Source organism: Oncorhynchus nerka, linkage group LG6 (assembly GCF_034236695.1).
Source record: "Oncorhynchus nerka isolate Pitt River linkage group LG6, Oner_Uvic_2.0, whole genome shotgun sequence".
Lineage (NCBI taxonomy): Eukaryota > Metazoa > Chordata > Actinopteri > Salmoniformes > Salmonidae > Oncorhynchus > Oncorhynchus nerka.
In genome coordinates this window covers 49401992-49474080 of record NC_088401.1, presented here as the reverse complement: position 1 = coordinate 49474080, position 72089 = coordinate 49401992, and the positions used below count along the sequence as shown (strand labels likewise).

Below are 72089 nucleotides of genomic sequence, written 5' to 3'. Positions count from 1 at the left end.
GCACACCTGCCTTTCCCCGTAACGCGCATCAGAGCTCATTGGACTCACGTGGACTCAATTACTTGTGTAGTTTCCTAGCTCTGACCCCTGCTTCGGGATTGTTTGTCATATGTCCTTCTTTACCCGTGTGCTGATGCTGTTCCTGTCATGTTCTTTGCCCATTCCTGAATAAATGTTTGACTCCCCGTACCTGTTTCTCCTGTCCGGTGTCGGTCCTTACAGAATCCTGAAGCCGTCACACGAAGCATCGGGGAGTAGTGGCATTCCAGTTGGAGGTGACGTCGGTTCTGGGTTGCCGCCGATGGAACTGGGGGTGCCTAGCCAGCTCGTCGGGCATCCACGCCTAGCTGGCTCGAGAGCTTTCCTTTCCCCGGTTGGCTCGAAAAGCGCCCATCCCAAGTTGGGCCTCAGCCGGATTGCCAGGTCTTGTTCACCCAGCCGGCTCGTCAGAATGTCATGTCTCCGTCGGATCATCGGGCTTCCACGTCGCAGCGGGATCGACAGGCGTTCATGCCTCAGCTGGATCGTCAGGCTCCCATGCTTCAGCCGGCTTGCCAGGCTCCCACGCCCCTGCCTGTTCGTCGGGAGTTTACCCCCAGCCAACTTGCCCGGCGCCCATGTTGAAATATGGCTTCTTTTTTGTGTCTGTCTGTGGGGGGCTTGGCTTCCCCAGTGATTTTACCCATGCACTGCTATTGCCTAATGGTGAGGGCAATAGCTTCACCTTTACACATTTAAATCAGCCCAAGGCCAGCCTTGACATGCCAAAAAAATGCATCAGGTCAATCGCCTAGCCAGAGAAATCAAATATTTTCAAGGAAGTATCCTAGTGAAGTAATGTTGCTATAGGTTTACACTGAGTGCACAAACATTAGGAACACCTACTCTTTCCATGACATAGACTGACCAGGTGAATCCAGATGAAAACTATGATCCCTGGTTGATGTCACCTGTTGTATCCACTTCAATCAGTGTAGATGAAGGGGAAGATACAGGTTAAATAAGGATTTCAAGCCTTGAAACAATTGAAACATGGATTGTGTATGTGTGCCATTCAGAGGGTGAATGGGCAAGACTAAATATTGAAGTGCTTTTGAATGGGGTATGGTAGTAGGTGACAGGCACACCATTTTGAGTGTGTCAAGAACTACAACGTTGCTCAACAGTTTCTCATGTGTGTCAAGAATGGTCCACCACCCAAAGGACATCCAGCCAACTTGACACAACTGTGGGAAGCATTGGATCAGTATGCCCGTGGAACGCCTTCGACACCTTGTAGAGTACATGCCCTGACAAGTTGAGGCTGTTCTGAGGGCAAAAAGGGATTCAACTCAATATTGGGAAGTGTATATCACCCCAATTCCGCATAGCCTTCCAATAATTTTCTTCAACCCACCTTGGTTGCAATCAAGACAAAGGTTTGCCTCTTGGAGTTGGGATTTGGACGAATTGTTGGATTATAGCCCATCTCTCCAAATTGTAATTTGTGAAAAATTACAAACGATTATTAATTGGCCTTTATCTTATTAGAAACGTCAACGTTTAGCATTTCACTTCAATTTGTTTTTTAAAAAACATTATTTTCAAGCAAATTATTACAAAGGGAGTAGTACCTCGCACATGCAGTAAATAAGCAGCAGTAGACAAACAATTTGGAACAGAACTCCAGATATATTTGTACTTAATGTTTCTCATGTGAGGTCAAAAGTCACCACTGTAATGTGAAACCCTGTATCCCCATCTTGCTTTATTGATCTTCTAGCAATAAACATCAAACGCCCTGCCTATTTATTAAAGGTTATCGGATCAGTTCTCGGATGGGGCAATACACACAGTTTTGTGTTATAGGGACCAGAAAAAAAATAAAATGTATTGTGCAACCCTAGTCAGTAATGAACTTTTTCCACTCGGCCTTTTTCCACTCGGCCACTCACCTTTTTATATGAAGAAGTCACGTCCCGGTCGTGGATGGCTTCCGAGAGGACTTCTGTCTGCAGCACAGAGAGGAGTTTCGCAATGCACTTGGGATATGTGAGGTGAAAGGCGTAATAACATGCCATGAGATACGTCATGCTGGCATAGATGTCCTCTTTTGGGAAGGTCACCACAGGCATGGTTCTAATGGCCTGTATGCAGTTGGTTTCGCAGACAATCAGGACAGGGCTGAAGAGTGGTCTCGCCTGAAGAAAGGTGTTGGGGTCTTCTGCTGACTGACACAAACACAAAGAGACAAACAAATATGACCACAAAGACAATTCACACTCTTTGTATGTTATGGTTCAGTAATGAAAATTCTAATACATGCACACATTTCTTACCTCAAGGATGTGAAGCATAGCCTCACTGGCATGTCCTAACTTCTTCGGTGGAGCCACAGGTGATGGCAACATATCTGGTAAAGCCTTCATCATGGCGATTGAGTGCTTCACTGTTAAAAATGAAAATGGTTTCATTTGATTCACTGCAGCCAGTTATTTAAACATAAATGTATCCGTTCATGGGATTCTCCATTGTCAACAGAGCCAGTAAATACATTTGTCCAGCAGCGGTGGCTTCATGACCTTTTTGAACACTCCATAAAATTGTGCCTTGTTGTAAAAGGTCCCCCTCTGTCTGTCTGTCTGTCTGTCTGTCTGTCTGTCTGTCTGTCTGTCTGTCTGTCTGTCTGTCTGTCTGTCTGTCTGTCTGTCTGTCTGTCTGTCTGTCTGTCTGTCTGTCTGTCTGTCTGTCTGTCTGTCTGTCTGTCTGTCTGTCTGTCTGGTTTAGATGCAGAGGAAATTCCAATTGCTCGAACCATATGCAGGATGAAATGTGGAGGATCAAAATACATTTTCATCAAAGACAAATTATTTGATTATGCACCATTAGTCAAAAGTCTAGAACAGTTCTTATCACACCCAAGGATTTTGTCTATGGTTGAAAAGGGACCCCAGATGTGTAGGGGAAGTTTTTTTTCATGACATTGTTGATGGTGCTCTTCTAAAATCACATCCCTTATTTTCAGATAAACCAAAGGCATTGCAGATTGTTCTGTACATGGATGAAAGACAGTTGTAATCCACTAGGATCCTTTGCATCAAAAAACAAGTTGTTAATGGTGTACTACACCCTAGGAAATATAAATCCAAAATGCACGTCTAAACTGGCTGCTATCAGGCTACATGCCATGGCTAGATAGCAGACCGTCAATCTGGTGTAGATGTAATATTGAATAGAATCAAGGAAGACATGGATGCATTGTACAGTGGGGTTAAAATGCTAACTATTAACGGAGAGAAAACGATACATGGTGCCATGGTTTCTCTCTTTGGAGACACCCAGGCACAACATGAACCAGCAGGGTTCAAAGAGGGTGTGGGCTTTGCCTACAGTAAGTGCAGACACTGTGTTCTTTTGAGGACATGCAGTCACACTTCAATGAGGATGCATATACTAAAAGGACATTGGAGAAGCATGTCAGACAGTGTGATGAAATAGAAAAGACACAGACGGACTTGCTTCGCAACAGCCTGAGAACAACATATGGGATCAATAGAAGGAGCAAGTTAGTTGAATTACCAGCCTTTGATATCATACAAACGCCACAAGACATTATGCATGTCATTCTGGAGGGCATAGACCCATTGGAAATCAAATGTGTTTTGTATCATCTTGTGTCAGGACAGATTGATCTGGACTCAGTGAATTCTGCTATTCTTGGTTTCCTTTATTCCCCTCTGGATGTTAGAGATCGGCCATCCCCAATTTCTGTTAGTACATTAACGTCAAGTGATGGTAAACTAAAACAGTCATCTGGGCAAATGCTGGTCCTGCTAAGGATATTGCCATTTGTTTTGGAGAGTTTGGAAGTCAATGCATATATACAACTGATAATTGAGCTAATAAAGATTGTACAGATAATATTTGCACCTGTTCCTTCCATTGTGACTTTGTCTAGGTTGAAGTTACTCATTGAAAATCATTTGAAGCATTGGAAGGAGCTTTTTCCAGACCTCAATGTTGCACCTAAACAGCATTATATGATACATTTGCCATCACAGATAAAGTCATTGGGTCCAATGGTTAGACATATGTGTATGCGGTTCGAGTCTAAACATTGTTTCTTTAAACAATGATCTTCCAAGCTCAATTTAAAAAATATTTGAAAGCTGCTAAAATGGTGACAGTTCAATGCACCCAATTGTTTCAAATGAAAGGGAGATGGGACCTGTATCAGAGGTTAAAGATCTACAATATTTACGTGGAAAATTGAGGGACTTTCTAGGTTTCAATGAAGTTGACCATGCTGTATCAGTCAAATGGCTTGTAATAAATTCGAATAAATACATAACTCAGAAGTCCATGATCTTTGCCAAAGTACTGAATGGTAATATGCCAGAATTTGGACTGGTCAAAACATATTTCTTGTTGATTCTAGGGTTTATTGTTTGGAATATCAACCATTTCAAACTATACACTTTGATAGAAACGTCGTGGCTTATCAAGTTGAGGTCCCACACCTTGCACAGGCCACTGAGTTACTGGATACTGAAAAGCTGGTTGATTTGACCTCTTATTACACAATTAGCAACAAGAACCAAACTTATGTACAAGTCAAATACCATCTTGGGGATGTAATAGAATTGAACAACAGTTCAAATGACTCATAGTGTGTTCCCCAGATATGAAAAGTGTACTGTCTTCGCTCAGCCCAGTCAAAACTGTTCGCTGCTCAGGCCCCCCAATGGTGGAACAAACTCCCTCACGACGCCAGGACAGCGGAGTCAATCACCACCTTCCGGAGACACCTGAAACCCCACCTCTTTAAGGAATACCTAGGATAGGATAAAGTAATCCTTCTCACCTCACCCCCCCCCCCCTTAAAAGATTTAGATGCACTATTGTAAAGTGGCTGTTCCACTGGATGTCATAAGGTGAATGCACCAATTTGTAAGTCGCTCTGGATAAGAGCGTCTGCTAAATGACTTAAATGTAAATGTTTGTTCTGTACTGTATTTTGTCTACACGATTGCTGTGTGTAAGATTGACAATAAACTGTGAATTCCATTTGGTCATTATCTGTTCTTAATATGTGAAGAGATGAAAAGGATAAGATGCTTGAAATAAGAAATTGTGACTTTGACAAAGCAGTTTGTACTTGTCAGTGTTGATCAAACAGCTTTATAATTCTGGTAATTCTAGTTTCGAGCATTAAGTTACTCAGAACCAGTAATGCAATCTCAGTAACAAGTTATATTATCTTATTAAGATAATTAAGGACAAAACAGCTTGAAACAAGTGAAATTCTCCAACATAAAAACTGCCCGATAAGAAGAAATACCTTGTCAGACAAAAAACAAGCATAATATTGCCTTGATTTAAGATATTTAGTCTTACTTAGATTTCAATTTTTGCAGTGTAGACAGCCCCTACGTCCCAGATTATATAGACCCAGTCCCTTTCAGGTTCTCAGAGGATTGGGGGGAGGCACATGAATCTCAGCACAACGGCGCCTGTTATTCCCCTACACACATCCCCTTTGGGACATCTCTCTCTCCAGCTCCCCATGAGGATCTAACACCATGTCTCACCAGTCACCCAGCGAACTACCCCACCTCCCCCACCAGTACACACAGTTTCAAACAGGATCCAGTCTACCCTCATACCTCCCCTAGCAGTGGGACTGAATTAGGGCTGTTGGAGGCCTGAATCCAGTTCCTGCCCTCCCTCCATAGAGCTAAACCAGCTTGCTCCACAACGGGCTCCCCAGGATTCCCCCCTCCCTCCCCAGCTAACCACTAGCTCCACATCCCCATACCGCTTGCATGGGATGAACTTATAGCGATAATAAAAGCCAGCCCAGTCAGACCTCCAGCCCTACGTCCACAGTCATCCAAGCTGGGGAGACCCCAGACTGGCCTGTGGATGAGACTGAGGCGGACCTGGCTATGGATAGCCCCCCAACTGGTTAAAGTGTAGCAGTATCCCCAGTGACCCTCCAATGTTACTGCGGTTCGAGGAGATGGATGGGGAGGCAGAGCCCAGATCTCCTGGAGATTGTCAGGATGGTTTGGGTGCTGAGAGCCTGATGACTACTGCATGGAGGAATGGTAGTGATGGAGAGGAGATGGGTGGAGAGAGGGGAAGGGGTGAGGATCACTCTGAGCCAGAGGTCAGTAGAGGAGACAGGAACTATGTGTGTCCAATCCAGCTCAGTAAACTGAGGCAGTTGACAGCTGGACCTGTTCAAGACCTGGTAATTAGGAGTAATGTTTCCCTCTTCTCTGTTGTTTCTCTCTGTCTCTGTGACCCAGGTTAAAGATGTCCAGGTTAGAACAATGTAAGAATGCCATGCATAATAATTTAATGCGGGAAGCTTTCGAAAAGTAACAAATTCATTGGGACCAGCGACGTTGCTAAAGATTCTACAGGATTAGCATTGCAAATGTGACCAGTAGTCAGGAAATCAAGTAATAAAGTAGCTGTAGATAATTAGAAAAACGTTTAACCCTCAGAGTGGATTTCTGCAGTTTCTGTCAGTTTCAGCTAGAGATATCGATCCACCGCATCCGTCGATGTCGCATTTGCACATCTACAGTGAAAGGTGACAGAGCTAGAGCGGTGTTTGTCAGACCGTGAGACATCCCGAAAAAGAAGGGCACCTATTGGTTTATGGGTAAAAATATAAAATACATACATTGAATATCCCTTTGAGCATGGTGAAGTTATTAATTACACTTTGCATGTGTAAAAGGGTTGGTTATTTTCCCCCTTGACACTGCAGAAATGTGTTCGATGTTTATGTATTCCAATTGGGTTGGTTGAATTTACATATCAATAATGTACGATGGCATTGGTCATGCTTGCGAATAGGGGGATATCGCAAACGTACACTATAAATTCTTCCCAGTCTACCTGTCATCCCTGTCTGTACCGGACATTGTTAAAAACATGGGCACCTGGGTCATGCAGGCAGCCTGGCTGGCATGGTGCTGTCTGTGGAGCAGCATGAGGCTATAAGGCAGGCAACAGTTGGACAGCGCACCAACCCTGACTCATACTGCTCCTCCTGTCAGTACCTGTTTTCAGGGAAGCCAATGGTCCCAAAATATTCCACATACAGCAGTTCATAATAACACACACTAGGCTACCGGAATAGGTTATATTACATACAAGTTGTGTACAAAGCAGCCAACTTCATCGTGGACACAGTGGGACTGTATATCTGTGTTCAAATGATTTCTTATCCCCTGTGTCTTATTTGCTGAAGGCCCTAGTCATCCCTGCCTTTACCTGACATTGTTGAAAAACAAGTGAACAATGAATAAAGACCACACACAAACAATAGGCTCCTGGAGAAGGTTATTTTACATTGAAGTTTTACTGAAAGCAGCCAACTAAAGTAATGTAGTTAACGTAAGTTCAATCACAAAGGCTGGTCTGAGTGCCTCTCTTCAGTTTGATTCAGCAGTAAAACACAATTCACGTTGATTTTATCATGGGCACAGTGAGAATTTATTGTGTTTTACACAATATTGTATCATATTTGATGACTTACTGACCTGTCGGTCCACAGGCTCGATGTGCTGTAGTCTCCACATCTGGACGCCTTTGCTCGGATCACACCGGCACAGGATGTCCATGAACCAGATGGTCTGAGGGATGCACTCCTGTTGGACTGGAAAACAAAGAGACATTTGGTCAGTGTATTTTTCCATGGTTTATCACCGTCTTTATCTGGACAGAAAACATATTGTTTATTATAACACAAACCCAACTTGGGCAACGTGGCAAGTGGTCCCTTAACACCCAATCCTTATTGTTTGTTCTTGTTTCCCAATCAACAGTCTGGATCTTCCTCTTCTGCCATGGTGGATGAGCTATCTTTTCTGGTAAATACAGCGCCATTTCTCTTTCTCACTGGAAAATGGCAGCTGCAGACCACGGTGTTGTCACTGGGTTTCTGGTCCGCCCATCTGAAAGACAAAAAAAAAGTTTGATTGACTTGCCAGCTAGGTGGATTACTAAAACGGTAACATCTATATTAAAATACCATAACCCAAAGACTTGACTATAGTAACGGTAAAATAGACTGGGCTTTGGTCTATCTGCACATCTAAAATCCTACTATGTGGATTGTACATTTCTGTTGGGATGGAGGAATTATCTGGAATGCTCAACTAGATGATCAGGACAATCTAGGGTACTATTTGTGATAGGGTACCAACAGTGATAGGGGACCAACAGTGATAGGGGACCAACAGTGATAGGGGACCAACAGTGATAGGGGACCAACAGTGATAGGGGACCAACAGTAATAGGGGACCAACAGTGATAGGGAACCAACAGTGATAGGGGACCAACAGTGATAGGGGACCAACAGTAATAGGGGACCAACAGTGATAGGGAACCAACAGTGATAGGGGACCAACAGTGATAGGGGACCAACAGTGATAGGGGACCAACAGTAATAGGGGACCAACAGTGATAGGGAACCAACAGTGATAGGGGACCAACAGTGATAGGGGACCAACAGTGATAGGGGACCAACAGTGATAGGGGACCAACAGTGATAGGGGATCAACAGTGATAGGGGACCAACAGTGATAGGAGGATCGTCCGAAAGGGACTGACATGCAGGGATGAAACATAAGGATTTGGGGCACTGGCCAGCAGACTACGATTTCTAGACCATGTGATGTTTGTTAAGGCAAAATGTTGCTGCTGTGTGAGGCTCGTTTGTCTACTAGCCCAGTCTAAAAAGTACTAAACATGGGCTAGCTTCATTTCCATCCCGGATGACATGTATAACTGACTTCACAGGTCATTTGATTAGACATGTACAGTACAACAGATGCACTCGTGGAGCAAAACCGATTGTGTTTTGTATGGGAAAATATTGAGCTCACAAGTCCTTTGCGAGCTGGCTATCCAGCTAGTAAACGTTAGCTCACCATTCGTGTAGTCCAGTGGCGACCTGTCATTTAGGGCAGGTGGGGCAGAGCCAGGAGTGTGCAAAGCTGTCATCAAGGCAAAGGGTGGCTACTTTGAAGAATTTCAAATATAAAATATACTTTGATTTGTTTAACACCTTTTTGGTTACTACATGATTCCATATGTGTTATTTCATAGTATTGATGTCTTCACTATTATTCTACAATGTAGAAAAAAGTACACATTTTGACTGGTACTGTATATAACATAAACAAACGGGTAGCCTAAACAATTCTCACAACGACACAATAAATGCGCACGATTTGTCAGGAGACAGAAACCTGACTTCATTGCGTCTTTGCCACACACCCATTCCCTTCTTCTTGTCAGATTAAAAAATAAAGAATAATAATTATACTCAATACACACAGCCTAATTTTTACAACATTAACAAACAAAGTGCTCGGTTCTAGGCCCTCTCCTCTTCTCTCTATACACCAAGTCACTTGGCTCCATCCTATCCTCACATGGTCTCTCCTATTATGCGGATGACACTCAACTACTTCTGACACCCAGGTGGTGACACGCATCTCTGCATGCCTTGCTGGTATGAAAATGGCGCCGATAGAGAGGGCTGCTGAATCGGAATCCACGCTTCAAGATTGAGGGCTGACTATTCAAGACTGGTCTGACGAATCGGAATCCACGCTTCAAGATTGAGGGCTGACTATTCAACACTGGTCTGACGAATCGGAATCCACGCTTCAAGATTGCTTTGATCACCGGATTGGGATATGTTCCCGGGTAGTCTCCGATAATAACATTGAGGAATATACTGATACGGCAACTAAGTTTATCAGGAAGTGTACAATAGTTGTTGTACCCACTGTGACTGTTAAAACCTACCCTAACCAGAAACCGTGGATAGATGCAGCATTGGCGCAAAACCACCGCATTTAACCCTGGCAAGGTGACTGGGAATATGGCAGACTACAAACAGTGTAGTTATTCCCTCCGCAATGCAATCAAACAGGCAAAATGTCAGTATAGAGACAAAGTGGAGTCACAATGCAATGGCTCAGACACAAGACATATTTGGCAGGGTCTACAGATAATCACGGACTACAAAAGGAAAATCAACCATGATGCGGACACCGACGTCTTGCTTCCGGACAAGCTAAACACATTCTTTGCCCGCTTTGAGGATAACACAGTGCCAAAAGTAACTGAGCTAAATGACTATCGCCCCGTAGCACTCACTTCTGTCATCAGGAAGTGCTTTTAGAGACTAGTCAAGGATCATATCACCTCTACCTTACCTGTCACCCTAGACCACTTCAATTTGCTTACTGCTCCAATAGATCCAAAAACAATGCAATCGCCATCGCACTGCACGCTGCTCTATCCCATCTGGACAAGAGGAATACCTATGTAAAAATGCTGTTCATTGACCATAGCTCAGCATTCAACACCATAGTACCCTCCAAGTTCATCATTAAGCTTGAGGCTCTGGGTCTGAACACCGCCCTGTGCAACTGGGTCCTGGACTTCCTGACTGGCCACCACCAGGTGGTGAAGGTAGGAAACAACACCTCCACTTCGCTGATCCTAAACACTGGGGCCCCACAAGGGTGTGTGCTCAGCCCCCTCCAGGACTCCCTGTTCCCCCATGACTGCATGGCCACTCACGCCTCAAACTCAGTCATCAAGTTTGCAGACGACACAACAGTAGTAGGCTTGACTACCAACAATGACAAGACAGCCTACAGGGAGGTGAGGACTTTGGGAGTGTGATGCCAGGAAAATAACCTCTAACTCAACATCAACAAAACAAAGAAGATAATCGTGGACTTCAGGAAACAGCAGAGGGAACACTCCTTTATCCACATCGGCAGGACCGCAGTGGAGAAGGTGGAAAACTTCAACTTCCTTGACGTACACATCTTTGACAAGCTGAAATGGTCCACCCACACAGACAGTGTGGTTAAGAAGGAGCAACCGTGCCTCTTCAACCTCAGGACGCTGAAGAAATCTGGCTTGGCACCTAAATCCCTCAAAAACTTTTACAGATGAACAATTGAGAGCATCTTGTCGGGCTGCATCACTGCCTGGTACAGAACTGCACCGCCTGCATCCACAGGGCTCTCCAGAGATCTGGAGAGCATCTTTTCGGTCTGCCCAACACCGGGGGCAAACTACCTTCCTTATTTTCAATGACAGCCTAGGAACAGTGGGTTAACTGCCTGTTCAGGGGCAGAACGACAGATTTGTACCTTGTCAGCTCAGGGGTTTGAACTTGAAACCTTCCAGTTACTACAATGGCGATGGAGAGGGCTCAGTACAGGTGAATCAAAGCTGGGACCGAGAGACTGAAAAACAGCTTCTATCTCAAAGCCATCAGACTGTTAAATAACCATCACGAGCACATTAGAGGCTGCTGCCTATATACACTGCTCAAAAAAATAAAGGGAACACTTAAACAACACAATGTAACTCCAAGTCTATCCCTCTTCTGTGAAATCAAACTGTCCACTTAGGAAGCAATAAATTTCACATGCTGTTGTGCAAATGGAATAGACAACAGGTGGAAATTATAGGCAATTAGCAAGACACCCCAAATAAAGAAGTGGTTCTGCAGGTGGTGACCACAGACCACTTCTCAGTTCCTATGCTTCCTTGCTGATGTTTTGGTCACCTTTGAATGCTGGCGGTGCTTTCACTCTAGTGGTAGCATGAGACGGAGTCTACAACCCACACAAGTGGCTCAGGTAGTGAAGCTCATCCAGGATGGCACATCAATGCTAGCTGTGGCAAGAAGGTTTGCTGTGTCTGTCAGCGTAGTGTCCAGTGCATGGAGGCGCTACCAGGAGACAGGCCAGTACATCAGGAGACATGGAGGAGGCCGTAGGAGGACAACCCAGCAGCAGGACCGCTACCTCCGCCTTTGTGCAAGGAGGAGCACTGCCAGAGCCCTGCAAAATGACCTCCAGCAGGCCACAAATGTGCATGTGTCTGCTCAAACGGTCAGAAACAGACTCCATGAGGGTGGTATGAGGGCCCGACGTCCACAGGTGGGGTTTGTGCTTACAGCCCAAAACCGTGCAGGACGTTTGGCATTTGCCAGAGAACACCAAGATTGGCAAATTCGCCACTGGCGGGCCAGTCCATGTGCTCTTCACAGATGAAAGCAGGTTCACACTTAGCACATGTGACAGACGTGACAGAGTCTGGAGACGCCGTGGAGAACGTTCTGCTGCCTGCAACATCCTCCAGCATGACCGGTTTGGCGATGGGTCAGTCATGGTGTGGGGTGGCATTTCTTTGGGGGGCAGCCCTCCATGTGCTCGCCAGAGGTAGCCTGACTGCCATTAGGTACCGAGATGAGATCCTCAGACCCCTTGTGAGACCATATGCTGGTGCGGTTGGCCCTGGGTTCCTCCTAATGCAAGACAATGGTAGACCTCATGTGGCTGGAGTGTGTCAGCAGTTCCTGCAAGAGGAAGGCATTGATGCTATGGACTGGCCCGCCCGTTCCCCAGACCTGAATCCAATTGAGCACATCTGGGACATTATGTCTCGCTCCATCCACCAACGCCACGTTGCACCACAGACTGTCCAGGAGTTGGCAGATGCTTTAGTCCAGGTCTGGGAGGAGATCCCTCAGGAGACCATCCGCCACCTCATCAGGAGCATGCCCAGGCGTTGTAGGGAGGTCATACAGGCACGTGGAGGCCACACACACTACTGAGCCTCATTTTGACTTGTTTTAAGGACATTACATCAAAGTTGGATCAGCCTGTAGTGTCGTTTACCACTTTAATTTTGAGTGTGACTCCAAATCCAGACCTCCATGAGTTGATAAATTTGATTTCCATTGATAATTTTTGTGTGATTTGCTTGTAAGCACATTCAACTATGTAAAGAAAAAAGTATTTAATAAGAATATTTCATTCATTCAGATCTAGGATGTGTTATTTTAGTGTTCCCTTTATTTTTTTGAGCAGTGTACATAGACTTGAAATCACTGGCCACTTTAAAAATGTTTACATATTTTGCATTACTCATCTCATATGTACAGTTGAAGTCAGACGTTTACATATTCTTAGGTTGGAGTCATTAAAACTAGGTTTTCAACCACTCCACAAATTTCTTGTTAGCAAACTATAGTTTTGGCTTGTCGGTTAGGACATCTACTTTGTGCATGACAATTCATTTTTCCAACAATTGTTTACAGACAGATTATTTCACTTATATTTCACTGTATCACAATTCCAGTGGGTTAGAAGTTTACATACACTAAGTTGACTAATTTTAAACAGCTTAGAAAATTATGTCATGGCTTTATACGTTTCTAAATGACATAATTTGAGTCAATTGGAGGTCTACCTGTGAATGTATTTCAAGGCCTACCTTGAACTCAGTGCCTCTTTGCTTGGCATCATGGGAAAATCAAAAGAAATCAGCCAAGACTGCAGAAAAAAATGATAGACCTCCACAAGTCTGGTTCATCCTTGGGAGCAATTTCCAAGTGCCTGAAGGTACCACGTTCATCTGTACAAACAACAGTACGCAGGTATAAACACCATGGGACCATTGTCTCCTAGAGATGAAAGTACTTTGGTGTGAAAAGTGCAAATCAATCACAGGACAACAGCAAAGGACCTTGTGAAGATGCTGGAGGAAACAGGTACAAAAGCATCTATATCCATAGTAAAACAAGTCTTATATTGACATAACCTGAATGGCCGCTCAGCAAGAAAGAAGCCACTGCTCCAAAACCGCCATAAAAAAGCCAGACTATGGTTTGCAACTGCACATGGGGACAAAGAGCGTACTTTTTGGATAAATGTCCTCTGGTCTGATGAAACAAAAATAGAACTGTTTGGCCATAATGACCATCGTTATGTTTGGAAGAAAAAGGGGGAGGCTTGCAAGCCGAAGAACACCATCCCAACCGTGAAGAATGGGGGTGGCAGCATCATGTTGTGGGGGTGCTTTGCTGCAGGAGGGACTGGTGCACTTCACAAATAGATGGCATCATCAGTTAGGAAAATTATTTGGACATTTTGAAGCAACATCTCAAGACATCAGTCAGGAAGTTAAAGCTTGGTCTCAAATGTGTCTTCCAAATGGACAATGACCCCAAGCATACTTCCAGTTGTGGCAAAATAACATTTTTATTTTATTATTATTTTTATTTCACCTTTATTTAACCAGGAAAGCCAGTTGAGAACAAGACCTCATTTACAACTGCGACCTGGCCAAGATAAAGCAAAGCAGTGCGAGAAAAACAACAACACAGAGTAACACACGTGATAAACAAACGTACAGTCAATATCACAATACAAAAATCTGTATACAGTGTGTACAAATGAAGTAAGGAGGAAAGGCAATAAATAGGCCAATCTTGGCGACATAATTACAATTTAGCAATTTACACTGGAGTCATATATGTGCAGATGAGGATGTGCAAGTAGAAATACTGGTGTGCAAAGAGCAGAAAAACAAAAACAAATATGGGGATGAGTTAGGTAGTTGGTTGGATGTGCTTTTTACAGATGGCTGTTACAGCTGCAGCGATCAGTAAGCTGCTCTGACAGCTGACACTTAAAGTTAGTGAGGGAGATATGTCTCCAATGCTGTTGCAATTCATTACAATCATCGGCAGCAGAGAACTGGAAGGAAAAGCGGCCAAATGAGGTGTTAGCTTTGGGGATGCCCAAATATACCTGCTGGAGTGCGTGCTACGGGTGGGTGTTGCTATAGTGACCAGTGAGCTGAGATAAGGTGGAGCTATACCTAGCGAAGACTTATAGATGACCTGGAGCCATTTCGTTTGGCAATGAATATGTAGCGAGGACCAGCCAACGAGAGCATACAGGTCGCAGTGGTGGATAGTATATGGGGCTTTGGTAACAACACAGTGTCCCAAAAAGGGCCAGATGTATACATAATGGTTTCGTCTTCATAGAGGTGGATCAAAGAGTTAGAGTGACATCATTGATATATACAGAGAAAAGAGTCGTCCCGAGAATTGAACCATGTGGCACCCCCATAGAGACTGCCAGAGGTCGGGACAACACCCCTCTGATTTGACACACTGAACTCTCTGAGAAGTAGTTAGTGAACCAGGTAAGGCAATCATTAGAGAAATCAAGGCTGTTGAGTCTGCTGATAAGAATACGGTGATTGACAGAGTCGAAAGCCTTGGCCAGGTCGCTGAAGATGGCTGCACAGTACTGTCTTGGCGGTTATGATAACGTTTAGAACCTTGAACGTGGCTGAGGTGCACCCGTGACCAGCTCGGAAACCAGATTGCATAGTGGAGAAGGTACAGTGGGATTCGAAGTGGTCAGTGATCTGTTTGTTCAGTTGCTTCGGGGGGTGCAGAGCTGTGTGCCGGTGTTGGGGTAGCCAGGTGGAAAGCATGGCCAGCCGTAGAGAAATGCTCATTGATATTCTCGATTTCTTCCAAAGTTTGGCAAAATGGCTTAAGGACAACAAAGTCAAGGTATTGGAGTGGCCATCACAATGCCCCGACCTCAATCCTCAAGAAAATTTGTGGGCAGAACTGAAAAAGCGTGTGCGAGCAAGGAGGCCTGCAAACCTGACTCAGTTACACCATCTCTGTCAGGAGGAATGGGCCAAAATTCACCCAACTTATTGTGGGAAGCTTGTGGAAGGCTATCCGAAACGTTTGAGCCAAGTTAAACTATTTAAAGGCAATGCTAACCAATACTTATTGAGTGTATGTAAACTTCTGACCCACTGGGAATTGAGGAAAGAAATAAAAGCTGAAATAAATCATTCTCTTTACTATTATTCTGACATTTCACATTCTTAAAAAAAATGGTAATCCTAACTGACCTAAAATTTTTACTTGGATTAAATGTCAGCAATTGTGAAAAATTGAGTTTAAATGTATTTGGTGTATATAAACTTCTGACTTCAACTGTATATCTCAGCTTGGATGTCGGCCCACCACCTCAAGGTCAACCCCGAAAAAATGGAACTGCTCTTCCTCCCGGGGAAGGCCTCTTGCTCAAAGAACTTTCATCAACTCTCATCAAGGTTGACAACTCCACAGTTTGCCCTCCCAGAGTGCAAAGAACCTTGGCGTGACACTGGACAACACCCTGTCGTTCTCTGCAAACATCAAAGCAATGACTCACTCCTGCAGATTCATGCTCTACAACATCCGTAGGGTACAACCCTACATCACACAGGAAGAGGTGAAGGTTCTAATCCTGGTACTTGTCATCTGGACTACTGCATCTCTCTGTTGGCTGGGCTATCCGCTTGTACCATCAAACTTTTTAAGAACGCTGCAGCCCGTCTGGATTTCAACCTTCCCAAGTTCACCTATGTCACCCCACTCCTCCGCACACTTCACTAGCTTCCAGTCGAAGCGCGCATCCATAAAAGACCATGGCGCTTGCCTACGAATCAGCAAGAGGAACTGCCCCTCCCTACCTTCAAGCTATGCTCAAACCCTACACACCAACCCGAGCAATCTGTTCTGTCACCTCTGGTCTCTTGGCCCTCCCACCCCTATAGGATGTAGCTCCCGCTCAGCCCAGTCCAAGCACTTCTCTGTCCTGGTAGCACAATGGTGGAACCAGCTTCCCCCTGAAGCTAGAAGAGCAGAGTGCCTGCCCATCTTCAGAAAGCACCTGAAACCCTACCTCTTCAAAGAGCATCTTTAATAAATCCCCCTCCTCACCTAAGTGTAATCCCCCTCCTCACATGACGTGTACGTGTCACGTGGCGTGAACGAGTCAGCAGTTTTGATGCCTTACAAAAAACTTGGCTGCATTGACAGTCAATGTTAATTCATAGCAGTATCCTATGGCGCTAGGAAGATGTTAGGTGACTTGGTGAGAGGTATCAGTAGCTTCACTAGGCTTAATTTTGGCATGAATCACTCTCCATACGAGATAGCCAAACAGCGCCCATCTGTCTTAATATACAGTATGTAGTACAATATATCTGATCCTGTCTGGCCAGAAATACACAGACATTTTTTTTAATGCAACATGCAACAATTTCTACGATTTTACTGGGTTACAGTTCATATTAGGAAATCAATCAATGAAAATAAAGTCATTAGGCCCTAATCTATACATTTCACATGGCAGGGAATACAAATATCCAGCTGTTGGCCACAGACACCTTAAACAAAAAAGTAGTGGCGTAGATCAGAAAACCAGTCATTATCTGGTGTGACCACCATTTGCAGCATGACACATCTCCTTCGCATAGGGTTGATCAGGCTGTTGATTGTGGCCTGTGGAATGATGTCCCACTTCTCTTCAATGGATGTGCGAAGTTACTGGATATTTGCGGGAAGTGGAAAATGCTGTTGTACACATCAATCCAGAGCATCCCAAACATGCTCAATGGTTGTCATATCTGGTGAGTATGCAGGCCATGGAATAATTGGGACATTTTCAGCTTCCAGGAATTGTGTACAGATCCTTGCGCCATGGTGCCGTGCATCATCATGCTGAGACATGAGGTGATGGTGGCGGATGAATGGCATGACAATGTGCCACAGAATCTCACCATGGTATATCTGTGCATTAAATTGCCATCGATAAAATGCAATTGTGTTCGTTGTCCGTATCTTATCCCATACCCTAATGGAGCACTCTGTTCACAACGTTGACATCAGCAAAATGCTAGCCCACACGACGCTTTACACGGTTCTCTGGCAACAGCTCTAGTGGACATTCCTGCAGTCAGCATGCCAATTCAAATTCAAATCACATTTTATTGGTCACATACACATGTTTAGCAGATGTTATACAATAAAGCATGCTCTCTCAACTTGAGACATCTGTGTCATTGTGTTGTGACAACTGCACATTTTAGAGTGACCTTTTATTGTCCCCAGCACAAGGTGCACCTGTGCAATGATCATGCTGTTTAATCAGCTTCTTGATATGCCACACCTGTCAGGTGGATGGATTATCTTGGCATAGGAGAAATGCTCACTAACAGAAATGTAAACAAATATGGATCCTTAACCTTATGTATGGAACATTTTGGGGAACTTTTATTTCAGCTCATGAAACATGGGACCAACACTTAACATGTTGTGTTTATGTATTTGTTCAGTGTAGTATGACATGCCATACTGTTTTTGTCCAGACAGCATGAGATACATTGTCTACACACACTGACACAGTGGGGCACTGTTTCACTTGATCGGATGCTGTATCTGAGATTGATGCGTGTTACTGTCAGCGTGTCTTGGTCAAATACAGTATTAATATTTCTGTATTTCATATGGACGGGCAAGGAGGTATGGTAGGGCAGGCCAGGCCCCCTAAGGCCTGCCTTGCACTTTGCCATTATTGGGTATTGTGTGTAGATGACCGAGGAAAATAATCTATTTAATCCATTTTGAATTCAGACTGTACCGTAACAAAATGTGAAATAAGTCAAGGGGTATGAATACTTTCTGAAGGCACTGTACACCTCTTCCATAAAATACGGTATATGTTTTAACTTGTTTTCTTTTGGAAGGCAGATAAAGTGTTTTTATCAAAAGCAATCATGTGAAAACACAGACTCCTACTTATTACTCCAGGTGTTTAACCTATGTCACTTCTGTTTTGAGCCAACTTTTTGCCAGAACCAGGCACCAGGCTCACCCCTGGGAGGCAGCCCGGTTCCAAATAGAATGTCATCAACGCTCACCCGACTCAATCCCATCAATATCAACACAGGAAGTAAACCAGTAATTCAAGCCCAATATGCTGATATGTTGCATGGTCTCAAATCAAGCAAAGAACCTAGTGTATGAAGAACATAGCCATCTGCTGTATAGTTCAGCCCACCCCCTCATTATGAGTAGGATTAGTGTTCATTATTTGCTCATTATAAACAACAATGAATGGTACAGTCAAGAGTAATTAAAGTTGACACATGACTCCTGTGACGTCATATCAGTTTGATTGACAGCTGTTGATTCTTGAACACACCCCTGAAGTTTCACATAAACATTAAACCAAAGCCAGAGAGGTGTATAACTAAACCAAGATAGACCACACCCTGTCGTTTCCAATGGCAACAAATTAGTCATAGTGGGCAGAACAGGCAAGGAGGTGGGAAGAGCCAAAGCACGACCTAGCGAGATCCTATTTGCCTGTTCTAGCAAACATCTGCATATTTCAGTTAGGGAACGCCTACTCTGTGAAGTGCGCGTCTGCATTAACTCAATTCGCCTTTGCACTCCCTGTAAAACAACGCACTTTTAAAAAACTTTGGCAAAGGGAAAAGTCTACAAAACCTAGTCCACTCTGTTCAAAACAGATTGTAGTGTTGGTAACATAAAACTATATTGAGATCAAATGTTTCATCGATGAAAAAATGTGCATAATGTCGGCCAAAATCCATCTCTTTTCATCTTCTCCCACTGCTGGCCACTGGGCTTCCTCTCACTACCAAATTTGGTAGTGTGTGGAAACGCTAAACGGAGGCTTCACATTTATATATCCGGTGAAATATCTGTCACATTGATCCATCTGCGCCGAAGCCTTCCTGATTCAACCGCAGATGGTGCGGTCCATCCAAGAGCTAACCAATAGCACCAAGCGTTGTTATCACACAGAGAGAAAAAAACCTGACAGTCGCCATGATGCTTGTTTGTTCCTTGTGATACAGCAGCGGAAACGAGAAAGTAGAAACAAAAGAGAGCACCACACTCGTCCTCGCGATACAGATTGGTATGCGTTTGCAGGTAAAATCAACACAAGCGACGAGTTGCTTTGGGTGAAACAGATCCACAACTCAATTGTTTTCAATTATTGCTGCATATGTGTTTCATAAAGTGCTACTTATGCATATATGAAGTCGGACAGGTTCGGAAAATGTAGATACCTAGCTTAGCTAGCCAACATTAGCTTTCAGCGGTGATTTCCATTAGGAATAGCCAGCATAGTTACGCTAGCTAGTTAGCCATAAGTGAACTAGTTAGTTGCTACTCTGTCAGCCTAGCGTGTTATGGTCAGTTACATCTAGAATAATATGCAACCGTTAATATCTTCTCAATTCATTGGTTAGGTAACTATATCAGCTAACTTTAATTCTCAAGAAGTTATTTTGTTGTGGACGGCCGTTCGTTGGCTAATGTGCTAGTTAGCCCCTAACAGTAGCTAAAATTCTCAGTAGCTAAAAGTCAATTTTTCCTGACCCGATGCCGGGCTCAACGAGCCACCCAATTGTCTAACTAGCCGGCCAGTTTGTGTTCTCTAACTATTTAGTGGTGGTCAGTGCTCTGTGTGGCCTGTTGTGTAGAACTAACGTTAGTTTGCTGGTTAACTAGATTACCGAGCTGTTACAATGAGTATCATAAGTTCAACTTTATTGATTTCCCTCGCTGCTAAGTTGTAAAGCAATGCGTTCTCGTTGAACCGGATTTATTTCTGCAATTAGTATCAGCAGCCAGCCAATAATATGGCCACATCTTTGAGCCTCATTTCCAGAAGTTGTCAGAATCAAGCGAAGCCCTCTTGAAAAGTTACGTTCCTCTTTGCATGTTTGTAAAGTACCTAGAAAGCTGCTAGTGAACAGTCACTTTCAAAATGTCCGTTTTGTGCAATGGATATCTAATTGCGTTTGACATGCATGTTATCAGTGGATAGATATAATGTTCAATTACAAAAAAATATTTTCCCCAGTGTTACAGCAGGAATGCCCAAGGAAAAATATGAACCGCCAGACCCCAGGCGGATGTACACTATCATGTCAACTGAGGAGGCAGCCAATGGAAAGAAGTCTTACTGGGCTGAGCTGGAAATCACAGGTGAGCATTGCAGGGGGGTGGCCCAGAAGCTGTGGAGGGGTGCTGTTCTCATATTAGGACTCAGCAAGTGAGGATGCTTTAGTCTAGGCCAGTTTATCAACCATTTTTTTTCAGTGACCAGCATTCTAGCGCTTAGAGGATAAGGTCTTCTGTTTTATAAGCATGTATATTGGGTTTGACCGGCAAGTCTAGCATGATTGTTTACTCAGGTTTGTTTCTATCCAATACATATCTGCTTTGAATGAAAAGCCACCACAGAGACATGACTCAACTGTGTGTTTATCTACCCCTCCACATCTCTCTCTCCAGGTAATGTCAGGAGCCTGAGCCCATCTCTGTGGACTCTGACCCACCTCACTGCCCTACATATCGCTGACAACTGTCTGTCACGCATCCCACCTGACATTGCCAAACTACACAACCTGTTGTACCTGGATCTGTCGTCCAATAAGATCAGGAGCTTGCCGGCAGAGCTCGGCCACATGGTCTCTCTCAGGTGAGCCGCTGGGAACCGCACTTCTAAACTTGTCACTAGTTGGTGCCTGGGAATAACTGTTGCCTGTTGGGCTCACAGAGCATTTACTTTTGCCTGTATAGATCACTGGTCAATGTCTTAATTGTTTATGGGAAAGTTGAGGCAGGGGCTGTAATGTCACAGGGGCTTGTCTCTGACACTTGCGTTTCCCTGTGTCCGTCCTCAACAGGGAGCTGCTTTTAAATAACAACCAATTGCGGGTTCTGCCATTCGAATTGGGGAAACTGTTTCAGTTACAAACACTGGGGTTGAAAGGTGAGTGTGGCTTATCGTCTTGGTAACCATTCCATCCTGGAGACCCCATTGTAGATCCCGTTGCATTTTTCAAAATGTCATTCAACGTTGTCTTTGTTCCTGCTCCTATCAGGAAATCCACTTGCACAAGAAATCATGAGCCTGTACCAGGAGCATGATGGCACGAGGAAACTGCTGAACTACCTGTTGGACAATCTGGCAGGTTCAATCAAATGCAGTAAGTCACCCTCTGTCTCTCACATAACGTTTTAGCAAAAATTACTAATGGCTAACGTGGACAACTCCTCCTGTCCCCAGCCCCCACAGAGCAGCCCCCGTCCCGGTCGTGGATCGCACTCCAGGAGCCGGACCAGACGAGACCTTCTGGTGAGAAACCAGCAGACAGTCCATGTACACACGCACACACACATGGGATGTTTTCCGAAATAAGTTAAATCCGCTTAGTGTTTTGTTTCCTTGCCACAATACTAATGAGTATCGCGGTACTGTTATATTCCCTGGCCTAAAATAAGAATACACTGAATAAGGTTCTATATCCTACGTCTCTCCCACCCTGTCCTCCCTCTCAGCGTTGTTCTCAGTGATGTGCTACAATGTGCTGTGTGATAAGTACGCCACGCGCCAGCTCTATGGCTACTGCCCTTCCTGGGCCCTCAACTGGGAGTACAGGAAGAAGTCCATCATGCAGGAGATCATGAACTGCAACGCTGATATCATCAACCTACAGGTATGTGGGTAAACCTCGACCCAGTGTTAAACAACTCCTGTCGCAGTCATTTTGGTTTCTCTCTGGCAAGTCATTGATCAGTGAACCTGATTTCCCTGGTACATTAAGTCATCTGTCCACTTTAATGTATGGATTTTGATTTATTTTCTACAGGAAGTGGAGACGGAGCAGTACTACCAGTATTTCCTGCCAGAGCTGAAGGATCAGGGCTACGAGGGCTTCTTCAGCCCAAAGTCTCGAGCCAGAACCATGCATGAGTCAGACCGCAAACATGTGGACGGGTGCGCAGTTTTCTACAGGACAGAAAAGTGAGTGCACCGGAGGAGCACTGTCAATGCTTTCTTTTCTTCTCCACACAATGCTCAATGACACACTAGCTAAGTTCCCATCCAAATGGTGACAGATTTTCAAGTAAATATTCTAAAATGTGCATAAAACCAATATGCACAATTTTCCACCAGTGGTGTTTCCATCAACTGCCTTGTTGCTAATAAAATGCTGCATGATGATGTAAAAACAATTTTGCAGTTAAGTTCCCACGTACCGAGAACAAAAAAAAAAACAGGTTAAATTTATCTCTACTGGTGGTTTTGTAACAAACTGTTGTGGTGATATAAATATAGCAAACTTGACCAATATGGTTTTGGCGCATGCTCTCGACAACAGTTTGCTGATAAAGTGGATAGCTTACGTGGATGAGCAAGATCATTTTATTTGATAATTGGCAGCCAATTACCGATCATGTCACCAGCGTTCGAATAGCCTACCCTAGATATTTAGCCTATTGGAGATTTGCATGATCACCGTGCACTTAAATGCCATGTGAAGTTTATCCTAATTGATTTAATCTGCCTAATAAACTTAATGCTTTTCAGCTTTCTGGTGGTAGGTGTTTCCGCCACCATATCTCACATAATGAATTTGAATAACACAAAGATCCCACCATGTCAAACGAACAAATTGTCAGTTGACAATTCTAAAATTGTACTGACGTTTCCTGTTTCCATCAGCCCTGTTGTGATTTTTTTTTTTTTAAAAATGCGTCAGGTAATTCATCCGCATTAAATGGTTGGATGGAAACTTGGTTACTTATCACATCTTACTTCATTTGTTTCTCTGCCCGTCTCTCTTCCCCCTTGCCTTCTTCCCTCAGGTTCGGTGTGGTGCAGAAACACACGGTAGAGTTTAACCAGCTGGCCATGGCTAACTCTGAAGGCTCTGAGGCCATGCTCAACAGGGTTATGACCAAGGACAACATCGGAGTGGCTGTACTGCTAGAGGTCCGCAAGGAAATGATGGAGGAATCCTGTGAGTGTTATGTTCCTTTTCAAACCATTGACCCTACACCTAGTTATGGCCCTCTCCCTTTTCTCACCCTAGACCAGTGATGGGCAACTTTTGATGGGGGTGTGGGCCACAAATAAATCTGAAGTCATCATGAGGGGCTGCAGTGACAAGCGGGACTTCGTACCCACATCATACCCATACATGCAGTCAGAGCCAGCCCTAGCCTTTTGGGGCCCTTAAGTTACCCCCCCCAGCATGCGTTTGTAGTCTACTTGTGCTCCTAATAGCCCATTGCTTTAGCTACTGTCATGGAGTTGGCTAAATATTTTCATAAATAAACTGACAAAACGCTAAATCAAGGTGACTTACAAAGGTGAGGAGGGAGAGCGGTGGTGTAGTGTCCACTTATGTGTACGGCTTGGATGACACCTGCTGGTATGGTACTAAACTGTTAAGTTACAGACCAGATAACATTGTTCTACATGCGGGATATGGAAGTTGTTACACTGGCTTCATGAAACATCCACAACTAAAGAATCATTGTGGAATATGAAAAGACACTTATCCCAAAAGTGTGATGGTGTACTTATTACTATGTGCACATGCTAAAATAAAGGAGGTGGGTAGATGAATGTCATTGTATCAAAGTATTTATAATAAGAAAATCAGATCTCAAACTTTGTTACATTATCAATACAATTGGACATAATTAGATTTTTGCCCAATAGGCCTGGCATATTCCCACGTTCAAGGAGCTTTCTGTTTTGATTAAGTTATTTGGCCTAAAAACCTTTTGGGTCCATCTAATAGAAAAATACAAACTGCCCAGCCTGGCAAGAGTGGCCAAAAAGTTGTTTAGCATCCCCAGTGGCTCTAAGTGTGGAGAGGATATTCTCCACTGCTGGCCGGCTCTCGCATGAGCCTGAAGCCACAGGCTGGCCAAGCTCGTGATTCTAAAATTTAATTCAAAGGCACTAATAAGTCATTTCATTTAATTTGTATTTAATTCTAAAGTAAGTCAAAGCCTACGTGCGATTTACAGACCTATGACTTCATACAAAAAAATGTTTAAATGCTGTGTGGTTTATGTCCCTACCTTAATTGAAATGATATAGCCTAAATTCATTTGAATTCCTCCTTAGGCTCCCTTTCTGGCTCCTGACCTTTTTAAAGTTTATATACTGTTTAATGACATGTAGCCTTTTTGAAATTGTTAGTGTCTTATGTTCACCTTTTCATGGATATTCTTACTGTTCATTCAAATCTATATGGTATAGTTTCAATACATTAAACAGTTGGTAGGTCCAGGTAGTCATACAAATATATTGGTTTTGGTCAAATCCTTATTTTAATGAATGGTGTGAATTTGGGAGTAGGATATTTTTTTTCTGGAGGCCTGGAGCGTTTTTTAGCAAAGCGTAGGAAAGGACATGGAGTGCCTTGAGCGGCCAACTGCTGAACTTGACTCACATAATCTGCTGGGCAGGGGTGCAAGCATGGGGGTGTCCTGGGAAGGCATAGACCCACCCACTTTGAAGTCAGGCCCAGCTAATCAGCATGTTTTTCCCCACAGAAGGGCTTTAATACATACATAAATATTATTGAGCACCCCTTCCCCTTCAGTCGATCCCGCAGGTGAAGAAGCTAGGTGTGGAGGTCCTGGGCTTGAATGATTACACGTGGTCTGCGGTTTTGAGGCTGGTTGGACGTACTGCCAAATTCTCTAAAATTACTTGGGGGGGTGGCTTATGGTAGAGAAATTAACATTAAATTCTCTGCCAAAGCTCTGGTGGACATTCCTGCAGTCAGCATGCCAATTCCACGCTCCCTGAACTTGAGACATGTGGCATTGTGACAAAACTGTTTATTTTAGTGGCCTTTTATTGTCCCCCGCACAAGGTGCAACTGTGTAATGATCATGCCGTTTAATCTGCTTCTTGACATACCACACCTGTCAGGTGGCTGGTTTATCTTGGTAAAGGAGAACTGCTCACTAACAGGAATGTGAACAGATTTGTTCAAAACATTTTGAGAGAAAAACCTTTTTGTGCGTATTGAACATTTCTGCTGTCTTTTATTTTAGGCCATGAAACATGGGACCAACAAGTTTCTATTTTTATTTTTTAAATGCATGGGCCTACAAAAGGGGGTTGCCCGTCGCTGCTGTAAATCCTAGACCTTGCTATGATACTATCCCATTCAGGCTCAACATATATTTTATTAGGGTCCTAATTAGCTGTTGCGAAAGCAGCAGCTAGACTTCCTAGGGTCAACGTAAAACATGGCATGATGCATAACAATAATAACAATGTATGTAGCTTACGGACAGAGCTACATACATTTTAAAAGCAGCGCACACAGCCTATATATCGATACATACACACTAAATATCTAGATATCTATGTTCAAGTAAACCCGTTTTGGAAATGCATAACGCCATCTAACCAGTTATCAAATAATGTTACCGGTATAAGCAGTTCTTAGCCAGCCAGCTAAACTTGGTCATTTTAGCCTGCTTGCTAGCCAACCACCACAGTCAACATATATCTAAGTAGTAAGCTAGAGAACAACTAGTCTAGCACTGGCAGGAACCCACAGAACACAATAAAAAGCCAGCAGATATAATGTAGAGAGAGCGGAGACTTACCGATTGACTGCTGAGTTGGCCACCAAAGTTGAGGGCCAACGTTACCTGTAGGTTTGTAGAAAATGGCGGTTGAAGGCTTCAGTCACGCTCTGCACAATACCTGGTTTGTCAGTCTCATTCTGAATTCTACCTTCCACTGGTTATACTAAGCCATCAAAGTCGTACAGTAGATGTGTGCACGGTTCCCATACTCCAATCTGCTTGCTTCAACCAGACAAACCGGTCCCACTTCAAATGAGTAGTAACCCCATCCTTGTGGGTTTTAGTGTACTGGCTACGGATAGCAGAAGACCACTACAATGCTCACTCGCTCGACTACCACTACCAAATGTACAGGAAATGAGGAGATGCAGTTTTTTTGCATTAATTTATGTTTTTTACTTTGTGGATGTACATAGAAGCTCACCAGCGCCAACACTTGGTTTGGAGTGTAATTGCATGTTACCTGCTAGCCATGCTAACATTAGCCAGCTGGAACTACCTAGGTAGCACTGGTTCTCCATATGATGTTGATAAATAGTGCCTTGTGTGTAGTTCCGAACATAAGTTAATAAATATGTAAAAATGCCAAAACATAACTTTGTAGTTACGATCTGGTTACCTATAGCTAAGACTGACCACAGTTACTTTGAGTAAAAACTCATTTTAAAGTCACTTTTTTTGTTACGGTCCCCACAACAAGAAATACTTAAATACATGTCATTTTTGTCGCTTCAAAGCCTCTCATTGGCCAATGTATAGCATCAGCAATCCAAAGTTTATATACATACTCTTCCGGTCAAAAGTTTGTGGTCACATAGAAATGTCCTTGTTTTTGAAAGAAATTGTAAGGACAGTTGAAAACTTGTGCTGATTTAAAGAAGCAATAAAACTGGCCTTCTTTAGACTAGTTAAGTATCTGGAGCATTAGCATTTGTGGGTTCGATTACAGGCTAAAAATGGCCAGAAACAAAGACCTTTCTTCTGAAACTCGTCAGTCTATTCTTTTTCTGGGAAATGAAGGCTATTCCATGCGAGAAATGACCAAGAAACTGAAGATCTCGCACTACTCCCTTCACATAACAGAGCAAACTGGCCCTAACCAGAATAGAAAGAGGAGTGGGAGGCCGCGGTGCACACCTGAGCAAGAGGGCAAGTACATTAGTGTCTAGTTTGCGTAACAGACGCCTCACGAGTCCTAAACTGGAAGCTTCATTAAATAGTACCTGCAAAACACCAGTCTCAAAGTCAACAGTGAAGAGGCAACTCCAGGATGCTGGCCTTCTAGGCAGAGTTGCAAAGAAAAAGCCATATCCCAGACTGGCCAATAAAAATAAATGATTAAGTTGACCAAAAGAACAGACACTGGACAGAGGAACTCTGCCGAGGAGGCCAGCATCCCTGTGTTGCCTCTTCAATGCTGATGCTCCAGATACTGGACACATTTTATTTTCTTTAAAAAATGAGGACATTTCTAAGAGACTCCAAATGTTGAATGGTAGTGTAATTCATTTCAATTTATGATACAGCATTTACTGGTAGATACTAAGGCAACAGTGGGTATGAAGTCCTGGTTAAGTCATTGAACAATTAAATCATGCTCTGAGAGAATACACTTTTTCTAAAGACTTTCCCAAAACACTTTCCCAATTTTAAATGTTGACTGCAAAAGTAGATCTAACTGGCAGAATTGTATCATGATTTGTGTCTATTAGGTCAGTATTTGCTTTGCAGACTCTGCCATCACATACATGTTGCGGTTCATTGTGTAGTAAGCTACAGAAACACAAAGCCAAACAATGATCTCTCAGTAGGTGGCAATTGAATTAAAGGGCAACTACACCCTCCCCAAAGGTCTCCCGATGTGGTTTAAGCATTGTTGTGGACATCCATTGGGAAAATGTTTCTTAAGTTTCATATATATTTTTTATAAAAACTAGGGGAACCTGGAAAATCAAAACTGGGGAAAACGGTATTTAGCAAAAGATTAAACTGATTTCATAGGGCCCTACAACTGTAGACTGACTGCTTAAAATCGTTAAAAAAAATAACACCCTTTTTTGAGATTGTTGGACAACATTTACGCAATCAATGTAAATATATTGTCAAGTTAAAATGTTGTGTATGCTAGTGATGTACCGATATTACATTTTTGGCCGATATCATATATTTTCCTTGCCCCAAGAAAACTGATACCGAAAACAGATTTACCATTTTTGCAGCCTTTTTAAGCATTCTAGTACCGTTAAATAGTTAACACACACAGACGCAGCGGTCTAAGGCACTGCATCGCCGTGCAAGAGTCCCATAGGGCGGTGCACAATTGGCCCAGAGTTGTCATGGTTTGGCTAGGTGGGCCGACATTGTAATTAAGTTTGTTCTTAACTGACTTGCCTAGTTAAAGGTTACACACACACACGCACACTGTCCAGCAAGTTATTTTGTTGGCATTTACAGTTTAGTTTTTTTATTTCACCTTTACTTAACCAGGTAAGCCAGTTGAGAACAAGTTCTCATTTACAACTGTGACCTGGCCAAGATAAAGAAAACCAGTGCGATTTAAAAACAGTCACACATAAACAAACGTACAGTCAATAACACAAAATAATTGTAAAATCTGGTAGGCAAAAAGATCAGAAGTGAAAATAATTCAAATTTAGCATTGATACTGGAGTGACAGATGTGCAAGTAGAGATACTGGGGTGCAAGAGGGTAAGTAATAATATGGGGATGAGGTAGTCGGGTGTGCTATTTACAGATTGGCTGTGTACAGTGATTGGTAAGCTGCTCAGACAGCTGATGCTTCAAGTTAGTGAGGGAGATATGTCTCTAGTTTCTGTGATTTTTGCAATTCGTTCAAGTCATTTGCCAGCAGAGAACTGGAAAGAAAGGTGGCCAAAGGGAGTGTTGGCTTTCGTAACTGACTGTGTATATTGGTATATAAGTTGCGGGGGCTATTCGATGCTAATGCAGAACACCACAGGGTGTCTTTGTGCTGGTCAAGGGAAGTCAAGTCTGTGGTGAACCGAGGGCTATATCTGTTCTTAGTTCTAAATTTTTTGAATGGATCATGGAAAGCACTTTTATAGCGCAACCAGGCTTCCTCTACTGACGGGATGAGGTGAGTATCCTTCCAGGATACCCGGGCCAGGTTGATTAGAAAGGCCTGCTCGCTGAAGTGTTTTAGGGAGCGTTTGACAGTTAGGAGGGGTGGTCGTTTGACCGCAGGCAATGAGGCGGTGATCGCTGAGATCCTGGTTGAAGACAGCAGAGGGGTATTTAGAGGGCAGGTTGGTTAGGATGATATCTAAGAGTATGCCCATGGTTACGGAATTAGGTTTGTGCCTGGTAGGTTAGAGAGATGGCCGGCGATCAATTCATATATGGTGTCCAGGGCACAACTGGGGGTCTATAACAAGCAGCAGCGGTCAGAGACTTGCTTCTGGAAAGGGAGATTTTTAAAAGTAGAAGCTCAAATTGTTTGGGCACAGACCTGGATAGTATGACAGAACTCTGCAGGCTTTCTCTGCAGTATATTGCAACTCCGCCCCCTTTGGTAGTTCCACCTTGTCAGGAAATGTAATTGTTGGGGATGGACATTTCAGGATTTTTGGTGGCCTTCCTAAACCTGGATTCAGACACGGCTAGGACATCCAGGTTGGCGGAGTGTGCTAAAGCAGTAAATAAAACAAACTTTTAGGGAGGAGGCTTCTAATGTTAACATGCATGATACCAATGCTTTTACAGTTACAGAAGTCAACAAATGAGAGCACCTGGGGAATGGGAGTCATGCCGGGGGCTGCAGTGCCTGGGTTAACATATGCCCCCATTACCAGTAAAACATAATCAAAACTGATTTATTTCACTTACTTGCTGTTCAGTCGTTTCATTCTCAACCAGGATTTCATAATGTCAAGCAGTGAAGTTTCAGCTCTGTCCGTGGCCTCTCTTCCTCGGTGCGCACTGTCACTGTGTCAGTTTCCATCTTGTCTAGCTGTGTGTGTGTAACATTTCATGTAACCCTGTTTGTCTGCATCAAAGTAGCGGCCCTTATCCATAGCATCGAGCATGGTGACTACACAGTAAAGAGTGCCACCGAATCGCTTTGTTGAGCATGCGTTTCAATGCCATGACAGAGAGTGTCTCGTGTGCTGCAGGCACAGTTGATGAGCTTATTTCTCGAGTCAGTTGTTTGAATGGAGCTTAGCTAGTGTGTTCATGTTCTCAAATGCCATTGAAATGGCAGCAGCTGTATGACAACCAGCACATTCATGAGCCTGCAATACAACTTTCCTCAGTACGAAATCCTAGACCTACTGTGCTGTCAGACTCCGCATGCCCATGGGGCTGATATCGCTGGTCCAAATATCAGTTGTGAAGCTAATAGCAATGCTTTTAAAACATTTTTTTTTATAGCAGTGACGCTATTAATGTGTTACTCCGGTAGGGCAACATCTGAAAAGTAGCGTACTTGGTAGTGTGTACCGGTGCTCAACCAGTAGGCGAAAGCCAACGTCACCCACGACAGAGAACAGTTAATTGTCAAAGGCCATGAATTCCATTATCTTGGCATTAATGGGTTTTGCCTTCGAGTTGTCTCACTGAAATTCTTACTTTCAAATGCTCGACTTGACTGCTCGATCCACACAGCAGACATTGGGCTAGGTTAGGAATGCGGTGTTGCACGAGTAGCGCAAAATTTTACGTGGCGTCATTACGCCATGTACCTACCTACGTTATATAGGTATGCATGTCAGCTTTGACATCGGTTTTGCACATTGGCGTTAAACTAGACATTGGGCCGATGTTGGCATTTTTAGCAAATAGCGGCCGATTACGATAAGTTCACCGATATATCGTGCATCCCTAGAATGGAGGGTAGGTTATTATAGGCTACTTGATCATCCTGCAAAATTGAGAAAATCACCTGATATTGAAATTATGAGCATATCATGTGCTTTCCTGTGAGATCTTGTCCTGGCCCAGTATTTTCTTCATTTGTGCCAGTAGCTTTCAGTTGCCACTGGCCCGATTTTGCCACTGGCAAATTTAACTGAATGTCAAGCCCTGACATTTGTCACCCTAGCCCCTGCACCTGGCTCTTTGTCTGGTTCTTACTAATTTGGTATTCGTAGAACTGAAAGGACTGAGTTTTGTAATATGGTGGGTGAATTATTTGGCGGATATCCACATGGCTTAGAAATGGTCTCTCCCAGTCGGTTTTCAAGGGTGTACCACAGGGGCTTATCTTCATCTCACTTTACATTTAGAACTTCAAAAGGGGAGAGGCTGTTGCTGCACTATTCTGGCTTGTGTCCCATGGCTGTGCTCTGCCTTTTTTAAAGGGCAATTAGCCATTGCTACATCAATTTTTGGACTTATAAAGGAATGATATATTCCTCAAGAATCAATGGGTACATGAGCTTAGTTCAACTGTTGTACCCCATCAGAAGCCAAAATAAAAACACCATGTGAAGTGTTGGTCCCATGTTCAATGAGCTGAAATAAAAAATCCCAGAAGTGTTCCATACTCTCTCAAAGCTTATTTCTCAAATGTTGTGCACACATCTGTTTACATCTCTTTTAGTGAGGATTTCTCCTTTGCCAAGATAATCCATCCACCTGACAGATGTGGCATAGAATCTGATTAAACAGCATGATCATTACACATTGCAGCATGATCATTGCACATTGTACTGGGAACAATAAAAGGCCACTCTAATGTGCAGTTTGGTCACATAACACAATGCCACATATGTCTAAAGATTGGAGGGAGCATGCAATTGGCATGCAGAATGCAGTAATGTCTCCCAGAGCTGTTGTCAGAAAATGTAATGTTAATTTCTCTACCATAAGCCGCACCAAACGTTGTTTTAGATTTTGGCAGCATGTCCAACCGGCCTCACAACCGCCGACCCATGTGTATGGCGTTGTGTGGGCAAGCGGTTTTCTGATATCAAAGTTGGGAACAGAGTGCCCAGTGGTGGTGGGGTTATGGTATGGGCAAGCATAAGCTACGGACAATGAACACACTTGCATTTTGTCGATGGCAATTTGAAATGCACAGAGATACCGTGACGAGATCCTGAGGTCCATTGTTGTGCCATTCATCCACTCATCACCTCATGTTTCACCATTATAATGCACTGCCCCATGTCGCAAGGATCTGTACACAATTCCTGGAAGCTGAACATTTCCCAGTTCTTCCATGGCCTGCATACTCAACAGATGTATCACACATTGAGCATGTTTGGGATGCTCTGGGTCAACGTGTACAACAGTTTCCACCAATATCCAGCAACTTTGCACATCGATTGAAGAGTGGGATAACATTCCACAGGCCACAATCAACAGCCTGATCAAATTGATGCGAAGATGTCGCACTGCATGTTGCATTTTATATTTTTGTTCAATGTATTGTCAACAAAGTAGATATTATAAGGAAAACTATAGCCTCAACATGGTTAAACTATAATATTGATATCATGGATGGCAGTACTTGCATCCATGGCTCTGTTTTATGATTTTAAAGACATGTTCCGTTTATCCATCTTTTTTCCAAAACAGTGTTGGTGACATTCTTTGTTTCTACTGCTTATTGACCATTTTAAAGTAACCTCAACACATGTATTTTTCTCTCTCTTCTCTCCAGCGGGGAAGTCTCTGCACGGCATGGAGAAACAGCTCCTCTTGGTGGCTAATGCCCACATGCACTGGGACCCGGAGTACTCCGACGTCAAGCTGGTCCAGACCATGATGTTCCTGTCTGAGGTGAAGAACATTGTGGACAAGGCCACTCGCAGCCTCAAACTCTCCTCTGTCTCTGGGGAGACCAATGGCATCCCTCTTGTTCTCTGTGCTGACCTCAACTCTCTACCAGACTCTGGTGAGTGGCTGGGTTAGACGATGTTAGGTTCTAATTCTAGTAATAAAAAAAAACTCACCGGAAACTGTGAAAGCTCAAACCAAGTTTATTCTTCCCATTGAGTCAATACAGCTGCATTAGACAAAGACATGTTTACAATAGTTGTGATATAGCAACCCCACTTTGGGTGGAGTCTCCTCCTTCTTGCTAAACATTGTATCTTTATTGCTAGGCAGGAAACTAAGTGATACGGGCAATGAACTTCTTTCTCCCTTAACCTGACCTGACTTCGACCCTCTTCATCACTAATCCGTGGCTCTCTCTCCCTATCAATGCTGCCACGATATTGTTTTCCCTGCACTCAGCACATTTCAAGCTTAATTGCGTACACCGTATACCTTCCTCCTACAGATAACCATTAAATTCTGATGTAGACCCTCTAAACCTAAGCACCCTATTTCAATAGGGGCGGCAGGGTAGCCTAGTGGTTAGAGCATTGGACTAATAACCGGAAGGTTGCAAGTTCAAACCCCCGAGCTGACAAGGTACAAATCTGTCGTTCTGGCCCTGAACAGGCAGTTAACCCACTGTTCCTAGGCAGTCATTGTAAATAAGAATTTGTTCTTAACTGACTTGCCTAGTTAAATAAAGGTAAAAAAATAAATAAATAGGATACCTAATAATTAACCCTATCCCAAGTTTAGGACTTAGTACCCAGAATCCATCAAAGGGAAAGGTATAATCGATAAATATAGTGATGGGCCCACTAGCTGCCTGCTTGGCTTGGTGATGGTTACTTTGAATGAAGGAATTTAGACACGTATGGGTTGTTCTATAGGGAAAACATTTTGCAATGGAAAAGTAACTGGACAAGTTTAGGTTTACTGAACAGGACTCATGTAAACTCCTACCGCCCCCCTCTCTCCAGGCGTGGTGGAGTACCTGAGTCAGGGTGGAGTGGACTGCACCCACAAGGACTTCAAGGAGCTTCGCTACCTTGACAGCCTCACCAACTTCAACTGCAATGGCAAGAACGGCAACTCCACGTCCAACTCCAGGATCACCCACGGCTTCAAGCTGAAGAGCGCCTACGAGGACAGCCTGATGCCTTACACCAACTACACCTTTGACTTCAAGGTGAGGGAGCCACACAAACACAGGCAGACCCGAAGCAATGTCTCTGACACCGCCTTTTGACAGTGCTACAGATTGCTTTTTGTTCTTGTCCTGATTTATCAGGAAATCCTATTTTTCCCGACATTGAAATTGACCCATGGTCTTTTCTGCAGCATTACACCTGCTTTGCAAAGGTTTCATGTACTCTGACGTTTTGTCCACTGTGTCTAATTGTTAGTTATGTTCTCTTCCTCAGTCATCACCTTTTCCGTTAGCCGGAAATGTTACTTTTGTACTGATTTTAAAACAAATGTCTCTAAATTACATTTAGCAATGCACGGAAGTTGTTTCAGGTTGTTTGTCTTTCAAACGCATCATCTCTACTCTTCCTGTCTGCAGACTTGCAGTATTTTATAACTAATACTGGCCCACAAAGTTTCTCGCACCAGTGAGTCTGCGACTGACTGTTTTCATGCAGGGGAGAAGTATTATATCATACAGGTCCACCAAGGTGGTTGAGTAGTTGGTTTAGAAATGCTAAAACATTTGCAAAGCTAGCTAGATAGCTACTGTACAAAGGAATGGATCTCAGATAAGTGGAAAAAGACATTGACACTAAAATGGAGGATATTGCCAAGCAGATGACAAAGGAATATGTGCCTTGTGCAAGGAGCCAACGCTCACTTTGTAGGGTATCATTCCTGCTTGTTTAGCTCAATCATTGCAGTCAATTTGGCAGTCGGCACTGGGCATTCCTTAAAAAGCAGTATCCTGCTGTAACAACATTCAAAACGTTTTTTATTTGATGGCCGATTTTGCCCTCCTAATTAAAATCTGTTTTGTAAAAGCTGTCACTCATCCCCCTCCTCTCTCTCTGTCTCGCTCTCTCCTCAGGGTGTGATTGACTACATCTTCTACTCCAAGCCTCAGATCAATGTGCTCGGCATCCTGGGTCCCTTGGACTCCAACTGGCTCCATGAGAACAATATCAGCGGCTGCCCGCACCCCCACATCCCCTCTGACCACTTCTCCCTGTTCGCCCAGCTGGAGCTGCTGTTGCCCAGCACTCTGCCCCAGGGCCAGGCCAACAACCAGGTCAACGGCATCCACCTGCCTGGAGGACGCAGGTAGTGGTGAGACAACCCCACTCCAGGGGCGCTGTATGCTATAGCAGTGTGCAGCCTCTAGCCCTCCAGCTCTTCTCACGTTGTCACTTGGAGGAAAGAAGATGAGACGGAATACACAACCAACCTGTAACATAAGAATCAGCCGTACAGTGAGGTCTGGCCAACAGGGATTTCTGTTATATATTTTTTATTTTCCTCATTGTCGTTTTCCATTTTGTTTTCATTTAGAAAATGTCAAACCTGTCTGTTGTGTTTTGGATACCCCCCCCGGTCATTCTTACACAACGCTTTTCTAACTCCTTAACAGACAGAAAGGATGCTAGCTTCGATTATATCACCATATCCCCCCTGGCCCCCGTCTAGATATTTAGATCTTTAGCAATATCACCTGACTCTTGTTGTCTTTGACATGGCCTGTGCAGTCTTGAACAATGGCACAAGAAATACCTTGTATCAAGGAGAGAAAGGACACCACTTCTAAAGCTTGCAGCTGATAGTCTGTCCTATACCAATCTCAAACCAGCAAAAATGGCAGAAACAGACATGTCTAATGTTTCAGCCAAGGCTAAGAGTGGGCCTTGTCTTTTCTCTCCCCACTGAGATCAATGTGATGGTATATCTATCTACCATATAAGGCATAACATGGTGTGCCACTCCTCCTTTCTGTGCTATAGGGCCAATCTCTCTGTGGGTCCAAAATTGTGGTGCTCACCGGGTGCTTTGTGGTGCTCACCAGTCCACTACTATTGAGTAATAGAACCTAGTCAGTTGTCTCCCTCTCCAAGTGGTGCAATAGGAACTAACCCCACTGGTGCATGTAGACTGATGTCACTGCTGAGAGGCAATTCCATGGTAACTCTGTGACACTGACTCCGATTTGTAACTTTAAAATGTATGTCAAACAACCAATGATTGCAAAGTTAAACAAACATACAACTCTATGCACAAGGACTACTTTTTAACAATTTCCACTGAATTTGACAAAAACACATTTAATTGGATCAGTGCAGGTGCAAAGTTTGGTAACAGAATGACAGTTTGTGCCATCGTTCTGTTACCAACTTTTCATCTGCACTGTTCATCAAGTAAATGTTTTTGTTCAGTCTTCTGTGGGAATTGTTGAAAGTAGTCCTTGTGCATAGAGAGGGTTTGTTTGACATATGTTTTTAAAGTGAAAAATCTGGGTCTCTGTTCCTGTGGAATTGCCTCTGTGTTTTTAGATGTTGATGATTATTATCCTTTTAGGAAAGGATGACCGCAACCACCAAATACACTTGTCTGGACCTGTTGTATGGAAGCAAGTAAGCTCTAGTTAGCGAAGGCTTGTTGGCATGCCGGTCAGGCATAGTGCTAAAAAAAAATGTATCTGTTTCCTCTGGATTGGAACAGATTTGAATGATTTTAAGTAGTTGAATAACATGTAATTAGTGGCCAGCTCCCATCCCCTTTTGCACACTGTTTTTCCTCTGCATGTGTACGTGAACAGAGTCATTGTTAATATGACTTCATTTGGACCAGGGATGTGCAACTCCAGTCCTTGGGTGCCGGAGTAGTGTCTCACTTTTTCACCAGCTCTAGCCAACACAGCTGATTTTTAAACTAATTGGGTTTTAAACTTATCACGACTAGTTGATTATAGGAGTTGGGTGCGTTAGCTGGGGCAAAATTGTGACTGCAATCAGGCCCCCCGGGGACTGGAGTTGCCCATTCCTGATTTGGACCATATACCACCTTTTGTAATGGGGTAGGGGATTTTGGCTGAGGAGCAATGCAACGGAGGAAATTCTCAACTAAACATTTTTCAGATTTGTTACTTTTGAAAGAGGGAGGGCAATAGCTGATGTACAGGAGTTTAAACCAGCAATCCTCTCACTGTCACACACGTGGACATACGCAGAGATCTTGTAGCACTGTCTCTTGAGGCCAGTAGTGATTTTTTTTTTTTTTTTTTTCCCTCAGCCATAAATTCCGTACTCTACAGCAGTGGGTTTTTTTTCACAATTGTTTGTACAGAATATAAATCTAGATTGTCTTTACACGATTGTATATGAGTCACAAAAGACCTGTTTTCTGGCAGGGTTTTTTTTGTACTATGAGTAAATTATGATCCAATTTGAAGAAGAAAAAAGACAGGATTGTATTGTAAACTATGGCAATTTTTTTTTATCCAGTAAATGTTAAGATGAAATTGAAATGACCAGCTTGTACAAAAGACGTAAGGGGTTGTTCCAGGCGTTCGCTGCCACTACTTTGCACTCCTGCTCTAGTTTAACTCTTTCTATGCGTCTGTATTGCTTGTTTTCCTGTTATGATTTGAGAACATGTTTCTCAGATTGTAAATAGATCTACTGACTAAATGATGCATCTTCAAATCCATTCTATTAACAAGCCATTGGTCCATACTGCTGCCAGCCAGCCTGCCAACAACCGACCCATTCATCCACTCACAGTTCAGACAAAAGTAAGGTTAGGTCTCCAATAACACCCTATTCACTATAGTGCACTAATTTTGGCCAGTCCTGTGTAGCTCTGTTCAAAAGTGCACTATATAGGAAATAGGTTGTCATTTCAGATTGACCCTAAGAGTGATTTTTTTTTTTTGCATCATGCACATCCAGTATCCCACAATTGGCGTTGTACAACCGGAACGTTGTGCCTCACCGTAGCCGTTTTGTTGTCTTGCACTACTTCTAATCGGCCAACTCCGGAACAACCTCTTCTCCCATTTTATTTTTTAAATACTGTCCAGACATTTGATGTCCTTTGGGGTTTTTGTTATCGTTTTGTATTTTCTTTCTTCTTTTTTGTATGAGCTGTGACAATGTTGTGTGTATATACTCCTTGTTGAGCGATCTAGTAATCCGGTATGGAATATTTGTCAAGCTTTAGTTTTTTTTCACCGGGGCAAAGTGAAGACCTCTTCTGGAACCCCCTTACCTCCAGAATGTTTTGCACCCTCCGTGTACTTTAGCTCAGCTCTTAGAACCCCTTGATAGTCCCTTGTCACCATAGTCACCTAGCCTGTCTTGCCCCTCCACCGCTGAATTCTGAATCTAGAAAAGCATGTTCCCTTATACCTAGCCCTATGTCCAACCCCCTAGACACTACAGTCAAGTGTATTACTTTAGTCCTTTTAACCCCGCTACTGAAGCCCCTGTGCGGTTCCATCTCCTCTGCCGTACCATCTGTGAGGAACTGACCCGTCTCCCCATCTGTCAGGTGGCCCAGACACACTCTCTCTCTCTGTTTTGTTACCATCGGGACTGAAATATGTCTGTGACTGACTATATATTGCAACTGTCACATTTTAAACAGGAAATGGAATGATCACGCCCCCCCCCTCCTTTCCCACATTTATTATTGAATAAATTAAAGTCACCTTTTTAAAGTAAATATGATTCTTTCGCCACTGTGCTAAAGTTTGAATTTTATGAATTTTTACAGAGGGGAAAGGTTGAAATGGGAAATATAAATTTAGTCCTAGTTCAAAAGCTTTTTTTCTGTCCTTACTCTCCCCCCTTGATATATTTTATTTGTTTTGAACAGAAGCAAATGTCCAGTTTGATACCCCTGAATTGCTGGTAGTATTGTAGTAGATTTAAAGACTTAGCTTTTTTTGTAAAGTGTGAATAAAAGATGTATCTCTTGTTTCCTTCCTAAAACTTTTGAATTGTGTTGTGTATATCCTATGATTGCTACACTTTCATTTTTACTCATTGCTTTTCCATACCTTACCCCACCTTTCCATCAACCAAATGATCTTTTTTGGGTAGAAATGATAGTCATCATTAAAACATTAACTTGGTCAACTTTGGGTCGATGTAAAAAATGGACGCAGAATGAATCAAGATTCCTAAGCGGAGTAGTTTAACTCCAAACGTGAATATTTACACTTTCTGTATTTGGGATGTCACTTAGGCTAGCAGATGTATACTATTGTCTTAGCTCAGGATAGCCTTGTCTTATTAGCCGATTCAGTTCTACACAGCACTATTGTTGACTGGTGTGAAACCAACATGAATGTAAGACGAAGCAAAAACGTATTTATACTACAAAGCAGGATCAATGAGTTAGCCAGTTAACTTTGATTAACAACCATAAATAACTAGATTTTCTGGTTCATTTAAAGATGCAATCAAACTTTGGTGTAATTTCAAAAAGTAGTTTTGAGTGGTTCTCACGATCCAACGGTGGCCCCAGTTTTGTGTACTTAAGTCATCCATTTCATATGTTGCAGTTCGTGTGGTATGTAACGAATCCAGTTCATACTATGTTATGAATTTGTGCTTAAGATCCTGGCGTGTATCTTTTAAGGAGACAACTTCGACATTTGTTTTTGGTTGAGTCAATGAGACCATGCCCATTTCAAGCCTATCGGTCTTTAAAAAATGTTTATTTCAGAAAATGTAGACAAGTTAGCTGGCTAACTCATTGATGCTGAGAGGTATACTACAAAATATTAGCTTGAAATGAGAAGGACCTACTTGACTCAACAACCAAAAATACAAGTTCATTCTTAATGAACCAGAAAATGTGTGGTTATTTCTGGTTGATCATCAAAGTTAGCCAGCTAACTCATTAACTCTGCTTTGTAGTATACCCCTCTGCTTTGTAGTCTGGTCCTGTGGTGATTTGAGTACTATTTGGTCCTTGCCACTGTTCTTGTGCTTCATAGTAGCTAAACGGAGTAGTTACTCTGGTCCCCTCCTGGCCCTCACTTTGAACCCCCCAATCTATGATTGGATCAAGGAGGGAGAATGGCACTGCTTGACGTGTCACCATTCACTTCAGTTAGTTAGTGATCCCTGTTGAACTCGGTTTACTTTTTCACGTTTGCATTGTGCTTCTGTTTTCTCCGTTGTATAAGGACTTGCCCTGACTGCGCTCCCTGTCGAGGTGCACACTGAAGCTGCTTTCTGTGTCCAAGTGTAGAGCACCCTCTCACCTTAACGCGTGTCAAACTAATTATGACTGCTGGTTTTTGCTCTTCCCTTGTAATTGATTAAATTAAGGTCCCTAAATGGTAAGGATCTCTCCTCACCTGGTTGTCTAGGTCTTAATGGAAAGGGAAAAAACAGCAGACACTAGGCCCTTCGTGGAATGATTTTGACGCCCCTGTTCTATACAGTACATACACATCCAAAGACCACTGTCATGACTTGGCTCTTTGCCTTTTCCAACAGCCTTTTATACATTTTGTTTTTACAACCATAACAGTTATTTGTCTGTCAAAAAGGATTTTGGCTTGCAACAGTGCATCTTATTTCAGACCGGTCATTTCCATTCCCCAGAAACTTGGCAGTATTACCCTCAGAGTCATTAAGAAAATGTTTTTGAAAATGATCCACTACTCTTTTTTTTCAGACACCCATTTTTCTGCTGCTTTTCCCGTAAGACCGAGTGCAATTACAGCAGATTCCACCTCCACTAACAATCACCCCATTCACTCATCTCTCTCTCCTGCCTCCATGTCTCCATCTTGTATAGGCCTCACCCTCCTCCCTGCTGATAGTGATAGACAATCCTGATCATCAAACGATCTGTAGCCAGCTGAGTACATGCTATATTGATGTGTCACTGTATTGTACATACACAGGACCAACTACTTGTTTACCATTCACGGAATACCAGCAAAAACACTTGCACAACATTCAAAGAATGTTCATCAACAGAGAATAAAATGAAGGCAGCTGTTTTTAAAATTATACAAACTGTTAAACTGAATGGTAAACAAGGCATTTTCAGTTTTCTTCTTAAGCCATCTTCGTGGTTTGTCTTTGGACTAGTTTTCTGTTTATAACACCCTTTGGCTTGTTTTCTTTAGTCCTACCTATCTATTTTCCTACTTCTGGTTGAAAATAAATTCTATATCTGTTTCAATTGGTCTCCTCTGATTCTTTGCAGCAGAACTTGAATAATATAGTTGTCAATACATGCTATATGTGTTCCCTGTGTCCTGCCTCCTTTTTCACAGTATTTGGAGTATGTTTAATGTAATCACAAACATGTTTGTGTTTAAACAAATACAAAATCTAGCCTTGCGAAGCTGAGGTTCATTGGAAGTAATCAGTGAGATTTGTTATCCAGATATTTTTATCTACCTGTATTTTATTATTTATTACTTTACAGGTAAAAGACAGACTCCGTGGCTGAAGGTTATTGCAGCCTGATGTCCCAGCATGGATTGAAGACCACTAAGTAGGTAAGTATTATCATCGTTATGACCACAAGGTGGCACTATAAGATCAAACACCGTTGTGCTTAGCAAATAACAGTGTCCTGTGTTTTTTGATCACTGTCTGACACCTGTGGAACATTTACATGTTATAGGGGTGATCATTGAACATATACACTGTACAAAACATTAGGAACACCTGCTCGTTCCATGACCTCAACCAGGGGTTGCCACTCATTTGACGGAGGGCTGAGTGTGCAGTTTTTTCCTTTCAAATAAGACCTAGGCAACCAGGGGAGGGGAGATCCTTAATTAGTGAGTTAATTCATCAATTGAGTACAAGGGTGGAGCGAAAACTCGGCCCTCCGTGGATTGAGTTTGACACGTGACCTAGAATGACCAGTTGAATCCAGGTGAAAGCTATGATCCCTTATTGATGTCACCTGTTAAATCCACTTCCGACAGTCTAGATAAAGGGGAGGAAACATGTTTAAAAAGGATTTTTAAGCCTTGAGACATGGGTTATGTATGTGTGCTGTTCATAGGGTGAATGGGCAAGACAAACAATTTAAGTGCCTTGGAATGGGGTATGGTAGTAGGTGCCAGGCACACCGGCTTGAGTGTGTCAAGAACTGCAACACGGCTGAGTTTTTCACGCTCAACAGTTCCTCGTGTGGATCAAGAATGGTCCACCACCCAAAGGACATCCAGCTAACTTGACACAACTGTGAGAAGCATTGGCGTCAACATGGGCCAGCGTCCCTATGGAACGCTTTCGACACCTTGTAGAGTCCATGCCCTGGCAAATTGAGGCTGTTCTGAGGGCATAAGGGTGTGCAACTTAATATTAGAAAGGTGTTCCTAATTTTTTGTACACTCGGTGTATAATATTTGTAGTGCAGTAAAATCAAACCTTCTGAGGGTGTTGAGCATATTACTTAGTCACAGTGTGGCTGCTGGGCGAAAAAGGGACATTTATGGCTGAGGTAGGGCAGGTGTGTGCTTATTAAATTAGACTTGGTTAGGGTCAAACGACCGCAGACACCTTAGAATCAAAAACAGAATGAGTAGAGCTCGCCTCACATCCAGAACAAACCCTGAAGAGGTGGTTATTGATGTGGTGATTATTGATGAGATGCTTAAAAACCTCTTAAGGATCTGACCCTTTTTCAGGACCTGAAGCAAGGATGTGCATATTCTTGATACCATTTGAAAGGAAACACTGAAGTTTGTGGAAATGTGAAATTAATGTAGGAGAATATAACACATTAGATCTGGTAAAAGATAATACAAATACACTGCTCAAAAAATAAAGGGAACACTAAAATAACACATCCTAGATCTGAATGAATGAAATATTCTTATTAAATATTTTTTTCTTGACATAGTTGAATGGGCTGACAACAAAATCACAAAAATGATCAATGGAAATCAAATGTATCAACCCATGGAGGTCTGGATTTGGAGTCACACTCAAAATTAAAGTGGAAAACCACACTACAGGCTGATCCAACTTTGATGTAATGTTCTTAAAACAAGTCTAAATGGCCTCCACGTGCCTGTATGACCTCCCTACAACACCTGGGCATGCTCTCCTCCCAGACCTGGACTAAAGCATCCGCCAACTCCTGGCTGTTGCAAATGCCAAACGTCCTGCACGGTGTTGGGCTGTAAGCACAACCCCCACCTGTGGACGTCGGGCCCTCATACCACCCTCATGGAGTCTGTTTCTGACCATTTGAGCATGCACATTTGTGGCCTGCTGGAGGTCATTTTGCAGGGCTCTGGCAGTGCTCCTCCTGCTCCTCCTTCCACAAAGGCGGAGGTAGCGGTCCTGCTGCTGGGTTGTTGCCCTCATATGGCCTCCATGTCTCCTGATGCACTGGCCTGTCTCCTGGTAGCGCCTCCATGCTCTGGACACTATGCTGACAGACACAGCAAACCTTCTTGCCACAGCTCGCATTGATGTTCCATCCTGGATGAGCTGCAATACCTGAGTCACTTGTGTGGGTTGTAGACTCCGTTTCATGCTACCACTAGAGTGAAAGCACAGCCAGCATTCAAAAGTGACCAAAACATCAGCCAGGAAGCATAGGAACTGAGAAGTTGTCTGTCACCACCTGCAGAACCACTCCTTTATTGGGGGTGTCTTGCTAATTGCCTATAATTTCCACCTGTTGTCTATTCCATTTGCACAACTGCATGTGAAATTTATTGTCAATCAGTGTTGCTTCCTAAGTGGACAGTTTGATTTCACAGAAGTGTGATTGACTTGGAGTTACAATGTGTTGTTTAAGTGTTCCCTTTATTTTTTGAGCAGTGTATATATATTTTGTACCATATTTGAAATGCAAGAGAGAGGCCATAATGTATTATTCTAGCCCAGGCACAATTTAGAGTTTGGCCACTAGATGGCAGCAGTGTATGTGCAAAGTTTTAGACTGATCCAATGAACCATTGCATATCTGTTCAGAATGTTGTATCAATACTGCCCAAATGTGCTTAATTGGTTTATTAATACATTTTCAAGTTCATAATTGTGCACTCTGCTCAAACAATAGCATAGTATTATTTCAGTGTAATAGCTAGTATAAATTGGCCAGTGCAGTTAGATTAACAAGAATGTAAGTTTTCTGCCCATATACGATATGTCTATATCCTGGGAAATGTTTTGGTTACTTACAACCTCATGCTAATCACATTAGCCTACTTTAGCTCAACCGTCCCGTGGGGGGGACACCGATCCCGTAGAGGAGTAACTGTCCAGTGAAAATCTAACTTTTAAATGCTTATGTGTTGACTCATACCCAAATAATATTGTTGACCCGTCCTATACTGGCTGAGCTAGCCAATCAGCTGTTTACTTGTCATTAATATTTTTATTGACTGGTATACGCCCACACCATTCTGTTGTTGGGGTATGCCCACATATAAGATGATATAAGATGTCGCTGCAGTGGATGATAGCAGCCGTCTTAGGGGCTCCTGACCAATTCTGCTGTTTTGTGTTGTTTTATGCTATCTTAACTTTTTTGGTACATAATGTCTCTGCCATCATTTCCTATGACCAAAAACCGCTTCTGGACATATGAACAGCGATCACTAACCTCGATTTGGATGAAAATGTCTACTTCAATGAGTCGGCAGCTTTGGACATTCTGCTTACTCCGGACCAGGCCCTGATCCCGAGACACGAAAGAGGAAGCTGCGGCGAAAGAGATGCATGAGAGGTGGCATCCGGCAAGCAAACACCGAGATGAGCTCCATTCAAGACTATTTTATCAACAGGACCTGTTTCTCAGAGTTGTGGCTGAACAAGGACATGTATAATAAACATCTCGCAGATTTTTCTATGCTGGGTCAAGACGGGACAGGAGACTCTGGTAAGAAGATGGGAAGAGGTGTGTGCCACTGGGCACAGATGTCAATTCAACATTTATTCCATGTTGTTTCAACGTAATTTCACCCCAGAGGGGTGTCTCTTTGTTAACAACATCTGGTGCGAGATCCCAAGTTTTTGCTCACCCGAGTTAGAATACCTCATGATAAGCTGCAGACCATACTATTTACCAAAATAGTTTTCATCTATATTTTTCATAGCTGTCTATTTACCACCACAAACCGATGCTGGCAGTTAAACTGCACTCAATGAGTTGTATAGGGCATAAAACATTTTTTACAAAAATATGCGTATTCAGAGGCATTGTTTTTCGTGGCCTTTGATTTTAATGCAGGGAAACTGAAATATTTTTTACCCCTTTTTTTTAACCAGCATGTCACCTGTGCAACCAGAGGCGATAACTCTAACTCTAGATTAGGATTTCCCAAACTCGATCCTGGTGCCCTCCTGGTGCATGTTTTGGTTTTTGCCCTAGAATTACACAGCTGATTCAAATAATCAAAGCTTAATGATCAGTTGGCTATTTGAATAATGTAGTGCTAGGGCAAAAAACTAAACTTGTACCCAGGGGGGCCCCAGGACTGAGTTTGGGGAAACCCTGCTCTGGATCACCTTTACTCCGCACACAGAAACCGATATCAGGCTCACAAATCGGAGCATAACTCTATCCTCCTGCTTCCTGCTTAGATGCAAAAACTCAAACAGGAATTCCTAGTGATGTGCTCAATACGGGAGTGGTCCGATGAAGCAGATACTAAGCTACAGGACTGTTTCGCGAGCACAGACTGGAATATGTTCCGGGATTCATCCGATGACATTGAGGACATCAGTCACTGGCTTCGTTAATAAACAGAACAAAAATGTAAACGTAACATCCAGTTTCAAAAACTCTTACAGTTCATATAAGGAAATCAGTCAATTGAAATGAATTTATTAGGCCCTAATCTACAGATTTCACATGACTGGGACTACACATATGCTTCTGTTGGTCCAAGATCCCTTTAAAAAAAAGTATCGACGAGGATTAGAAAACCAGTCAGAATCTGGTGTGACCATTATTTGCCTCATGCAGCGCGACACATATTGTTCTCGTAGAGGTGATCAGGCTGTTGATTGTGTCCAGTGTAATGTTGTTCCCCTCCTCTTCAATGGCTGTGCAAAGTTTCTGGATATTGGTGGGAACTGGAACACGCTGTCGTAAACTTTGATCCAGAGCATCCCAAACATGCTCAATGGGTGAGATGTCTGGTGAGTATGCAAGAACTGGGACATTTTCAGCTTCCAGGAATTGTGAACAGAACCTTGTGACATGGGGCCGTGCATTATCATGCTGAGACATGAGATGACGGTGGATGAATGGCATGACAATGGGCCTCATGATCTCGTCACGGTGTCTCTGTGCATTCAAATTGCCATCGATAAAATGCAACTGTGTTTGTTGTTCATAGCTTATGCCTGCCCATATACCATAACCCCACTGTCACCATGGAGCACTCTGTTCACATTGTTGACATCAGCAAACCGCTCGTCCACACGATGCCATACATGTGGCTGGTCGGCTTATGGTAGGAAAATTAACACTCAATTCTCTGGCAACAGCTCTGGTGTACATTCCTGCGGTCAGCATGCCAATTGCACACTCCCTCAAAACGTGCACATTTTAGTTGACTTTTATTGTCCCCAGCACAAGTTGCACCTGTGTATAATGATCATGCTGTTAAATCAGCTTCTTGATATGCACACCTGTCAGGTGGATGGATTATCTTGGCAAAGGATAAATGCTCACTAAAAGGGATGTAAACAAATTTGTCCACAAAATTTGAAAGAAATGAGCTTTTTATGCATATAAAATGGGGTTGTTTTATGGGGATGTTTTAGTTTAGCTCATGAAACATGGGACCAACACTTTACATATTGCGTTTATATTTTGGTTCAGTGTAAGTGCATCGGTGACGTCATCCCCACAGTGATCATACGTACATATCCATGGCTTCTGGTTGGGGTAACAGACAGCATCCGCACTGAGCTAAAGGCTAGAGCTGCCGATTTCAAGGAGTGGGACACTAATCCAGACCCTTATAAGAAATTCCGCTACGTCCTCAGACGAGCCATCAAAGAGTCAAATTGTCAAATCCTACTACGCCGGCTCTAATGCTCGACGGATGTGGCAGGGCTTGCAAACTATCGTGGATTACAAAGGGGAACGCAGCAGGACGGCTGCGTGATCTCCGTAGCCAATGTGAGGAAAACCTTTAAACAGGTTAACATTGGCAAGGCCTCAGGGCCAGACGGAATAACGGAACATGTACTCAGAGCAGACATTTAAGTCTAACCCTGACCCGGTCTGTAAAACCAACTTGTTTCAAGCAGACGACCATAGTCCCCGTTCCCAAGAACGCCAAGGTAACCTGCCTAAATGACTATCGCCCCGTAGTACTCACATCTATAGCCATGAAATGCTTTGAAAGGCTGGTCATGCCTAACATCAACACCATCATCCCAGACACCCTGGACCCACTCCAATTCACAGATGGCACAATCTCTATTGCACTCCACACTGCCCTTTCCCACCTGGACAAAAGGAATACCCATGTAAGAATGCTGTTCAGTGACTACAGCTCAGCATTCAACACCATAGCTCTTCACCAAGCTCAGTATCCTGTGACTGAACACCTCCCTCTGCAACTGGATCCTTGACTTCCTGACAGGCCATCCCCCAGGCAGTGAGGGTAGGCAACAACACACCGGCCGTGCAGACCATCAACACGGGGGCCCCTCTAGGGTGTGCTCCACAACATCAATGGCACTGTAGTGGAGCGGTTTGAGAGCTTCAAGTTCCTCGGTGCCCACATCACTAAGGAATTAACATGGTCCACTCACACCCACGCAGTCGTGAAGAGGGCACGGCAGCGCCTCTTCCCCCTCAGGCGGCTGAAAAGATTTGGTATGAGCCCTCAGATCCTCAAAACGTTATACAGCTGCACCGTTGAGAGCATCTTGACTGGCTGCGTCACCGCTTGATACGACAACTGCAAGGCACCCGACCGCAGGGCGCTATAGAGGGTGGTTAGTATGTCTCAGTACATCACTGGGGCCGAGGCCATCCAGGGCCTCTATACCAGGTGGTATACACACACAACATACACACATGCATACTGACACCACCCACCCACCCACACCATTTCACACTCATCACAAACGCTGCTGCTGGTTTCTATTATCTATCCTGTTGCCTAGTCATTTTACTCTTACCTATATGTACATAGCTAATTTCCTCTTGTCACTGCACTTCGACTCGGTACTGGTACTCCCTGTATATAGGCATGTTATTGTTACACGTTACTCATTATTCGCTGTGTATTTATTCCTCCTGTCACAATTTTCTTCCCTAACTCTATATTGTTGGAAAAGGACCCATGAGTAAGCGTTTTACTGTTCGCCTACATCTGTTGTTTACGAAGCATGTGACAAATAAAATGATTTGATTGATTTCTGACAATTCAAACACAGAAAATCTATTTTTAACATGATTAATAATAAACTATTTTAAGGAAAACTACAGTATTTCACTCATATTGTAATTAATTACATACGATATTTAATGGAAATCTGGAAAAACTGGACACCTACTTTAAAAAGGCATTTCGAGCAACACACACTCAAACTATGGCCCCCGGATTTTAAGTTTTGAAACGCACTGCTCTTTTAGCCAAAGAGCCTATCTACATGGCACCTTAAGAAGGTGTTAAAACACAGTGGAAATTAGGGGGGGAATGCATTCGGCAACATCACAGGTACAATATATAGTTTTTGCTCAACTCCTCTCAAGTTGGATTACACTGAACCATTCTTATATTTGAGCAGTTCATTGAGCTCTGGTGTATTTATTAAGCTCCAGCTTACATAGCTGTGAGATTATTCTCACTTTGAGTTTAGCAGCAAGACTTTATCAATTATTCTGCTCAAATTACCTGTGAAAGAACACCCTTTTCACTTGTATTAGACTGCTCTCGTTCTCATGTTTTCTGATTCAATGGAGTTAATGTGTTGAAAATGAGGATGTTGAGAGGATTGGGTCAGGAGATCAAAAAAGCTTTTTTTTTCTTTTTTTTAGGTCATTAACCTTTTTTCTTTAATGTGAAATTTGATTGTGTGTGTGTGTGTGTTTGTATCTGCTTGTATGTGATCCTCCCCGGGTTGACTCCAGTGCTGGCGGTCTGTCAGTGTTGTGTTGACGTGGCAGTCCAGAAGCCTGTAAAGCGCTTGCAGATGTCGCTTCTCTACTCCTCCTCATCCTCCTCCCTTTTTCCACTCTTTACAAAATAAACTCTACATGACCGAGAAGTTCACATGGGGATCAGTAAACATGCCTGCCTCATGCACTCTGTTTTTTTGTGCCATTTCACTGTGTGTGCGTACGTGTGCATGCGCATTTGTTCTTGCTTGCATGCGTGTGTTCTTGGCTGCATGCGAGTGTCTTCTTTCTTGTGTGTGTTCTTTCTGTGTGTGTGTTCTTTCTTGCATGTGTGTGCTTGTATATGTTTGCGTCTCTACACAGGGGAGAGGAGAGGAAGCCTGGCTAAGTGCCTGTGTGTGTATGGAATTATAGTTCCCAACTTCCCATGTAGTAATGTGGAATTCACAGAAGAAGTATGAGCCCATTGTTGATATGATCAATGGTAGATTTCTTAGCAGGTATTCTGACCTCAAAAGTTAGCATGACTGCTGTGTAATGTTTCGACTTGCTGTCGCCAAATTATAACTTTACAATGACCTTTGCACGTGTTAAGAGGTATGTGGAAGGAGTGACAACCCACAGGCCTACAAAAGTCCAGGTGTATCACTGCCTGGTATGGTAACTGACGGTAGTGCGTGCGGCCCAGTACTTCACCGGGGCCAAGCTTCCTGCCATCCAGGACCTCTATACCAGGCGGTGTCAGAGGAAGGCCCTAAAAATGGTCAAAGACTCCAGCCGCTCTAGTCATAGACTGTTCTCTCTGCGGGACCGAAGCGCCAAGTCTATGTCCCAGAGGCTCCTAAATAGCTTCTACCCCCCAAGCCATAAGACTCCTAAACAGCTAATCAAATGGCTACCCAGACTACCTAGATGTTCATATTACCCCGCACATTGACTCTGTACCGGCACCCCTTGTATATAGCCCTGCTATTGTTATTCACTGCTGCTCTTTAATCATTTGTTATTCTTTATCTCTTACTTTTTTGGGGGTATCTTTTTAAAACTGCATTGTTGGTTAAGGGCTTGTAAGTAAGCATTTCACTGTAAGGTCTACTACACCTGTTGTATTCGGCGCATGTGACAAATACAATTTGATTTGTTTTGATTTGATACAACCCTTAGCTTGGTTTATTGGCCATATACCACAACCCCCCCGAGTTGCCTTATTGCTATTTTAAACTGCTTACTAAATTTTTTTTTTTTAATTGTCATACCTGTGGCATTGCAGTCTGATATACTACAGCTGTCAGCCAATCACCATTCAGGGCTCGTACCACCCAGTTTATTCAACTGGGTTTGAACCCTGAATGCTGATTGACTGGTTACATGTGTTTGTGTATGTCTGTGCGTGTGGGTGTGTACACACATGCGCACATATTTTTGTGAGTGTGTGTGCCGTGCGCAAGGCACATAATCCAAACTCCATATTTCCACATAAAATTAAGTAGAGCCGTGATAAAATCACACATGCACACACACATACCAGGGTTTCCTGTAGCCGGTAATTGCCAGCTTTTGGCAAATAAATAAATCATTTAAAGCTGAGAAATAAAATTGCTGCCAAATTGACCGGTGAGAAAAAAACAATCCCATTTCAAAATAATGTTTTTCATTCATTGTTGGAAATATCAGTCGATGTAAATACATTTGACGGTCTATAAGTTCATTTACATTATGCATTTTGAAATCATATACTCATTTGTTTGAAACTTGAACATTTTTACTTCATGTTATGAAGCATCTTACTTTTCTTCAATGTATCCTCTGCAAAACACAACGATAGAAACACAAAGGCAATTATGTTATGAAGACTTCCTCATATGCCATTGAAATCAGCATTTATTTCCTGTTCTATTGGATTTCATATCAACTTCCTGTCGTTGTCCAGAAGCCAAAGGCACAATCCTAGTCATGTTAGCAAACCATCCTAGTTGTTGCGTCTTTAGGTTCCCCGCCTTTCGAAGTTTCACGTACAGAACCGCTCGCATCAGGTCCACTGTTTAGTTTTCCTTCTAATTGCATTTTGGCAATGTTTGAAAATGATGTTTTATAGGCTGCTTCATTGCAGAAGTTGCATGTTCTGTTAAGATGAATTACCATAATTAAATTGTCATTCTGAGCACCGTGGGTGGATGCCCTAATGAGTTATGCACATAGGTCCGGTAAATTTCTCAAATGGCCAGTAATTGAAAGTATTTCCGGTCACACACACACACACACACACACACACACACACACACACACACACGCAGACACACAGATGTGGATATGCATGGCACACTGGCCTGCACACACACACACAAGTATAAGTATCATGCCAGACTCAGTCCAGACTCAACACTCCCCACTCACTTGCAGTGTGTCTGTATCTATATGTTTTCTGTTAGGTAATGGAGCAGGTCTCAGAGGGCATGCTTCTCTATTTATCAGAGGAACTAATGAGTGTCAGGTTGATCTAAAGGTCTGTGTATTAAATGATAAGTCCTCATCAGCCTCAGCCACACCGCTCACCTCACACTGTACCAGCCTAATCGTCTACCTACAGCCACACACACATTCACACATACACATATGCAAACATGCACATTTATGTGCATGCACGTACACACAAGCGCATGCACGCAGCCAGACATACGCACGCACCCAGGCATGGACGCACAGGGATTACTCGTTGTCAATGGGGAAGGGAGAATAATCGCTCTTCACAGAAAACGTAAAATTAGACATGTAGTGCGGGCTTAGCTGTCTAGATTTCCCCTGAACTACAAGAGGAGAGGGGAGTAGGAGCGGAGGGTTGCATCTGGAGGGGTAACCTAACGCTACCGAGACGGCTGGGTTCACATCCCTCATCTCTCCTCAGGGAGCTGTCGCTGTCACCTCGCTGCACCTCACCATGACAGCCAAGTGATCGTCCCCCTCTCTCTTCTATCTAGGCGATGGCCGTGCTAATTGTAGTTGGGTCTGGGAGCGGACGGCCGGGCGGCGTGTCCGAGGGTCACAGGCTCCAGAGTCGCCTGGGCGGGCTGATGACAGGTCCTACATTCCTCACACACTAATGAGTGTGAGGGTGGATGAATAGAGCCAAAATGGAGAGAGAGAGAGACACAAAGACCGAGAGGTTAGGGGAAATGGTAGAGAGAGACTGGAAGATTCAGAAGAGAAAGCCCTTTGGCCACATGTTAAGCTGTTGGTTTCTCTCTCACACACACAACACAACATACTTTACCTCCTGGGCCCTGCTCCCAATCTTCCCACCAGAGACTATTTTTGACCACCATATAGCCATATGACTGAGAGAGAGAGAGAGGGAGGTTAAACTGTGGCCACTCTCTCTGGTCTAGGTTGTTGTTCTGGGAGCTAGCTATGTGGTAAGTATAGGAGCGGGTTAGGCTACACTCCACTCACTTCAGTTCAATAGGCTGTTGGCTGGGTGAGCCTTTGTTTACGCCTGTTTAGTCTGTAGTATTTATAAAGGTATGGAGCAGTCTAAGGCAGATGTATTATACTGCAGCCATGGAGATTATTGCTGTAGTAATTGGTTGGGGTCCTACTTTTGCTTAAACCATTTTTTTTCTCCATAGGCCAACCTGGCACAATAAGCCACAATGTTGAAGATGGTCAGCTGAGCAGATAATTATATCCAGTAACAAATTCAGTCTGAGCCAAATAAAATTGTGCACGTAGTTGGAGGTGATCCAACACTTTTTCACTAAAGTATCCTTACCAGAAGTCCACTGGCACACTCTGATACACAAAGGACAAATGGGGTCATAATATTCCCTTTGACACGTGGACCTCATTGTCGTATTGTGTTGAGAATGAAAGTGCAGTCATCGCCTTAAAAATGAAGATTAAGAATGAATTTAACAAGGATAATAATGAGCTAGGCCTACAACTTTCTTCAGCCATCCTGGAAAACACCCTGCTATGGCCTAATAATGGTTCAGCATATGAGGCTGCATGAACGTGTACACTTGCCAATATGTAGGTTATGCCTACAACGTTTTATATGCGTTTTTATAATCATTATTTTAGCCTACCTTGTCACAAGTGTAACAAAGTGTAAATTGACTGGCCTGGCTAAGTTCACCAAGTGTCCAGTAGAGGGCGCAGTTACTCCAGGAATCCACTGAGGTGCAGCCTTTTATGAAGCCGATGCAGTAGAAGACACTTCATCTGATGGTGCTTTCCTGTCAATTTTGTAAGACATTCAGATCAGCAATAGAGGTATTGTCATGGACTGTTAAGCTATCATGTCCAAAAATGGTGTTGATCTAGGCAAGCCTACTATAGGTTGAACGTTGCACGCATTCACACCAGATAGTGTCCTCCTTGCTATAACCTATTGCAAATGGGACTTTAGTGTAGCCTATTTGGGATTTGAACTCACAGCCACCATATGCCCACGCCTAGGAGTATATCACTTTAGTGGATCACACAACCACTCCGGGCTAGCAGTAGTGGGTAAATTACTGCTAATTTGATAACGCCATGAAAGTCATCGCCTTTGACTTTTACAATGTCCGAGTACAAAGTTACATGTTATATAATTCTCCAGCTTTTTTCAGTGAAAGTACATGGATATATGTTAAATAGATGAGCAAAAACCCTTATGAATTTTGTATGACGTCAGTAGCCTAGCCAAGGAAGCATCATGCAAAAATATATTGGCACACTCCACTTAGACCATGGGTATCAAATTAAACCAAGCAGTTGGATGGTTTAACAATCTACCTCTGGTGGCCAAACTGTTGAACAAATGCGATTGGATGGTCTACAGTTTAAGCTCTCTGATAGGTTGATTCGTTATTTCAGCTGGCCGTCCTCGGCACCGTGAATAATTTGGACAGGTTGGCCTATGAGAAAAGCTAAGCATCTAGCCTTTCTACACCAACGGTCTAAGCAAACGTTCACGAGTATGGCTTGTTGGGTTTCTAAATCATTCAGAGGTTGTTTTTCCTCTCGCTCTGCTAGGATACACCACACTGAGTGGAGGGGCTTTCTGCTGTCACCTTGGTGTGTGTTTGTGTGTGTGTGGTACATACTGTGTGCATTTGTTTACGTGTATATTTGGAGTGACAGCAGCTCATAATACTATTACCACGATTAAGGACCATAAATCGCATTGAAACCTTACTCGTGTCTGCCAAGGCCTCCGTGACCCCACGCACTCTACGTCATTCAGTGACACAACCCAATAATCTGCCTTAATTATGGATCCAGTGAGAGCTGCTCCCAGGTCAGTCGTATATCCTTCTCTGAGGTTCACAAGTTCAGCCTGACGTTCAGACAGTATCATACAACCCAAATGGCACCCTATTACCCTTATAGTGCAGTACTTTTGCCCAGAGCCCTATAGGCCCTGGTCAAAAGTAGTGGACTATATAGGCAATAAGGTGTCATTTGGGTAGTATTAAGGCCACCTGTCCTGAACTTATTACCTTGTCCTCTTCCTCCTGTGTCCTCCTTTGCCACTCCGACATTGATCGTCTTAATATTTATATGTTTCTTAATCCATTATTTTACTCGTAGATTTGTGTGTATTGTTGTGAAGTGATAGATATTACTGCACTGTTGGAGCTAGGAACACAAGCATTTCGCCACACCTGCAATAACATCTGCTAAATATGTGTATGTGACCAATAAAATGTGATCTGAAAGTGTCTAATGCTCCACTGTAAATTAGATTCATGGCTGCTCTTCGGTCTGTCTGTACGTGTCAGTGAAACTAGTAGGGTCGCGATTTGGTTAATAGTGTGCGGCAATTCACTTTTGAACTTTGGTCTAATTGTGTCTGTCTTCCTTGGTTGTGTATGAACACACACACCACGATGTGAACTGTGTGTTTTGCGTGGGGAGTGTGCGTCTGTGATCGCATGTTAACAACAGCGTATTCCTAATCTGGCCCCCGAGCAGGAACACAGAACACTCCAGTCAATCGGCTGCAGCACTAACTCACTACAGATCCTTTGTCAGGATGGACAGAGGGGTGAAGATGGAGGGAGGGATGACACCATATGTGCATGGCGGATGTTATGAGCATACCTTCGTAGTAAACGCATGAAGACACATTATCAAAACACCATGTCCTGACTTCATTCTGGGGTTATTGGGGCTGGAGCTTTGACAGTTTTGACAGGAAGTAAAGAGCTTTTGGAGGGGAATGAGGTGGGTTTGAGTAAGGATGTGTGAGTTTGAGTAAGGATGTGTGAGTTTGAGGGTGTTGGATAGTGTGTGTGTCTCTATGGTTGAGGGTCTGTGTTGTATAATGTTTGTGCGTGTGTCTGAGAGTGAGGGGGTGTCTGTCTGTCTGTCTGAGGGTATCGGCCAGTAATGGGCTGAGGCTGGAAACAGGGTTACCTGCAGCTGCTTCTGTGCTCACTTATTTAAGCAATAAGGCACCAGAGGCATGGCTGTATAATGAATACAGTCACAGGTAAATGGCGTTGTTCGGACCGACGTGATAGCAAAGGGCCAGTGAAACATTCGGACAGGCAGACAGCGAGGCTTATATTAACCCCCGCTGTACCAAACGAAATGGCTGGGAGCAAGGGGAAATAATGTGCGATAAATGCAAGAGATTCAGACAGCAACATGAACATGAAGTTCTTATGGATTCTTAGGAAAATTATAATTTTCAGATGGAACTGTTAGCAGGCATAAGTGTGTCTGATGGCCAATACAGCATGGCTTGGAACGCTGCTCGTCCAATCAGCATCCAGGATCCAAACAACCATTTTTATAATTAAGCAGTAAGGACCGAGGAGATTTGGTATATGGCTCCTGAGGTGCTTTATTGATATTATAAACTGGTTACCAACGTAATTAGAGCAGTAAATATTACTTTTGTCATACCCATGGTATATGGTCTGATATACCACGGCTGTCAGCCAATCAGCATTCAGGACTCGAACCACCCAGTTTATAATTCATTTTTTAACTCCAATATATCAAGGCAAGTGTGTGTAAGGGCAGACGGATGTACAGACTCCTCCTTGTTTGTATCTGAATGTGTGTTTGTGTGGAAAGGGAAACTTGTTGAGGTGCATATGTGCACTCATGCGTGTTCTGTGTGCGTCACACAGACGCTGACACACCTGGTTGGGGTCAAATGAAACTCACAACACCCTCACATCCCTCTGTTGTTTTCCCCAAGTCTCTTCACAACGAGCGTGAGCTGAAAGCAAAGAGCTTGCATCATTTTCTCGTTGATTGACAGAGGTTATTTAATGCTAGTTGACAATCCTGGGCATTGCTGCCAGTTTTGTTGATGCATTCTTTAACCAACTATTTTATCGGGGGATGCTAAACAAAAAGGCTGGGCCCTTTAACCCTGAATGGAAGAAACAACGTGAATAAGATTATGGAATCTGCATAGCTGCCTATAATAACATTCCATATTATCTTTGTTTGTCTTTCATTGTCTTTATTAGGCTCTTTGTCACGGTAGGCATTATCAATGTTGCCTTGTCGGTATTGTATGGGTATTATGTTATTATTGTCACCTACCCCTTGACTTTTTCCACATTTTGTTTGGTTACAGCCTTATTCTAAAATGGATGCAATAATACAAATGTATCCTCGTCAATCTACACACAGTACCACATAATGGCAAAGCAAAAACAGGTTTGGAATTTAAAAAATACCCTTTGCTATGAGACTCGAAATTGAGCTCAGGTGCATCCTGTTTCCATTGATCATCCACCTGTGGTAAATTCAACCAAGCCATGAGGTCAAAAGAATTGTCCTTAGAGCTCTGAGACAGGATTGTGTCAATGCACAGATCTGGGGAAGGGTACCAAAAAATATCTGCAGCATTGAAGGTCCCTGAGAACGCAGTGGCCTCCATCATTCTTAAATGAAAGAAGTTTGGACCCATCAAGACTCTTCCTAGAGCTGGCTGCCCGGCCAAACTGAGCAATTGGGGAAGAAGAACCCAGGGAAGTGACCAAGAAACTGGAGATGGAGATGGGAGAATCTTCCAGAAGGATAACCATCTCTGCAGCTCTCCAACAATCAGGCCAGACAGAAGCCACTCCTCAGTAATAGGCACATGCCAGCCCGTTTGGAGTTTGCCAAAAGGCACCTAAAGCATTCTCAGACCATGAGAAACAAGATTCTCTGGTATGATGAAACCAAGATTGGACTCTATGGCCTGAATGCCAAGCGTCACGTCTGGAGGAAACCTGGCACCAGCCCTACAGTGAAGCATGGTGGTGGCATCATCATGCTGTGAGGATGTTTTTCATCGGCAGGGACTGGGAGACTAGTCAGGATTGAGGGAAAGATGAACAGAGCAAAGTACAGAGAGATCCTTGATGAAAACCTGCTCCAGAGCGCTCAGGACCTCAGACTGGGGGCGAAGATTCACCTTCCAACAAGACAAAGACCCTGAGCACAGAGCCAAGACAATGCAGGAGTAGCTTGGGGACAAGTCTCTGAATGTCCTCGTGGCCCAGCCAGAGCCCGGACTTGAACCCGATCAAACATCTCTGGAGAGACCTGAAAATAGCGGTGCAGTGACGCTCCCCATCCGACCTGACAGAGCTTGAAATGATCTGCAGAGAAGAATGGGAGAAACTCCTCAAATACAGGTGTGCCAAGCTTGTAGTGTCATACCCAAGAAGACTCGAGGCTGTAATCGCTGCCAAAGGAGCTTCAGCACAGTACTGAGTAAAGGGTTGATAGTATGTTTATGTGATATTTCCGTTGTATTTATTTCTTTGTAACATTTGCAACAAATTCAACAACCTGTTTTTGTTTTGTCATTATGGGGTTTTGTGTGTAGCCATTTTAGAATAAGGTTGTAACGTAACAAAATGGGGGAAAGGTCAAAGGGTCTGAATACATTCAGAAGGCACTGTTGGTGATGATAAGGACATAGTAACATTATGACCCATACAATACCGACAAGGCAACATTGATAAGGCCTTGCGTGACAAAGAGCCGAACCAATCACCATAAATAAAGACAACCAAAAAAAAACAAAGATAATATGCAAAGTTGTTACAGGCGGCCATGCAGATTCCATCATCTTATTCATGTTGTTTCTTCCATTCAGAGTTACAGGTCTCTGCTTTTTCATTTAGCATCCCCTGACAAAATAGTTGGTTAAAGAATGCATCAACATTGCATTGAGAAACAAGCGAGAAGGAGATAGCTTAGGAAGAAAGATAATGATGCAGCTGGCGTGCTTTCGTGTCCTGAGGTGGAGATCACCTATATTCTATTGTCATGGCGACCGAGGTCATGCGTTCTGGTAACAGAAGCGCACACTGTTTTGATTAGGGTGATTCTGTTTTCTTCACTCTCATGTGCCTTGTCTGTCTGTCCCAGGGTTTCCATTAGCAGATAATTGCCGGCTTTTCACCCACCCTAAAAAATGAAAAGCGGATAAATAAATTTGTTGCCTGCCAATTTGACCGGGAGAAAACAATGGTAGGCAGGCTATCAGCGGTCACCCTCCACTTTACAATGTGATCTGGAGGCAGTATGCATTTTGAAAACATACTTAATTGTTTGAAACCTGAATGTTTTACTTCATATTAATGAGGGATGTCTTATCTTGCATGAAAATTCGGCAATTATTTCCAAGTTTGTGGAAGCATACAATTTGTCCTACCATTTCTACTGATTTGGGTGTCAGTTATGATTTTCATAAGTGCATTTTTGTGGAACGGTTTCATTTCAATCAATAATAACGTTTTTGTTTCTCAAAGTCATTGTCACGTGGTTAATCATAAAAATCTTAATTAAAATGATAAAAATATAAAAGCTAAAATTCTAGTTATGCTAGAGCACCAGCCTCTGCCATATGGACACTGTAATCATTGGTGGTTAAATGTCCTAAATAAGCTCATGGAATTCAGAGATGGCCAATGCAGCCGTTGGCCTATAACTTCCACTGTAAACTATAGTAAAAATACATAAAGCCGACAAACAAAAACTGCAGAAAATATATCCTACGGATAAATTCTGGTTCTTTCAATCACATCTCTCTACTCAGCCTGTCTTGACTTGAGCTATAGCTAGTGCAGTGCAACATTGTATCAAATCAATCAACTGGATCATACTGGAAGCGTCTCTAGCGAACTTGCAATATTGTATCAACTAGTCTATTCCAGGCCATCAGAGTTTCCAGCACCAGAGCTCTGGACAGACAGCTGTTTTTACACAAGGGAAAGGTATTTTATGATGTTTCCACTGGATATATGGGATCATCAGATGATGATATTTTGCCCTTTCACACTGAGGCTTTATCGAGGGGGTGATTGTTGGAAAGATGTTTCAAACAGGCTTACTGTGAGGAATTATTAGGCTATCATTTGCAAAGAAAAACAGACTTAGTTGACTTAGTGTGTGAAGTGCACAAAAAATGACTGAGAAGCTCAGCTTATTAGTGGTGGATGTGGTGACCAAGACACTCAGGCGTCAAGCATCTCCAAATGGGCTTTCCTACATTTGTGCGCAGCGTGCCAGGTAGGCTACTACTATGCGTGCTCAGGCTCTTGCACTCCCTCAACATTAGCAAGACCGAGAAACCAGACCCATGCTTATTGCTCCCACGAAGCACTCCAAACAAAAGACAATTCAAAAATTATCGGTACATTTACTACTGGTGACATATGTAATGGGGAATTGATCAAAGTGCAAACAATTAATATGAAGCAATGAATGTGCATGAATTGGCAGGAGACAGCTGAGTGGATTCTGGAGAGCTGAGACATTCTGGATAGAGACAAGCCTGTAGGCTATCCTCTCCAGTCACCTCTATAGTCTGTCTTCGCCACACACCCTTCCCCTTCTTGTCTCAACATTTTAAATTAGACTTAGGACACGTTATCTTCACACATATTTGAGATGCTTTTCACTGACAGCCGCAACTCAATAATCAGCTAGGCCTTTTTGCCAAATGCACTGCCTTTTACAAGACTTCCTCATATGCCATTTCTCTCCTGTTCTATTGGTTTTCGTATCGACTTCCTTTCGTTGTCCAGAAGCCAAATGCACAATCCTAGTCATGTTAGCAACCCATCCAAGTAGTTGCATCTTAAGATACACCCTCTTTCTTGAGTTTCTAAACAAAGATTTTCATCTCTGTCATATAGGCTACCGCTCGAATCAGGTGCACTGTTTAGAATAGTGTTTTCCCTTTTCCACACGATTTGCATTTTGGCAAATGTTTGAAAATGACGTATTATTGGCTAATTACAGGACTTGCACGTTTTGTCAAGCTGAATTACCATAATCAAAGTGTTATTTATTTTATTTTGAGCACTGTGGGTGGACGCCGTAATGGCTTACACACCCATTGTATACACTACCGTTCAACATTTTGGGGTCACTTAGAAATGTCCTTGTTAGAAAGAAAATCAATTTTTTTGTCCATTAAAATAACATGAAATTGATCAGAAATACAGTGTAGACATTGTTAATGTTGTAAATGACTATTGTAGCTGGAAACTGCAGATTTTTTTAATGGAATATCTACGTAGGCGTACAGAGGCCCATTATCAGCAACCATCACTGTGTTCCAATGGAACCTTTTAAAAGGCACATTGATCATTTGAAAACAGCTGAAAACTGTTGTTCTGATTAAAGAAGCAATAAAACAGGCCTTCTTTAGACTAGTTGAGTATCTGGAGCATCAGAATTTGTAGGTTCGATAGCCTCCGGGATGCTGGCCTTCTAGGCAGAGTTACAAAGAAAAAGCCAGATCTCAGACTTGCCAAATAAAATAAAAGTTTAAGATGGGCAAAAGAACACAGACACTGGACTGTAATGTCCGGGGTGTAGTGGAGGAAGGAGTCAGACGCAGGAGACAGAGAGTTCAGAGTAGGCACGTCTTTAATACACCGACCAGGTGAAAAAGCAGACGCCACTCAGCACAAATACCCCAAACCACAGGGGAACTAAACTGTATCCAAAAAACAGCTCACGTACACGAAACAGCCGTGACATACACGCGTGCACGACAAGTACACATAGAACAATCCCGCACAAAGAGCAGGCAGGCCGGCCGGCTGATAAAGCCCAACTAAATAACCAAATTAACAACAGGTGTAACCAATAAACAGACAGGGAGGGGGAGTAAAAAATCAGTGGCAGCTAGTAGGCCGGTGACGACGACCGCCAAGCGCCACCCGAACGGGAAGGGGAGCCACCTTCGGTAGGAGTCGTGACATGGACAGAGGAACTCTGCCTAGAAGGCCAGCATCCCGGAGTCACCTCTTCACTGTTGACGTTGAGACTGGTGTTTTGCGGGTACTATTTAATGAAGCTGCCAGTTGAGGACTTGTGAGGCGTCTGTTTCTCAAACTAGACACTCTAATGTACTTGTCCTCTTGCTCAGTTGTGCACCGAGGCCTCCCACTCCTCTTTCAATTCTGGTTAGAGGCAATTTGCGTTGTTCTTTGAAGGACTAGTACACAGCGTTGTATGAGATTTTCAGTTTCTTGGCAAATTCTCACATGGAATAGCCTTAATTTCTCTGAACAAGAATAGACTGACGAGTTTCAGAAGAAACTATTTGTTTCTTTGTTTCTGGCTGTTTGTGGACCTGTAATCAAACCCACAAATGCTGATGCTCCAGATACTCAACTAGTCTAAAGAAGGCCAGTTTTATTGCTTCTTTAATCAGAACAACAGTTTTCAGCTGTGCTAACATAATTGCAAAAGGGTTTTATAATGATCAATTAGCCTTGGATTAGCTAACACAACGTGCCATTGGAACACAGGAGTGATGGTTGCTGATAATGGGCCTCTGTACGCCTATGCAGATACAATAGTCATTTACAACATTAACAATGTCTACACTACTTCTGATCAATTTGATGGTTTTGTTAATGGACGAAAAAAATTGCTTTTCTTTCAAAAACACGAGCATTTTTAAGTGACCTCAAACTGTAGTGTATGTGTCCGATAAATTTTTGTCAAATAGCGAGTCAATTCTAATCTTTCTGGTCACGTTGTTTGGCCCTTTTCTTATGGAAACCCTGGTCTGTCTGCTATCTGCCCGTCTATTTGCCAGTGTATATGTTTGTCTGTGTCTTTGTCTGTCTGTCTATCCACCTGTCTGATCATGTCTTTGTAGTGTGGTAAGTTTGGCGTCAGTTGTGTCCCTCAGACCCCGGTGTCTGTGCGTGACAAATGTGAACCCTAGACACACAGAGTATCAGTGGGACTACACTGCCGCTGTGGTGAAACCTCTTTTTACACATGTGTACGTGAATGACCACCTGTAACAGAGGTAAACCGTAGGAACTAAAGCAAACTATGGAATTCATACAGCATTCTTTCTCACTTCCCAATGTACGTTGTTATAAACAGTGCACTCTATGATGTTCCAACTGGTGAAAGAGGACAGTAAATGTGGGTTGCGTAACCACCCAGCACTCTTTGAACTGCCTCCCACTGTTACACAACTGAGAAAGGGTTACACCTGCGTGTCTCTCGCTAACCAGACCCGGCTGACACCTGGGCAGCGTTGGTTGTTATAGAACCCATTCTAATGGTCTGACCCGAGTGTGTCACCCCTTCCAGTCTTAGGCTCGGTGGCCACCGGGCCCCCAGCAGAAATGTCAGCGAGCATTGCAATCACTCACTCCTCTCATATTATGACCTCCAAAAAGTTGAAAGGGAGACATGGAGCGAGCGCCTGGAACGGAGAGGGTGATGGATGGCTTAAAGCAGCCCTAATAGTGTTTCTGCGCTACAATCAGCTGTCTGACTGATGTTTGTGGCCTCTGTGTCCATCACGCAGCGAGTGTACTGTTCTGATGTGGGTTTCCCTGAGAGAGGGAGGGATGGAGATAGGTGGAGGGAGAGGGTAAAGGGGGAAATAGAGGAGAGTTACATTTACTGGTTGACTATTCACCTCGGCTGTGTCAAGTTCTTCTGTCAGACAGACATGCCTGTCTCATTTCCCCAGCTCTGATAATGATCATTGTAAACATATCATATCTCCTTAATGCTGCAATACGGAATGACTTAACTACTCCTCTGAATACACATAACACCATCTCCACACCTGTGCCATTAACTCTCTACATACTGGCTTTACGTGCTAAATTACCATCTATACAGTATAGTATGGATTTAAAACACAAAAACAAAGCTATACTCTCCTACAGTCTTCCATTTACACAAAAGGCTCTAAGTATGCATGTGTCTCTCCATCCCCACAAACTCTTGATCTATACCCCGACCACGAACGTTGATATATATTTCAGGCCTGTTAGACTCTGTGTCCAGAATAGAGAGAGCGTTTAGAAACTTGGTACTCTTGTCTCGTAAATCCACAGCAACTTTGTTAATAAATGATTGCGTGACGCCGTGCTGTGCAGGGTTGAGCCGCGGACCTGAAGGTTTGGGAGGAGACCTTTTACACCTGGGAGGAGATCTGCTTTACACCTGCAATATAAATTCGGTGTGAATGGAAGAGGGTAGCTGGTGGACACCTGGGTACCTCTATGTAACAGTAACATGGTTCTGTTTAATGGAGTTTAAATGGGTTTTGAAACACATCGCTGCTGGATGTGGAGACTTAACCCATCATGTGGTGACTTAACCCTTCATTAGATGACGTAATACTTCATAAGGTGACTTAACCCCTTCAATTGATTTGAGAAACTGGAGAAGTACAGTGGGAAGAAAAAGTATGTCAACCCTTTAGAATTACCCGGATTTCTGCATAAATTGGTCGTACATTTTTTATCTGATCTTCATCTAACTCACAACAATAGACAAACACAGTCTGTTTAAACTAATAACACACAAACAATTATAATTTTTCATGTCTTTATTGAACACACCGCGTAAACATTCACAGTGCAGGTTGGAAAAAAGTATGTGAACCATTGGATTTAATAACAGGTTTTTATTTGTATTTATTTTTTATTTCATCTTTATTTAACCAGGTAGGCAAGTTGAGAACAAGTTCTCATTTACAATTGCGACCTGACCAAGATAAAGCAAAGCAGTTCGACACATACAACAACACAGAGTTACACATGGAGTAAAACAAACATACAGTCAATAATACAGTAGAAAAATATGTCTATATACGATGTGAGCAAATGAGGTGAGATAAGGGAGGTAAAGGCAAAAAAAAGGCCATGGTGGCAAAGTAAATACAATATAGCAAGTAAAACACTGGAATGGTAGATTTGCAGTGGAAGAATGTGCAAAGTAGAGATAGAAATAATAGGGTGCAAAGGAGCAAAATAAATTTTAAAAAATACAGTAGTTGTTTGGGCTAAATTATAGATGGGCTATGTACAGGTGCAGTAATCTGTGAGCTGCTCTGACAGTTGGTGCTTAAAGGTAGTGAGAGAGATAAGTGTTTCCAGTTTCAGAGATTTTTGTAGTTCATTCCAGTCATTGGCAGCAGAGCACTGGAAGGAGAGGCGGCCAAAGGAACAATTGGTTTTGGGGGTGACCAGAGAGATATACCTGCTGGAGCGTGTGCTACAGGTGGGTGCTGCTATGGTGACCAGCGAGCTGAGATAAGGGGGGACTTTACCTAGCAGGGTCTTGTAGATGACCTGGAACCAGTGGGTTTGGCAATGAGTATGGAGCGAGGACCAGCCAACAAGAGCGTACAGGTCGCAGTGGTGGGTAGTATATGGGGCTTTGGTGCCAAAATGGATGGCACTGTGATAGACTACATCCAATTTATTGAGTAGGGTATTGGAGGCTATTTTGTAAATTACATCGCCGAAGTCGAGGATCGGTAGGATGGTCAATTTTACAAGAGTATGTTTGGCAGCATGAGTGAAGGATGCTTTGTTGCGAAATTGGAAGCCAATTCTAGATTTAACTTTGGATTGGAGATGTTTGATGTGAGTCTGTAAGGAGAGTTTACAGTCTAACCAGACACCTAAGTATTTGTAGTTGTCCACATATTCTAAGTCAGAGCCGTCCAGAGTAGTGATGTTGGACGGGCGGGCAGGTGCAGGCAGCGATCGGTTGAAGAGCATGCATTTAGTTTTACTTATATTTAAGAGCAATTGGAGGTCACGGAAGGAGAGTTGTATGGCATTGAAGCTCGTCTGGAGGGTTGTTAACACAGTGTCCAAAGAAGGGCCAGAAGTATACATAATGGTGTTGTCTGCGTATAGGTGGATCAGAGACTCACCAGCAGCACGAGCGACATCATTGATATATACAGAGAAGAGTCGGTCCAAGAATTAAACCCTGTGGCACCCCCATAGAGACTTCCAGAGGCCCGGACAACAGGCCCTCCGATTTGACACACTGAACTCTATCAGAGAAGTAGTTGGTGAACCAGGCGAGGCAATCATTTGAGAAACCAAGGCTATCGAGTCAGCCGATGAGGATGTGGTGATTGACAGAGTCGAAAGCCTTGGCCAGGTCAATGAATACGTCTGCACAGTATTGTTTCTTATCGATGGCGGTTAAGTATCGTTTAGGACCTTGAGCATGGCTGAGGTGCACCCATTTTATTTTTATTTTATTTCACCTTTATTTAACCAGGTAAGCAAGTTGAGAACAAGTTCTCATTTACAATTGCGACCTGGCCAAGATAAAGCAAAGCAGTTCGACACATACAACGACACAGAGTTACACATGGAGTAAAACAAACATACAGTCAATAATACAGTAAAAAAAAAATAAAAAAAAATAAAAAAAAACAAGTCTATATACAATGTGAGCAAATTAGGTGAGAAGGGAGGTAAAGGCAAAAAAGGCCATGGTGGCAAAGTAAATACAATATAGCAAGTAAAACACTGGAATGGTAGTATTGCAATGGAAGAATGTGCAAAGTAGAAATAAAAATAATGGGGTGCAAAGGAGCAAAATAAATAAATAAATTAAATACAGTTGGGAAAGAGGTAGTTGTTTGGGCTAAATTATAGGTGGGCTATGTACAGGTGCAGTAATCTGTAAGATGCTCTGACAGTTGGTGCTTAAAGCTAGTGAGGGAGATAAGTGTTTCCAATTTAAGAGATTTTTGTAGTTCGTTCCAGTCATTGGCAGCAGAGAACTGGAAGGAGAGGCGGCCAAAGAAAGAATTGGTTTTGGGGTGACTAGAGAGATATACCTGCTGGAGCGTGTGCTACAGGTGGGAGATGCTATGGTGACCAGCGAGCTGAGATAAGGGGGACTTTACCTAGCAGGGTCTTGTAGATGACATGGAGCCAGTGGGTTTGGCGACGAGTATGAAGCGAGGGCCAGCCAACGAGAGCGTACAGGTCGCAATGGTGGGTAGTATATGGGGCTTTGGTGACAAAACGGATAGCACTGTGATAGACTGCATCCAATTTGTTGAGTAGGGTATTGGAGGCTATTTTGTAAATGACATCGCCAAAGTCGAGGATTGGTAGGATGGTCAATTTTACAAGGGTATGTTTGGCAGCATGAGTGAAGGATGCTTTGTTGCGAAATAGGAAGCCAATTCTAGATTTAACTTTGGATTGGAGATGTTTGATATGGGTCTGGAAGGAGAGTTTACAGTCTAACCAGACACCTAAGTATTTGTAGTTGTCCACGTATTCTAAGTCAGAGCCGTCCAGAGTAGTGATGTTGGACAGGCGGGTAGGTGCAGGTAGCGATCGGTTGAAGAGCATGCATTTAGTTTTACTTGTATTTAAGAGCAATTGGAGGCCACGGAAGGAGAGTTGTATGGCATTGAAGCTTGCCTGGAGGGTTGTTAACACAGTGTCCAAAGAAGGGCCGGAAGTATACAGAATGGTGTCGTCTGCGTAGAGGTGGATCAGAGACTCACCAGCAGCAAGAGCGACCTCATTGATGTATACAGAGAAGAGAGTCGGTCCAAGAATTGAACCCTGTGGCACCCCCATAGAGACTGCCAGAGGTCCGGACAGCAGACCCTCCGATTTGACACACTGAACTCTATCAGAGAAGTAGTTGGTGAACCAGGCGAGGCAATCATTTGAGAAACCAAGGCTGTCGAGTCTGCCGATAAGGATGTGGTGGTTGACAGAGTCGAAAGCCTTGGCCAGATCAATGAATACGGCTGCACAGTAATGTTTCTTATCGATGGCGGTTAAGATATCGTTTAGGACCTTGAGCGTGGCTGAGGTGCACCCATGACCAGCTCTGAAACCAGATTGCATAGCAGAGAAGGTATGGTGAGATTCGAAATGGTCGGTAATCTGTTTGTTGACTTGGCTTTCAAGACCTTAGAAAGGCATGGTAGGATAGATATAGGTCTGTAGCAGTTTGGGTCAAGAGTGTCCCCCTTTGAAGAGGGGATGACCGCAGCTGCTTTCCAATCTTTGGGAATCTCAGATGACACGAAAGAGAGGTTGAACAGGCTAGTAATAGGGGTGGCAACAATTTCGGCAGATAATTTTAGAAAGAAAGGGTCCAGATTGTCTAGCCCGGCTGATTTGTAGGGGTCCAGATTTTTCAGCTCTTTCAGAACTTCAGCTGAATGGATTTGGGAGAAGGAGAAATGGGGAAGGCTTGGGCGAGTTGCTGTTGGGGGTGCAGTGCTGTTGACCGGGGTAGGAGTTGCCAGGTGGAAAGCATGGCCAGCCGTAGAAAAATGCTTATTGAAATTCTCAATTATGGTGGATTTATCAGTGGTGACAGTGTTTCCTATCTTCAGTGCAGTGGGCAGCTGGGAGGAGGTGTTCTTATTCTCCATGGACTTTACAGTGTCCCAGAACTTTTAGAGTTAGTGTTGCAGGAAGCAAATTTCTGCTTGAAAAAGCTAGCCTTGGCTTTTCTAACTGCCTGTGTATAACGGTTTCTAGCTTCCCTGAACAGCTGCATATCACGGGGCTGTTCGATGCTAATGCAGAACGCCATAGGATGTTTTTGTGTTGGTTAAGGGCAGTCAGGTCTGGGGAGAACCAAGGGCTATATCTGTTCCTGGTTCTAATTTTTCTTGAATGGGGCATGTTTATTTAACATTGTTAGGAAGGCATTTTTAAAAATATCCAGGCATCCTCTACTGACGGGATGAGATCAATATCCTTCCAGGACACCCCGGCCAGGTCGATTAGAAAGGCCTGCTCGCTGAAGTGTTTCAGGGAGCGTTTTACAGTGATGAGTGGAGGTCGTTTGACCGCTGACCCATTACGGATGCAGGCAATGAGGCAGTGATCGCTGAGATCTTGGTTGAAGACAGCAGAGGTGTATTTAGAGGGGAAGTTGGTTAGGATGATATCTATGAGGGTGCCCGTGTTTAAGGCTTTGGGGGTACCTGGTAGGTTCATTGATAATTTGTGTGAGATTGAGGGCATCAAGTTTAGATTGTAGGATGGCTGGGGTGTTAAGCATGTTCCAGTTTAGGTCGCCTAGCAGCACGAGCTCTGAAGATAGATGGGGGCAATCAGTTCACATATGGTGTCCAGAGCACAGCTGGGAGCAGAGGGTGGTCTATAGCAGGCGGCAACGGTGAGAGACTTGTTTTTAGAGAGGTGGATTTTTAAAAGTAGAAGTTCAAATTGTTTGGGTACAGACCTGGATAGTAGGACAGAACTCTGCAGGCTATCTTTGCAGTAGATTGCAACACCGCCCCCTTTAGCAGTTCTATCTTGTCTGAAAATGTTGTAGTTTGGAATTAAAATTTCTGAATTTTTGGTGGTCTTCCTAAGCCAGGATTCAGACACAGCTAGAACATCCGGGTTGGCAGAGTGTGCTAAAGCAGTGAAAAGAACAAACTTAGGGAGGAGGCTTCTAATGTTAACATGCATGAAACCAAGGCTATTACGGTTACAGAAGTCATCAAAGAGAGCGCCTGGGGAATAGGTGGAGCTAGGCACTGCAGGGCCTGGATTCACCTCTACATCGCCAGAGGAACATAGGAGGAGAAGAATAAGGGTACGGCTAAAAGCAATAAGAATTGGTCGTCTAGAACGTCTGGAACAGAGAGTAAAAGGAGGTTTCTGGGGGCGATAAAATAGCATCAAGGTATAATGTACAGACAAAGGTATGGTAGGATGTGAGTACAGTGGAGGTAAACCTAGGTATTGAGTGATGAAGAGAGAGATATTGTCTCTAGAAACATCATTGAAACCAGGAGATGTCATTGCATGTGTGGGTGGTGGAACTAATAAGTTGGATAAGGTATAGTGAGCAGGACTAGAGGCTCTACAGTGAAATAAGCCAATAAACACTAACCAGAACAGCAATGGACAAGACATATTGACATTAAGGAGAGGCATCCTTAGTCGAGTGATCAAAAGGGTCCAGGGAGTGGAGAGGTTGGTTTGGGGGTCACGGCGATTTAGACAGCTAGCCAGGACATCGGTAGCAAGCTAGCATAGGATGGAGGTCTGTTGTTAGCCACCTCTTGCGTTCCGTCAGTAGATTAGTGGAGTTCCGTGTTGTAGAGGGGATTAGTCCAAATCACACAACAACAAAAAAATAAAAACAATAGATATAGTTATAGAGGCCCAAGAAGAAACATGTTAATAATAAAAATAAATAAATTGTCCGATTGTCTATTCTGAGAGCATCCGGTAAGACAGCTAACGGTTAGCAGGCCGCAGATGGGCATTCAGGTAACGTCGCGACGGAGGAGCCAGCCGGATCTCCTTCGGGTAGATAACGTCGGCAGTCCAGTTGTGAAGGCCCGGAGGGGCTCCGTGTAGGCAGTAAAACGGGTCCGGATAGGTGACTGCAGCCCAGGAGTGATTGACGGAGCTCAGGAGTGGTTGACGGAGCTCGCTAGCTCCGGAGTAATTGATGTTTGCTCCGGAATCGACGAAAGCAGATAGACACACGGATAGCAGCCAGCTAGCTGTGAGATCCGGGAGTGAATGTCCAGAGAGCAGTTGAAATCCAGGGACATGGAGAGAAAAAAATCGGTCCGGTATGTTCCGTTCCGAGCCGCTGCGCCGTACAAAACTGGCGATAGATTTTGAGTTAAAGGATAGCTAATGACCACAAACCGTGGTTAGCTGAATACGAACGAGTTGCCAGTAAAGAAGCTAACTAGCTTCTGATTAGCTTCTGGCTAGCTTCTTGGAGTTTCTGGCTAGCTTCTTGGAGGATTGCAGATTTGATTGCAGATTTGAGGTAAATAATACGTATTTATACATATCAATTGGTGAGGCAGGTTGCAGGAGAGTGTATTGAAGATGAGTTGATGGAAAATAAAAATAAAATGTATGTGAAAAAAAAGTTGTAAATATATATATATACACGACACGACAAGACGAGGACAAAAGACGTCTGAACTGCTATGCCATCTTGGAGAACCCATGACCAGCTCTGAAACCAGATTGCATAGCGGAGAAGGTATGGCGGGATTCGAAATGGTTGGTAATCTGTTTGTTGACTTGGCTTTCGAAGACCTTAGAAAAGCAGGGTAGGATAGATATAGGTCTGTAGCAGGTGGGGTCAAGAGTGTCCCCCCCTTTGAAGAGGGGGATGACCGCAGCTGCTTTCCAATCTTTGGGAATCTCAGACGACACAAAAGAGAGGTTGAACAGGCTAGTAATATGGGTTGCAACAATTTAGCCAGATTTTCTTTTAAATAAAGGGTCCAGATTGTCTAGCCCGGCTAATTTGTAGGGGTCCAGATTTTGCAGCTCTTTCAGAACATCAGCTGACTGGATTTGGGAGGAGAAATGGGGAAGGCTTGGGCCAGTTGCTGTGGGGGGTGCAGTGCTGTTGACCGGGGTATGGGTAGCAAGGCGGAAAGCATGGCCAGCCGTAGAAAAATGCTTATTGAAATTCTCAATTATAGTGGATTTATCGGTGGTGACAGTGTTTCCTATCCTCAGTGCAGTGGGCAGCTGGGAGGAGGTGTTCTTATTCTCCATGGACTTTACAGTGTCCCAGAACTTTTTTGAGTTTGTGTTGCAGGAAGCAACTTTCTGCTTGAAAAAGCTAGCCATGGCTTTTCTAACTGCCTGTGTATATTGGTTTGTAGCTTCCTTGAAAAGTTGCATATCACGAGGCCTGTTCGATGCTAATGCAATAACGCCATAGGATGCTTTTGTGTTGGTTAAGGGCAGTCAGGTCTGGAGAGAACCAAGGGCTATATCTGTTCCTGGTTCTACATTTCTTGAATGGGGCATGCTTATTTAAGACGTTGAGGAAGGCATTTTTAAATAACTGATTGACCCTCCTTTGGCAGCAATAACCTCAACCAAATGTTTTCTGTAGTTGCGGATCAGACCTGCACAACGGTCAGGAGGAATTTTGGACCATTCCTCTTTATAAAACTGTTTCAGATCCACAATATTCTTGGGATGTCTGGTGGGAAGCACTCTCTTGAGGTCATGCCACAGCTTCGCAATCGGGTTGAGGTCAGGACTGACTGGGCCACTCCAGAAGGCATATTTTCTTCTGTTCAAGCCATTCTGTTGTTGATTTACTTTTGTCTTTTGGGTTGTTGTCATGTTGCATCACCTAACATCTGTTGAGCTTCAATTGGCAGATAGCCTTATATTCTCCCGCAAAATGATAAATACATAATAATACATTTTTCCATCGATGATAGCAAGCTGTCCAGGCCCTGAGGCAGCAAGCAGCCCCCAACCATGATGCTCCCTCTACCACACTTTACAGTTGGGATGAGGTTTTGATGTTGGTTGTGCTGTGCCTTTTTTTCTCCACACATAGTGTTCCTTCCAAACAACACAACTTTAATTTCATCTGTCCACAGAATATTTTTCCAGTAGCGCTGTGGGACATTCAGGTGCTCTTTTGCGAACTTCAGACATGCAGCAATGTTTTTTTTTTGGACAGAAGTGGCTTCTTCCGTGGTGTCCTCCCATGAACACCATTCTTGTTAGTGTTTTACGTATTGTAGACTCGTCAATAGAGATGTTAGCATCTTCCAGAGATTTCTGTAAGTCTTTAGCTGACACTCTAGGATTCTTCTTAACCTCACTGCGCATTTTGCGCTGTGCTCTTGCAGACATCTTTGCAGGACGGCCACTCCTAGGGAGGGTAACAACAGTGCTGAAATTTCTCCATTTATAGACAATTTGTCTTACGGTGAACTGACTTTTAGAGATACTTGTGTTACCCTTTACAGATTCATGCAAGGCAACGCTTCTTA

The 72089-nt window shown here is 43.4% G+C and overlaps 1 protein-coding gene across 2 annotated transcripts; it reads left to right on the top strand.

Annotated features, from left to right (window-relative positions):
- The first annotated feature begins 19480 nt into the window (after positions 1-19480).
- On the top strand, positions 19481-41143 carry LOC115130524 (CCR4-NOT transcription complex subunit 6-like). 2 transcript variants are annotated; one of them, XM_029661762.2, is made up of 12 exons: positions 19481-19660; positions 20601-20725; positions 21035-21221; positions 21430-21515; positions 21628-21732; positions 21813-21881; positions 22085-22242; positions 22396-22550; positions 23396-23550; positions 32808-33041; positions 33949-34157; positions 35031-41143. In XM_029661762.2, exons 2-12 carry the CDS (start codon positions 20614-20616, stop codon positions 35265-35267), a joined length of 1707 nt encoding a protein of 568 aa, XP_029517622.1. In that variant the 5' UTR covers positions 19481-19660; positions 20601-20613; the 3' UTR covers positions 35268-41143. The 2 variants fall into 2 exon arrangements, with proteins under 2 accessions (XP_029517622.1, XP_064875678.1); XM_065019606.1 differs by lacking the exon at positions 19481-19660 and having other exon boundaries at positions 19686-20725.
- Positions 41144-72089: the final 30946 nt, after the last annotated feature.

Coding starts and splice junctions, on each gene's coding strand:
- LOC115130524 (XM_065019606.1), top strand. CDS start 20,548: ATGTTATCAGTGGATAGATATAATGTTCAATTACAAAAAAATATTTTC. Junction 21,222..21,429: donor GGCCACATGGTCTCTCTCAG/GTGAGCCGCTGG, acceptor CGTCCTCAACAG/GGAGCTGCTTTTAAATAACA. Junction 21,733..21,812: donor GGCAGGTTCAATCAAATGCA/GTAAGTCACCCT, acceptor TCCTGTCCCCAG/CCCCCACAGAGCAGCCCCCG.